The sequence below is a fragment of the Bidens hawaiensis genome, unplaced genomic scaffold (genome assembly GCF_021521415.1).
Source record: "Bidens hawaiensis isolate Kalapana, Puna unplaced genomic scaffold, B.hawaiensis_p1.1 tig00001206_1, whole genome shotgun sequence".
NCBI classification, from domain to species: Eukaryota; Viridiplantae; Streptophyta; class Magnoliopsida; order Asterales; family Asteraceae; genus Bidens; species Bidens hawaiensis.
Window position 1 is genome coordinate 1,990,562 of NW_027491069.1, and position 60,948 is coordinate 2,051,509.

Here is a 60,948-nt window from a genome sequence, read left to right on the forward strand (position 1 = left end):
GGCATCAGATACAACTGTACCAGAAATTTATACCCAGACAACTCGATGGAACAACCCTGAATAGCCCTAGACACGGGAACGGGATTTCCTACGGTGACCTCAACCTCAAACACATCGACTACGCGCTCGGGTGGTTTATTCAACGAGGAACAGAAAGCGGTAGACACGAAACTTCTACTGGCGCCCGAATCAAATAAGACTGACGCCTGTAATTCATAAAGTAAAAAGGTACCTAGGATAATATTATACTACTGCTTAGCTACATGATCATCACATACGATTCCAAAGGAATAAGAAATTATTGCAGTGGAATAAAAGCTAAATAAGGAAAAGTACCTGAAACAACATCCGCATCATCCTTCGCCTCCCTCTTGGAGATGTTGAAGGCCCTCGCCCTGGCATTCGGCTTCTCTTCCATCTTCCCCCTCGAGGAAGTCCCCTGATCTGACCCCCCCCCCCCGCCTTACTGGTAGGACAGTTTGATGTCAAGTGACTGGAACCCTTACAGCGGAAACAAGTCAACGTCCACTCGAAATGGGGGTGTCCAACCTTATCACAACGAAAATAGGAGCCAGACCCACTCTTACATTCCCCCTTGTGCGGTTTCCCGCACTTCCTGCAATTACCGAACGCCGCATCCCTCTTAAACTCAGAAGTCTCAGTCTTCTCCCTTTTCTCAGACGAGTTAAAATTGCTTCCCCCGGTCCGCTTACCATACGAATTAGTGTTCCAAGTCTTCCTAGTCTCGGTCGGCGGTAACTTCTCCCTCTGATCATATAATGTACCTGCTAGGGTAACTACCGAGTGAAAAGAGTTCATGTCGGTGGTTACCACACCCCTACGAATATCTGCAGGAAGCCCCTTCACATACTTTTTAATCCTCTTGGCTTTGGGAGTAACCAAATCGAGACATAAACGGGTCATCTGGTTAAACTTGGTGGTATACTCCCGATGCGTCATACTACCCGCCTCCAAGGTCAAGAATTCTTGTTCAATCTTATCCAATTCATGCGGAGGACAAAACTGATCAAGAACCAACCTCTTCAACTCATCCCATGTCATCCTCCTAATCGAACGATCACCCATAACCTACACCAGATTATCCCACCAACACAATGCGTCGGAACGAAACGAGGCAGTAGCATACGTCACCATGTCATCCCCCTTGCACTTACTAACTCTCAGAATGGCCTCCAACTCCCTCACCCACTGATGTGCTGCCAACGAATCCTTAGTACCATCGAAAGAAGGAGGGTCACACTTCTTAAAGTCACCATATGAGTAACCCCGAGTAGACACACTAACAGTCCGCACTTCATCTTCATCCCCACTCGGCATATACACCTCTTCCTCCTCATCAACCTGCATCTCCCTACCCTTCCTTTCTTTACCCGAACTCTTACCAACCATAGAATCCTCCATGGCCCTAACGGCCTCAACAACGATCTCGGGAATGGCGCTATGGAGCACCTGGTAAACCTCATCCGTGATAGCCGTGCACATAGCAAGATCTAAGGCGGGGTTATCCCCCTCCTCATGAATCGGGTTTTCTTCCTGCTGGGAAGTAGGAATCTCACTCTCGGTTTCGGCACGTGGCTTACGACCACGACCACGAACACTAGGACGGCCTCTCTTAGCTGCTCGAGTATTAACTATGACTTATCCCTACAAAGATAGAATTTTAACACGGTCAAGTACAAGTGGTATTTAGAACATGTAATGTAAGGGTAAACTGCTAATGACGTTGATCAAGTGTAATTAGTCTTTTACTTTACTCGCCCGTCCTAATCACCCACGGCCCCTAACCACATTAGCATTCTATCTAACAATTAATCACATACTGGAAACCTTAAATTCAAAGGAATGACTAAATAATTTAAAGTTACCTCTTGGCGTGCAACTACTCGCGGTGGGCATACTAGCTTCTTTCTTACAGTTCGAGTCCAAGCATTCGGGGATGCTCAGATCCCTCGAACCATGGCTCTGATACCAACTTGTAAGACCCCGAATCCCGGGAATCCAACAGTTGGTATTCATCCATCATACTTATAAAAATACTTAAACTTGAAAACTGTCCATTTCATAAAAACAACCAATTCAGAGTATAGTTCAGCGGAAAACCATAAGTAATAAAATAAGTTCCCAAAACCCGGGAGTTATACCCAAAACCAATTCAAATATATTTGATAAGACTTTTTTTAAAAAAATGAATGTTTAATATTGAAATCTTCCATCCACGTATGCCCTTCACCGTCCAAGAAGCTTCGTGCACGTCCAAGCGATAAGGCATCCTCCTCCTAACCTGAAACTTACACTAACATGCACACAAAGTTAGCTTGAGCTGAGTGAGTTCAAGTTTTAATAAATAGCATCAATAATAAAAATCATAATAATCATTCAAAATGTTATCAAATATAAAAGGAGTACACCAGTTAAGCCATCATCATTGGAAAATAATCATTCTTAAATATATATATATATACATACATATATATAAACATTCTTATAAGTACCTTCCTATATATATATATATTTATATATGTACAACATCCAAGTAATAACATCAGGGTCGAGCAAACGTACAACCCAAACACGTAACATCTCATCAACTTATGCAAACACAAAGTAGGCATACGTAACATCCGTAGTCGATACGACTACAACATCGCCAAATATTGGCCATACAATAATATATATATATATATATATATACATACCATAACATCCCAAGGCCAACTATATACTAGCAATCCTATATAAAATAGTTTAAACGTTTCATCAAGCAATTCGCTTAGGTGTGCATGCTAGCCCAAAACTTGAAAAGAGTGAAAAGGGGCATCATGAAGTCACCTGACATGAGACATGGATTCACCACGAGCTAGAGAATCCCTAAGAAATTCCAAGACTCAAACATCTGCCGGTTTACATTCAATCAATACTAATGACATCAAGATGACTCGTTTACCCTACGAGACGTTCTAACGGGGTTCGGGTCACCTAAAGCCTCGACTTCATCAAACTAAATCACAACAGCCCCCGAGGCCTCACATTCACCAAAACGACCCTTAGACACTCCCGGGAATAAAGAATTCCCAAATTACCCCCGGAAGCACTAGGTGATACCAATATGCGCGTTTAAGAGTCGATTAGGCCATTAATATCCAACTCAGCCCTGTGTGGACCCAACATGATAAAATCATAACTAACAAGTCCACACGACGCTACACGACTCAAATGGGTTGCTAATTCGCAAGTACAACACACCAACTACTCAATAAACGCAATTGCGCGTTGTACCGACCCGTTGGAGTAACCGACAACCAATTCAGCCCCATAACTTATAAAAATGATTTTTCAACAGCCCATACCTCAAACCAAGTGTCCCCGAGCTGAATTGGTCGTTAATCACTCCAACCCTCGCGTTAAACGCACCAAACTACAATTCTAGTCAACTGAACACCATCTTTCAAACGATAACTAGTTGACCAATCTAACGAACCCAAATGAATATTGTTTTAAGTATGATATACTACACATACCTAGGAGGATTTTGGTGCAAAAACCCCACTCAAAACAGTCCCGGAAATGCTTGATTGGACGGCCACCCGGTTAGCCTTCAACACGAAATTTAACGATTAATAAGCATGATATAAGGTTCAATTAAGGTGTAAAAGATTTGGGGAATCGTAGTACTAACCTTTAATTGATGTTTTACGCTCACGACTTGGCCGGAAAAAGGAAAAATCATAGGGGGGGGGGGTTGGAGCTGCGCCGATCGGACAAGGGGTTAGGGTTAGGTTTTTTATTTTTTTTGTTTATTGTTATAATATAAAAATAATTCATCCAAGCCCTCAAATTTGAAAGATTTGGCAACTTGAAAGGAAATATTAGATAACTTAACGTACCGGGAAGATGGTCGGGTCAACGAAAGATGCCGGATAACTCCCGAGAAATATACATACTCTACATGCTGAAAATCTTTAAACCGAAAAGTTCGCGGGGGTTACACCGTTGATGAGTCAGGAGCAGGTAGAGTTCATAGGAGGGTAGAATAGGGTTCCTAATGCGTTTAATGGAAATAATAATTCAAATTGGAACAATTATAATAGTAATAATTATAACTCTAATTGGCATTCCCCGGTGCACCCCATGGTTTCAAATCAAATTCAAATCTTAACCGGGGGCAGGATCAATCGTTTAGTGGGGATCAAAGTAGTCAAGGTGGGAGTAATGGGCAGGATTTGAGTAGTGGTATTGGTAGATTAGAGGAAATGATAAAGCAAATACTAGTTAGAGATCATGAAACTCAGAAAAAATTTGCCGATCATGATTTGCTTTTGAGGAATCACTAGTATGCACTTTTAGATCTTCAGAGAACCATAGGTGGTATAGCCCGAAGTTTAGATGAGAGACCCACAGGTCAGTTTTCGGGTTCCACTCAACAAAATCCGGCAGCTCAGTTAAATGCCATTTCCACCCATAGTGGTAGGGTTTTAGGTCCGGAGAGAGAGATTAGGTTAGGGGAGGGTGATGAGTTAGTTGATGAGGAGATAGTGATGGAGACTCCTGGGAGGGTGCAACCTAGGCTAGGCCCAGCAAGTACCCGCACTTATCAGTGAGCCCATAGTTAGAAGAAGTGAGGAGAAGAAATCGAGAGAGGTTAGGCCGTCACTGCTTATAGATCATGCTCGTGTCCTGTATCCTGCTCGTCTTAAGAATCAGAAGTTTACTAGAGAGTACGGGAACTTCTTAGATATATTTAGGCAGCTTAGGATTAATCTTCCGTTTATCGAGGCCTTCCAGCATATGCCGAAATATGCCAAATGTTTGAAAGATCTTCTTAAATGAAAGGAAAGTCTGGAGGAGCTTTCAACCGTTCCACTGAATGGAGAGTGTTCGACAGTAGTTCTCAATAAGGTATCTGAAAATTACCCGATCCCGGTGTTTTCACTGTTTCATGTTTGTTCGGTAGGGATACCTCGTGTCAAACATTATCGGACCTAGGAGCTAGCATAAATTTAATGCCCTATTCGTTGTATCAGAAGCTAGGCCTAGGAGAACTCATCCCAACCCATATGTCATTATCTATAGCTGACCGTTCAGTAAAGTACCCTAGGGGGATCATAGAAAATTTGCTCATGAAAGTCGATAATTTAGTTTTCCCCGTAGATTTTGTGGTTTTAGATATGGAGGCCGATGAGAGAGTTCCTATTATTTTATGTCGTCCATTCTTGCGTACTGCTAGGGCACTAGTTGATGTGTTTGAAGGTAAGATCACTCTTAGAGCTGACGACGATAGTGTCTCTTATGTTGCTAAATCCATGAGATACCCGAGTGGTCAAGACGGTCTCATTGATCCATGTCATCCTGTTTATGAAATTGAGTCTTTAATTCCGGGCATGGATCCATGTCTTGATCACCCCCGTTCTGTCAGAGTTAGTTTGGAGGAGGAGAGAGAGGTCGTGAGTTCTCGAGAGTCGATGGAGTTTGATATAGAGAGAGGTGGTGGTCTGCAAAAGTTTGTGGAGTTTGGAAAAGTTGGAGATAAGGGGAATAAGATTGAATATGAATGGTTGTATCGTGATGCAGTTTCTTGGAGGACCATAGAGTTTTACCGAGGTGGAGGATGCTCCACTTGGGCAGCTGATTAGATCACACAGTAGAGTGTCTTTAGTGAAAACTCAAGTGCAGAGTTTGTATATTTATTCCATATTTATTTTTTAGTCTTGTCGTGTCACTAACGTAGTTTTTTATAGTTCTTCTTTGTTTTTGTTTTTAAGTTTTTTCAGGATTGAGAGAGCTAGAAAAATGACCCTCATGACTTATAATGCAAAATTCAAGTGTGAGGATGGAGCAGCCGACCTATATTGTTTGTTGAAATTTTTTCCGATTCTGTTTATGTGTGAGAGAAAGGGATGTTTGATTGCTGAGCATGTTTGGAGTTGGAGGGCAGCTTTGGAAGAAGACTTTAGCATCAATTTTCATGCGCATATTACCAGCTAAGTCTTTTCCATTATCTATCTTGCTTGTTTATTTTTAGTATTATTTTTTGTTTTTGGTTTTTAGGTTTTTGGTTTTTTGTATCCCGATTTTATTTTTATTTTTTGTCCTTATCCTTGCATTGAGAAGAATGCAAAATTTGAGTGTGGGAATTGAATGCACTTTAAAATTAGCACGCCATTCCGTTTTATAAAAATAAATAAAGAATGGTGGCGCCCCGCCTTGTCCAAATTTTTACGAGCTTAGAATTTAGTTATATATTTCGGGTAAAAGATGCCTAACTGCACAATAAAAAATATATAAAAGAAGAAAAAAAATGTTAAAAAAAATAAATAAAAGTATTCCAAGAAATTGGTCCGAAAAGTTTAGAAAAAAGTGAGAAAAATTATGTAATAAAAAATGCCAAAGAAGCATTCTCAAAAAATATAAAAAGAGGCCAAAGTGCACATACTAGACGAGACTGAGAGTTTACGTGTTACCAAAGGGATGGCGACTCTGAAGATACACTATTGGGGCTCGAAAGTTTCTAGTTAATAAATATTTTCTTAGGTCATATATAGGACAAAGTCCAATAATATTTAGGGCATGTTCGTACGACCTCATTTGACCTATCATCCATAATTCCATCTAAGTGCATTTTCTTCTTAACATTAAGGGGTTCTTATCTTACAATGATATGTTGAACCAGTTTGCTTCAACTCGATTATTTTTAATTGCCATTACTATGCTTGAGATGGGGTAGGTGGATCTTAACTCAAAAGGTGTGAGACCCATAGGTTTTTGATATAACATGAACTTAAATGCTTAATGTGCGTGGGGGCTTGATAGGCTGGTGGCTAGGTTTAAGTGAACAACAATATCGGCAATCACAGTTTTTACGTTTATTTGAGCTTTAAGATAACCTAATATGTCTTTTAAGACCGTATTTCTCCGATTTTGATCCCATTGCAATTAGACTTTTTCAGGGACGAAAAAAGTTTAAGTATGGAATATTTGATGAGGCCTAAAATATGCATAAAATTATATAAATATTTCCTACATGTTGAATAGTTTTTGGGTTAATAATTACTTTTAATGAATTCATATTTGGAATTTAAAAAGCTTAAGGGTAAATGAGGTAAAATATGAATTTTATCATATCACAATAAATAATTTGAATAATAATTAATCAAGTTGTAATTTTGGTAAAGATCTCATGAGTTTTCAAAGAAAATTAATTAAATAAGGAAACAAATAATATTGTAATATTTCTAATTGTTTCCTACAGTGATTTAATCATAAAACCAATGAAGATATATTATTTATTCTATTTTTGTCTATATAATCAGGCACAGTTAAGAATTGAAATATCATAAGGCCTGATATTATTTACATGGCGATGGGCTTAACTTCCAGAATCTTCCACGATTTTTAGGGTTTGGGCTTGGTATTTTCCTATTTAAAGACCCCTAAACTCAACCTTAATCATAACCTGAATACCCTAGACGGCTGGGACGAATTTGGGAGCTCAAGAGGAGATATTTCTGAGGGTTTGAAGGCTAGGAATCAGCCGGCGAAGTGCTTATCATCCAAGGACGAAGACCACGAGTTTTATCGCCTTTAATCTTTCGTTCTTATTTATTTTCGCCATAAATTCTTTTATTATCGTATTGTTTTATTTTATGATGTTAGGATAAACATTATAGACTGCCTAGGCTTATGATGAACCTATTTTGACGTTGTGTTTTGATTTGGGATTTATTTATCGTTATCGTTTTTATGATTTAGTAAAAGGTTCAGTTACATTAAATTGATGCATATGGATATTTAGGATTGTTTGATTAATTGTTATTATTCCATAGTTTCCTTGATTATTGTTTGTCAAAATGATAGGTTGCTATCAGGTCATCTACTTTGTGTTTTTGACTATTTTATAATTGATACGCATTAAGATCATAAGAATAATAATTATTAATTACTTAAACCTAAGTGTGCTACTAACCTAAATTGATGTAAGGTGCTAGGTTATTGATAGATATTTATTATTTAATCTTGCTAGATTTAGTTCTTCATATGGAGTCCGTCTAGGTTTGATTATTTATTATTGTCTATTGAATCAATTAAATATATTAAATTGCCTTTGATTTCCGCACTGTAAGGTAGGATTTTGTATAAAAAAACGAAGTCATAAATAATTAGGTGGCCGTAAGGAAACTTGATTTTTAATACTGGTTTGCGTTAAAACTTATTAGAAACTCATAGGTGTCTCTTGAAAAGGGTCAGGGGTCCTGTTTGGGTTTTCTCTTAGGTGTCTATTTTACGATCCTAGTCCATAACTTCATATTTTCCCGGCTAATTCATAATTGAAATTTAGGGGATTTTAGCCTAGATAGTTTTCTCATCATCATATTATTTACTCAAACTTGTATTTTCGTTTACTTTACTTATTTTCCTTAATTAGTTTTAATTTAGTATTTTAAACAACCCCCCTTTTTTACATACCCATCTTCTTCATTTGTGCTTGCTCATTTCTTCATTTCTCTCTCAAATTCTTGAATTCTAAGGTTGTTCTTCATAAGCTAATATTTCATTTTAACTAACTTCTCAATACTTAAAGCTTGATGTTACAACATATGTATAATATACACTCCTTGTTTACCTTCGGTCTTTCATTTCTCCGGTCTCGGCCGGTTGAAATGTCGGGCTAGTAAGGCAAGGTTACTTGGAGGACTTTGTAGTCATTGTTTATATATTTAACAAATCTAACCATATAACTTGTTATACTTGCTTAACTTCTACATATTTTAGTTTATTTTTCATATTTGTCAAGTTCCATGGTATTGGGCATATGGTGACTAGCCTCGGTTTCATCCCGAGTTGAGAACCGAACCAAAAACCGAACTTTTGTTTAAAAGCATTATTGTTAACTTTTTGAATGTAAAACTTGAGTATTATTATTTATAAGTTATTTTACAAGTTCCATGGTAATTGGGTATGTGATAACCATCCTCGGTCTTATTCCGAGTCAAGGACCGAACCAAAAACCGAACTTTTGTTTAAAAGCTTTATTGTTAACTTTTTGAATGTAAAACTTGAGTATTATTATTTATAAGTTATTTTACAAGTTCCATGGTAATTGGGTATGTGGTAACCATCCTCGGTCTTATTCCGAGTCAAGGACCGAACCAAAAACCGAACTAAACCGAGTTCACTCGCTTAAGACACACAAGTGTGTTTTTAGCCACCAAAACTCATATTTTTCTTCAAGATTATATTTTAAATCAGTTTTAGTTAATTTCTAAACATACTTGGCATGTCGGTAACCAACTTGATCTTATAACAAGTTCGAACCGATAAGGTCGTATACTCGCTTAACGAACGTTAAGGTTCTTCACAATAGAACTACATACTTGGTTAAGTCTATTTTGATTTTATTGAGTTATCTCATAACATTTTATTATTTTGGGAAGTTAACTGTGAGCTTGGTCAATTATCAAGTCTCAAACCGACAAACCCGAACACTCGTTTAAACCTCGTTTTGGTATTCTTATAACCAAGGGTTTTGCAATATCGCATTTTAACCCACATTATTATTTAACATAGGTTGAGTAAAAAAAAGAAAAAAACTAATGAATAGAATACCGAGACCCGGTTTCGAGTAAACTTATTTTACAAAACTCGTTTCTTTAATTTCTCAAATATTTACATTTTAAATCCTAAACTTTATTTATTTACTTTATTTGTCATGTATTTTATTTTAAACCCTTCCAAGACTACCTACTAACACAAGACCCGTTTAATATAGGTCTTGCTCGTTAAACCGATCTCTCCGATTATTCACGACACTATCTTTCAAGTTACTTGTTAATGTGAGTACTTTTACATCCCCCGTTTTCCATCTTTCGTTTTGGGGGTGGCATTGCATACTTATTCAAATTCAAATGATTCATACTTGAGTCTTAAACCACAACACGTATTGTATATGTTTACTTAAATAAATGCTCGATTTGGTGTTATATGCTTTACATGATTATGTGCAAATTCTTGAATGCTAAGGCGGGTAGCCTCTTGAATGCTAAGGCGGTAGCCTCATCAAAGTATGATCATACGTTAATTCCGAGTATATATGGTAGCCCCATATAGAAAGGTGTCGTCAATGTATTCTTATTGACGATTTCATTATTGTCGTCAATGTATTCTTATTGACGATTTCATTATTGTCGTCAATGTATTCTTATTGACGGTTCGTCAATGTATTCTTATTGACGGTTTTATTATCTAAATTGTTGCTATTATTTATTGTTTTCATATACTAGTTGTGGATTTCATACTATATACTTATTGTCCAAAACTATGAAAATTCCTCACCAACCTTCGTGTTGACAAACTCTATTTTATGCAATGTTATAGGTTTGATGTTAGCTTGATTGGATTACTTGAAGAAAATTATTATCTTGGCTTTAGGATGTTAGAAAATAAAAGAACAAGTTATTTGTTTATCTATCTATTTGGCATTTTGTATGAACAATTGTTGTGTTATTTATGATGATATGGATTTAAATGAGTTGTTTAAATATTGTAACTTTATAGTGTCATTGTGCAATGAGCAATCATGTCGCGCCTCGACGTTTCCGTCTTCATTGGTCGGGGTGTGACAGATTGGTATCAGAGCCATCGACTATAGGATAGGTGGTTAGACGTAACAGCCTAGTATAGTTTATGCTCTAGGGTCCCTATACGTGTGCTCATACGTGTTTACCCTAATTGATTGTTTATTGCATTTATTAATTATTTATAAACTTGTTTAAAAATCTATCTCATCATAAATGTACACATACACACACTTTCAATAGTATTCTAAGGTATTTTTACCTTAAAACAAAACATTAGTTTTTATATTGTGTTTTATGGATCACAAGCTTAACTTGGATCTCGTTGTTTACAATCTCCTTAAAGCTAGGTTCTATAATTTGTTTTGTGACGACCGTAGGGAACGAAACACTTGATTCGATCATTTGACAAAAAGATTCCAAGAATCGAAGGTGATTTACTTACCTGGGATGATTGGGTTTAGTGTTGGTTTCTAGGTCAAGCAACTCGAGTTATATGAGCCGACACTTTAAGTTGTCGTATGCGAGCGTTCCGGTCGCCTCCTTATTTTTGGTGTTGAAAACATAAAAGCCACGGTGATACGTGGACAAGTGTTTTTAACGTCTCGTTGTATCTCCGTTTTATTGTATGTTATTATCATGATTTGAGTCAACAACATGAAAGACGTGGTGATACGTGCACATGTTCGACTCCATATATATTACTTTTACATAAGTTTTTTATTGCCGGGATATCAAATCATGGTGGTTCATGTACGATTTTCCCAACTATATATATGTTTACAAGAAATTTTGTTGTTTTTTTTTTCGGAATATCAAATCATGGTGGTTCATGTACGATTTTTCCGACTATATACAAATTTCAACACTTCAAAACGTCCAAATTTTAAATTCTCGAAACTTTGAAACATATACTTATATATACATTTTTATCATTTGGTTTATGTATAAACTTTATTTCTACTAACATTCTCATCCTTATGACACTAGGATTCTCATAAAAAAAATGGTTACATACATCTTCTATTTTAAACTCAATGCTCTCAAACTCACTACAATTCTTTATAATTTTTAGAATGCCTCCGCTACGACGCCACTACCGCAAGGACTCCAGACGCAAGATGGCCGCTTTAGTAGCCGAACAAGTCGCCGCTGTGATTCCCAAACTCCTAACTCACTTGCAAGCAAACCAACCTCCACCCGTTGTAGCACCCGTTGAACCCACACCCGCTCCCTACTTGCATAAACAATTTACGGGTGCTAACCCAACCAAATTCCTTGGTACGAACTGTGCGACTACCTTGTTGCAATGGTTTGAAAAGATGGAAAGTGTGTTCCGACACAGCGAGTGCCCAGAAGCGAAGAAAACTAATTTCGCTTCGAGCATGTTTGAGGAAACTGCTCTTACATGGTGGGGTAGTGTTATGCATCTCCAAGGGGCGGAAATTGCCATGGCGCTTCCATGGACCGAACTTAAGGAACTCATGATGAAGAAGTTTTGTCCCAAACACGAGCTCCAAAAGCTTGAAGCCGAATTTTGGGAATTGAAACAAGAAAGTGGTGATAATGCCACTTACTCGCTCCGTTTTCATGAATTGAGCACCTTTGTACCTCATTTGGTTACCCCGCTCGAACGTAAAATCGACAAATACATCGGGGGTTTACCCTTGCTAATTCGGGACTCAGTCATGAGTAGCAAACCCGAGAACCTTGAGGATGCAATTACTCTAGCCGGTGCGCTATCGAAGAACCATGTTAAGGCGGGTACCCTAACCATCAAGAAGAAAAGTGATAAAAGCAAAACCGAACCCGCACCTCAAGCCAAAGTTGACCCACCACCTCAAGCCATCAACTACTCAAACTCTTCCCGCCACAACAACAAAAAAAAACCCAAACAAAACCACCGAAACTATGCCGTTACCCAACCGCAACCGCAACAACAACCCCAAGCTCCCCCACAAAATCGAAAACCCTATACCGGTACTTTTCCACTATGCAACAATTGTCAACTTCATCACCCATCTCACTTACCTTGTCGCCATTGCACAATTTGTAACCGTTTTGGCCATCTAAATAACACATGTCGTTCCGCACAACGTACTCAAGCCAACAAACCAAGAACCACTCCACAAAACACCCAAAACCGCTTTGCACCTTACCCGCAAAACCCTCCTCAACAACCCCGAGCTTGCTTTAACTGTGGTGACCCAAATCATTTCCGCAACAATTTCCCACGACTCACTTTTGCAAACCAAGCCCAAACCGTAACCATACCCTACTATCAAACCCAAGCCTACCAAGTCCAAACCTACCAACGTCAACTTCCCCAACTCAATGCACCACTCATCCAACCCATGCAAGCCATCCAAGCACCTCCTCCTCCACCACCTCATGCACCTCAAGGAAATCCCGGTAACCAAGGATGAGCTTTTATGATGAATGCTAATCAAGCTCAAGTGGCAAACGATGTTGTGAACGGTATGTTTTTAGTGAACGAGCATTTGGCTTCTATATTATTTGATACGGGTGCCGATAGAAGTTTTATTTCATTAAAGTTTGAATCTACTCTTGCCGTACCTCGCACTAAACTTTCTCGACCCTTTTCTGTCGAAGTCGCCAATGGGAATTCTATCACCATAAACACGGTCCTTCGTAATTGTTCTCTCACTCTTTGTAAGCGTAAATTCTCCATCGATCTCATTCCGATGCAAATGGGAAGTTTCGATGTCATAGTTGGCATGGATTGGTTATCTTTGCACCATGCCGAAGTCGTTTGTTATGATAAATTCATTCGGATTCCGCTTGTCAACGGTAAAACTCTCAAGGTCTACGACAAAATGTTTCCTAAAAGGCTCAATTTCATGTCGTGTTCTCAATCACAAAAATACTTACGCCAAAAGTATGTTCCGTTCCTAGCCCAAGCGGTTGTAAAAGACCACAAGGAAAGAAAAATCCAAGATATGTCCATTGTTTGTGATTTCCTCGACGTCTTTCCAGATGATGTTACCGGTCTTCCACCCATTCGTCCGGTTGAATTTCGAATCGATCTTGTGCCCGACGCAATGCCCGTGGCCAAGGCTCCTTACCGTTAAGCCCCGTCGGAAATGTAAGAGTTATCAAACCAACTCGAAGAACTTTCCGACAAAGGATTTGTTCGTCCAAGCTCCTCTCCTTGGGGCGCTCCCGTCCTCTTCGTGAAAAAGAAAGATGGCTCATTTCGCATGTGCATCGATTATCGTGAACTCAATAAACTTACTATCAAAAATCGTTATCCTTTGCCACGAATCGACGACCTCTTCGATCAACTCCAAGGCGCAACGTGTTTCTCCAAAATCGATCTTCGATCGGGATATCATCAGTTGCGTGTTCGCGAAGAAGACATTCCAAAAACCGCATTCCGTACTCGATATGGACATTTCGAATTTTTGGTCATGCCCTTCGGGTTAACCAATGCACCCGCGGTAGTTATGGATCTCATGAACCGCGTTTGCAAACCGTTTCTAGATAAATTCGTTATTGTCTTTATTGATGACATTCACATCTTCTCTAAATTCAAAGCCGAGCATGAGCATCACTTGCGTTCCATTCTCGAAGTCTTAAGAAAAGAATGACTTTACGCCAAATTCTCAAAATGTGAATTTTGGCTAGAGGAAGTTCAATTTTTGGGACACATCGTCAACGACAAGGGTATTCATGTTGATCTCGCAAAAATCAAAGCCGTCAAATATTGGAAGACTCCGACTACACCCACGGAAATTCGATCTTTCCTCGGTTTGGCAGGATATTATCGGCGTTTCATCCAAAATTTTTCCAAGATCTCTTTACCCCTCACTTCCCTAACTCACAAAGGACAGCTTTATGAATAGGGATCCAAACAAGAAGAAGCATTTAATACTCTTAAACACATGCTTTGCAATGCTCCCGTTCTAACCCTTCCCGATGAAACGACGACTTTGTAGTATTTTGCGATGCTTCTCATCAAGGTTTCGGTTGCGTTCTTATGCAACAAGGTCAAGTTATCACGTATGCTTCAAGGCAACTCAAGGTCAACGAGAAGAACTACACGACTCACGATCTTGAACTTGGTGTCGTTGTTTTCGCACTCAAAATTTGGAGATATTACCTTTACGGAACGAAATGTGTGGTTTTTACCGATCACAAAATCCTTCAACACATTTCTAACCAAAAAGATCTCAACATGAGACAACGAAGATGGGCTGAGTTACTTAGTGACTACGATTGCGAAATTCGCTACCATCCCGGTAAAGCGAATGTCGTGGCCGATGCCCTTAGTCGAAAGGTTAATGTCAAATCCGTCTTGCTTCTTAGCGTCACCGTTCAAACCGATCTCCAAGCCAAAATCTAAGCCCAGCGTACCTCCGTTGACGAAGGCAACATGTACGACGAAATGTCATGTGGAGCCGAGCTTCAACTCGAAACAAAACCCAATGGCTTATTGTATTATCTCAATCGTTTATGGGTTCCCGATCGCGATGACCTTCGTACTTGCATACTCGATGAAGCTCACAAGTCACGATATTATGTTCATCCCGGTGCGGATAAAATGTATTTCGATCTTCGTTCTACCTTTTGGTGGCCGGGTATGAAGAAAGACGTAGCAACGTACGTTTCGAAATGTCTTACTTGCTCTAAAGTCAAAGCCGAACATCAAAAACCCTTTGGGTTACTTGAGCAACCACCAATCCCCATATGGAAATGGGAAGACATTGCTATGGACTTTATAATGAAACTACCCACTACACAAAAAGGCAACGATAGCATTTGGGTGATTATTGACCGATTAACTAAGTCCGCTCACTTTATTCCAATTCGAGAAAAATACTCCATTGAGCAACTTGCCCAAATCTACGTTTGCGAAATTGTGTGTCGCCACGGTTTACCTTTGACCATCATCTCTGATCGCGATGCTCGATTCACGTCTTATTTTTGGCGATCACTTCAAGAAACCTTGGGAACTCGTCTTGATCTTAGCACCGCTTATCATCCTCAAATGGATGGACAATCCGAACGTACGATTCAAACACTTGAGAACATGCTTCGAGCGTGTGTACTCGATTTCGGTGGGAATTGGGATTCTCTTACAATAACAGTTTCCATTCTAGCGTCGGTATGCCTCCTTTCGAAGCTCTCTACAGTCGCAAATGTCGTTCCCCGATTAGTTGGAACGAAATCGGTGAAGCTCAAATTACCGGACCCGAAATGGTCCAAGAAGCCACCAACTGTATCGACCAAATTCGCAAGAACCTACTTGCCGTTATAAGTCGACAAAAGAGCTACGCTGACAAACGGCGAAAAAATATCGAATTCAATGTCGACGATCTCATCCTTCTCAAGGTATCCCCTTAGAAAGGAGTTGTTCGTTTTGGAAAGAAAGGAAAACTAGCTCCCCGTTTCGTAGGCACATTCAAGATTCTTGAGTGAGTCGGAAAAGTAGCCTACCGACTCGAACTACCGGAAGAACTCACCGGTGTTCATCCGACCTTTCATGTTTCAAATCTCAAGAAGTGCCTAGCCGAAGGTAGTCTCCATATACCTCTTGACGAAGTACAAGTCAATGAATCAATGATTATGGTTGAACGACCCGTTGAAATCATGGACCGCAATGAAAAGAAAACCAAGCGTAGTCGCATTAAGTTAGTTAAAGTTCGATGGGAATCACGGCGTAGCTTGGAGTTTACATGGGAACGAGAAGACTCGATGAAGGAGAAATACCCATATGTATTTACATCATCTTAATTTCGGGACGAAATTTCCTAAAGTAGGGGATACTGTGACATTTGTCAATTTCGGGTTATTTTATACTTGTATTCTTAATGTAAACCCGACCCGTTTTGTATCCCGAACCTTTCGATATTATCAAAATGATGAATTGTATATTAAATATTTGTTTTATAGTTGTTGGATAAAAAAAAACACCCTTTTCGGTTCTTAAAATTCCCCAAAAACTCTCAAAACAAACTCCAGGGACTAAAACTACCAAAATGGAGACTTGAAGGACCCATTTGTAGTTTGTGCTTTCTTGGGTCTATAACCAACCCATTTTCATGAAAGACCCATTCAACTTACCCTATATATACACACCCATCTTCTTCATTTGTCCTTGCTCATTTTATTATTTTGGGAAGTTAACTGTGAGCTTGGTCAATTATCAAGTCTCAAACCGACAAACCCGAACACTCGTTTAAACCTCGTTTTGGTATTCTTATAACCAAGGGTTTTGCAATATCGCATTTTAACCCACATTATTACTTAACATAGGTTGAGTAAAAAAAGAAAAAAACTAATGAATAGAATACCGAGACCCGGTTTCGAGTAAACTTATTTTACAAAACTCGTTTCTTTAATTTCTCAAATATTTACATTTTAAATCCTAAACTTTATTTATTTACTTTATTTGTCATGTATTTTATTTTAAACCCTTCCAAGACTACCTACTAACACAAGACCCGTTTAATATAGGTCTTGCTCGTTAAACCGATCTCTCCGAATATTCACGACACTATCTTTCAAGTTACTTGTTAATGTGAGTACTTTTTCATCCCCCGTTTTCCATCTTTCGTTTTGGGGGTGGCATTGCATACTTATTCAAATTCAAATGATTCATACTTGAGTCTTAAACCACAACACGTATTGTATATGTTTACCTAAATAAATGCTCGATTTGGTGTTATATGCTTTACATGATTATGTGCAAATTCTTCAATGCTAAGGCGGGTAGCCTCTTGAATGCTAAGGCGGGTAGCCTCATCAAAGTATGATCATACGTTAATTCCGAGTATATATGGTATCCCCATATAGAAAAGTGTCGCCAATGTATTCTTATTGACGATTTCATTATTGTCGTCAATGTATTCTTATTGACGGTTTTATTATCTAAATTGTTGCTATTATTTATTGTTTTCATATACTAGTTGTGGATTTCATACTATATACTTATTGTCCAAAACTATGAAAATTCCTCACCAACCTTTGTGTTGACAAACTCTATTTTATGCAATGTTACAGGTTTGATGTTAGCTTGATTGGATTACTTGAAGAAACTTATTATCTTGGATTTAGGATATTAGAAAATAAAAGAACAAGTTATTTGTTTATCTATCTATTTGGCATTTTGTATGAACAATTGTTGTGTTATTTATGATGATATGGATTTAAATGAGTTGTTTAAATATTGTAACTTTATAGTGTCATTGTGTAATGAGCAATCATGTCGCGCCTCGACGTTTCCGCCTTCATTGGTCGGGGTGTGACAGATTATCTCACCGTTTCTCCCCATAAGTTTTTTAGAAGGTTCATAGCTTTCATCATACTTCTTGTTGCATTTAGGACCGTTCGGTTTCGCCTTCGACTACACCGTTTTGTTGAGGAGAGTAAGGAGCCGTAAACATCCTTTTTATTCCTTCTTGATCACAATATTCGGTGAAAAGTTTGTTGAGAAACTAGCCACCTCGATCGCTTCTTAGAGCTTTAACCTTTAACAAATGCTCTAAATCCACTTCTTGTTTAAACTTTTTGAAAATACCCAAAGCATCATTCTTATTTTTAATAGTATAAACCCACATGTACCTCGTATGATCATCTATAAGAAGCATAAAATACCGCTTTCCTCCCAAAGTAGGAGGTGAGATTGGTCCACGTAAATCGTGAGAACCAACTCGAATGGTCTCATGGCACGGAACGTGGTGATTTTAGGAAACGGGTTTCTACTATGTTTGCCAAGCATACATGTATTGCAAACATGCTCGCCATGCAAAGTTTGAATATCACAATGTACCATATTTTTAGACGTCATATTAGTTAATGTTTCAAAATTAACATCACCAAGTCTAGCGTGCCATAGCCATCCTTGGTCTTTTATTGAAGCTAAAAGACATACCGGGGTTCCAATTCTGAGCTCGATCTTATAAAGAAGGTTTGGACTTCTCGGGACTCTCATTAGCAAGCGATCCCCTTCCTCGTTTAGCCACAAGTGGTCGTTTGCTATCCAAACCTTACACTCTTCTTCGGTTAACTGACCGATGCTTAATATGTTACTACATAAGTCGGGTATGTTATAAACGTCATTCATAACCTGCTGCTCACCATTCTTGAAATAAAAAATAATTGAACCTCTCCCTTTGATATTCACTTTAGACCCATCTCCAAATTTCACCAAACCGCTCAATTGATAATTAATTTAGGCAAACTGGGCTTCACATTTGGTCATGTGATTAGACGCCCCATTATCTAAATACCAAATTGAATCGCTTACCGAGTCTTTTGCATAACGGATTGTGTGAACCTTCTCCTCGTTCAACATAACCTGTTCTTTATCAACTTCAACTAAGGTCATCATAACAGTTGGCAGCTTGGCCTTGTCGTGGTTCAGATTCGCTTCTTGAGTCGGTGGTCTCGGACATTCCCACGCAAAGTGGCCCAAAACATTACAATTATAAAACCGAACACCGCTTTTATCTCTACCTTGGTTTTGATTATTTTGATTTTTTCTTTGATTGCCGTCTCTGCCTTGGTTGTTCGTGTTCGGTTGGTTAGCTTCTCTTCGGTTATCATAGTTCTGATTGAATCGACCCTGCCCTTTACTCAAACCTCTACCACGGCCTCTTCCATGACCCCGTTGGTCATAACTCAAGGAGCCACAACCCCAAGCATAATTTTTTCGGTCATGATCAGTGTCCTTTTTTCCTTGATTATCATTTTTGGCATACAATAATTTTCCCATCTCGGCTATTGCTTCCTTGCCTTTAACCTTGCTATACAATCTTCAAACACCATAGCGTTAATCGGCCCAACGTTTGATAGTTGCTACAATAGAAATAAAACGGACTGGAACGCTATCGAGTAGTTTTTTCACGAGTTCATGTTCTTCCATCGGACTACCCAAAGTATCAAATTGCGAGGTGTATTCCGTTACCTTCCCGGCAAAGTCAACGAATTCTTTTTCACCCATCTTTTATTGATTAAAATCTCGCTTTAATGATCATAAGCGAGCCTCTTGCACACGATCAGCTCCGTGGAATCTTACCCATAGTGATTCCCAAATCTCCTGAGCACTACGGGTTCTTGCAACTTGCATCAACACGTTTTTCGGTAAGGCTTGAAAAACAATAGTCCTAGCCATCTTGTTTTATTCGTTCACCACCTCCCATAATCCTTGAGCATCAAGGATTGATTTCATAATTACAACTCACGTGTTATAGTTTGTTTTTGTTAACTTCGAACACTGCAACAAAGTTGAACTTGATTCCCTTGCTTAAAAAACTTGGTTCGCGCTCGGTACTACGTCTCCCATAGTCACCGTCTTCATTTATTAAACGGAAAAACTTGAGCTGTACTCCTTATGGCTGAATTGTTTCCCGTCGGTTAGATGTGGTATTCGCCCCACACCGTTCTTGAACTTCCCAAAGATCATAGATTGCCTACGCTCTTATACCAATTGTTGGTAGAACAAATTGGATAGAACTTTTAAACTTTGAGCTGTGATATTGAAACTTAAATACGGAATCGAAGTTGACGTCGCCGATGGAGTTATTGGACTGATCAGTGGGGTTATGTAAAAGAATATTAAATAAAGTGTTGTGATGATGGCCTTTAATATTGAGATCGAAAACAACAAATAAGGCTTTTTTAACTCCAAAAAAAACTAAACTTCAACTTATTATTATAAAAAGAAAACTCAAAAGTATTTATAGGCCTAACAATCATAATTTGACTAGAAATAGGAAACTAATAAAAGATAAGCATAAAATTTAAATAAATAAAACTTAAATAATAATATATTTGAATTTGATATCCTCCTTATCCTCCCATTGAGATTGACCTAGCCACCCCTCGATTTTATCTTTAACGAATCGGGATAATTATAAGATGGGACACGAAGAACACGAAGGTGACCCACAGTGGACAAATAATAGATCGACACGGAGTAAATGTAATGAAGTTCAAGATGATATGAAGATGATTGCTCACATAACATCATGTATTAACAACAATATTAGCAACTTCGCAATATTCATCATCAACACTTGTAACGAGAGACAATAGCCTGACGTATGAAAGACCAGAATATTAAGTTATTGTTGGAAAAAATGTTGTGTTTTTCCCGAATTTGAACAAGTGCATAATTCATGACTACCTTAACTGCTACTTAGTGGGTTTTGTTCCTTGTTGTAATTACTTTACAATAAACCAAAACGCACCCAAATTAGAGCATAGATAAGCGATATCTATGCTCAAAGTGTGTATGCTGAACTTGTTTTAAGGAAATAATGTAACTGAGATGTTATCCCACCTAGGAGGAGAGATAAATATAAAATTGAATCTCTTTACTCTTTGACTATTTCCAAGAACTTATTACTAGTTGACTCGCAAGGGTGACTCGCACTTGCACACACGCATCACCGCGACCTAACTTATTATTTATGCAGGGTATACATACAACTGCAACCGAAATTCACATAGCAAAAGGTTCTCCAATTTGCTCTTCTATATTTTTGTTTTCTTTTCTTTCCTGATAATATTTTCAGTTTTTCGATCGGTCAACTCCGGCAGTAGCAACTGCTTAGGCTGTTAAACCCTGGGGAACAAAAGAGTTCTTTTGGAGACTCGGAATTTTGTTCTAAGGGCCCAATGTCTAACATGATCCTCAGCCAGAATCGGTTTTCATTTATGTGTTTGCTATTCATTTAAGTTGTAACTCCGTATTGTAAGTTACTCCTTTCAATTTCTTTTGTGTTGTAAGTTTAATAAATTGTTTATATATTTTTATTTACATGAATGGTTCCTGCAGTTGTCATCCAAAAACACAAAATACCAAGATGTGGATCAATAAGTATTTAGACAACCACACCCTGTGTTTGAATAGACTATGAGACAAGAAGTGAATGCCATATTTGGTTTTTGTTGGTTCTATGATCATCGTTTGAGAAGGGTCCACGCTTATACGATGCAGTTGATTATGCATTTGCTTTTCAAAAACACAAAGATGTTAATGGTTTTGCTTCAAATAAGACCAATTTAATTGAGACCGATGGTTGGGGCTTTAGGTTGCAGTTGGTTTATCGTTTGAATAAGCTATACATGCTATTTGCTGAGGCAACCAATGTTGCAGCCATAACCGAGATCTGAGCCTCGAATAATTTAGGTCACATTCAATTTGTTTTAAAGTTTGGTTATTTGTTTCTTCGTATTTGCGTTTTGAGTTGCATTCGCATTTTTAGATGTTTGCGGGTTTGTTTTGCTTTGTCACAAACCCTAACAACATTCAAATCGAACCCCACAACACTGTGGCCAAATTACTAGTTTACTTTAAATTAAATTATATCAATGAATCTAGTTAAATATACTAATAAGTTAAATAATCCGTATCTTAGGCTTGCATTCTTTATTTTAAAGATTTTTAAAACAAAAAAAAAATAAAATAAAAAAATCCTTAAATTCATTCTCCAATACACTAATTTGTACAATTTAAATTTCAAACAAAATACATTATACTAAAAAAGACCACCGACTTTATTACCCACTTTACGGAAAATCGGTAATTTAAATTTCAAACTATACATTATACTAAAAAAGACACCAACTTTATTACCCACTTTACTACAAACCTACAAGTTTTACTATACCATCTTTTATTGATTATTTTACTACATTGGGTTCATATGTAAATTGATCAACACATTTTAGTTTTTCAAAAATACCAGTTTTTTTCTCCAAGAACCACAAATTACTCTCATCTTCTTCTCACTCTACTCATTTCCATCATAACAACGCACTCTAAATAGAAACCCGATATCAAGTTTATAACAAGTGTCATATCTATCTATGGCGATATCACATGTACAAGATTAATGATTATAACAAGTTTCATATCTACCTATGACTAGAGGCGGGCAAATAAAACGGTTAACCGAACCGACCTGAAAACTGAACCGAAACCGAACCGGTTTGAAACCGATTATGTAGAAACCGGTTTGGTACCGATTGAAACCGTAGGTTCGGAACCGGTTTGTAATTTTCTCCAGCAAAATTGTAACACCCTGGCTAAAGCAGAAACGCCTGAGTGTGACATACAGATTGCTTAAACACACGTGTCACTGTTAAGTGACCATAGTAACATTATTTCATTTAGATCTTCATGTAACACAAGTTTATCAAATAATACAAGTTGTAACAAGTAAATAAACAAAATGATAAGTTTCTTTAGATATCCTATAAGCATGCTATGTGCCTTCTAACTTTCATCCTCGTATATCTACACCTGTAACATATGTATAAAATAAAGTCAACTACGAACATAGCTGGTGAGATTCCCACCGTTTGATATAATAAGTAAAAATCATACAATTCAATGAAACTTATGAAATGAGCACATGAAGGTTCTTTACACTCGATGCAATGGACCTGAGTATAAAGAACAAACGAAGGTCCTTTCCAGTTGGGGCTACCAACGTACTCGGATATGAGGTCCCCTTTCCACTCGATACAAACGGACCTGAGTACAATCATTTTAATATTATAGCTTTTACAATGTACTGATTTGGATGATGATCATGTTCTCGAAGAATATTTAAGCTAACGAATTAAAACTAACTAGTTATAATTCTAACTGGTTAAAGTTTTAACGAATTAAGAGTAACAAATTATAAAGCTCATGGGTTTAAAGTTTACGAATTATAAAACTAACTTAACGGTTTTAACGAATTAAAATTATAGCAAAAGAAATAAAGTTTAACGAATTAAAGTTATCAAACGAATTTACTTTGACGAGTTAACGATTTATTACTAAGTTAATATTATTTTAATTACAAGGTTAATACTAAGGTTGAACATTATAATGTTTACGGGATTTTGGTGTTAACGGATTATAGAGTTAACGAACAATAAATATATATAAATGTTAAACGAGTTTTAAAAAAAAACGAACTTGATGGGTTTTGAAAGTTTGATTTTTAAGCAAAAATAATAAGTATAATTTTAGAATTGATTTTTAAGTGATTAGGAATAATTTTATTTAATTTAAAATGATTTATAAATATTTAATTTGATTAATATATTTATTAAAACGGATTAAAATAATTAAACAAAAGGAATAGTCTGACCTGGGTTTCGAACCCGGTTACTTATGATCACAACCAAACCCACCCACCAGTTGATCCAGCCTTACTGCTTGTTAACAAGATGGAAAAATATATATTTATATAATGCTTTCAACTTCATCTTCCTCACCCAAACCCTAGTATTCAATTTAGTTAATTCAGTCCATGTTCTTTAGAATTACACTAAGGGTTTTGTCCTACAGCCTATGACGATTCAAAAGCGTACAAAAACCGGTTCCAGACCGGTTAACCGAACCGAAACCGGTCAAAAACCGAACCGAAACCGATCGTCACATGGTAAGAAATCGGTTTCAACCCGAACCGAAACCTATCATAAACCGATTTTGACTTTTCATGACCAAACCGAACCGGTTTTAACCCAAACCGGTTTTGAGTTTGAAGAGGTAGGTCCCAGCAGAGCCCAGTTGGACCCGCAGGACTCACCTTGAAGAGAGACGTCTGCGCAGAAACCAACTGGATCCGCAGGACCCACCATGCTCAGAGACGTGACGTCCTTACGCGCAGTACGCAAGCTGTTCCCGCAGGAAAAGCCTCCCAATGGTGAAGTACTCCGCCTGTCCCCGCAGCTGCGGATACAAGCCATCAGGGAAGGCTACCCGCACTGATAGCAAGGCTACACGCACAAGGCACTAACTCTTGCTACTTCAGTAGTCACCTGAAGGAATGAGCAAGGCGGGAATACTCCCGCCCAAATGAGCCAGTCTGTATGCTTCTGGAAGATCTTTTGTACTATACCTACCAAGGTATGGGCAAAACAGACGATCTGGCCAGACGCCTATGAACCAATCACAGGGTGACAGCTCACCGACAACAGTACGAAGAGGTGCACCCTCTAGCACTGTTTGTCACTATTAGCCGCTGCCTACTCACCAACCCTTACTGTGGGATGTGCGCAGCCTACAGTTGGTGGAACAGTGCATAGCCGGCAGTAAAGGAACAGTATACAGCCGACCTTGTCACTGTCGGCCGCAGCCTATCCACCAACCAGCATGGCTTGTGCGTAGCCCACTGTTGGTAGAACAGGAATACTATTCAGCCGGCTGTACCTTCTAGGAAACCTACCTTCGGCTATAAATACTCCAACTCCTTGGAATGGTAAGGACATCATCTGATATCTCATTATCTTATCTTATCTAGCAATCTCTCAATATACACTTATATTCAGAGCAATCTAGTCTGATTCTCACGCCGGAGGGTGGTCACAAGGAGGAACCCCCCCCCCCTTCTCAGTGACGAGCTTACGGTGTCTGTTTTGCAGGTCACCTGAAGAACAACCTTCTCTGCTGGACCTCATCCTCGTGGGAAACATTACTTAACCCCCAGATTATCCGTAATCTGCCTTGGGTCACTTAGTGTTTCTTCATTGGCGCCATCCGTGCATAAAAGCTAGAACTAATTCTTAGTTTTTTCAAAATTTCTGAAGAAATGGTTAACGTTACTCCGGTCCCAAGGCCAGTAAGTAACCAAGAAACCCCGGTGACCACAACCCCAGCAACTGGGAACACCGGCGGTTATACAAATTTTACGAACACTACCCCGGTTACCCAAGCCGGGACAAGTGCAGTAAACAATATTTCACTGGGTTCACTGAAGCCCAGTTGGAGAAACGGACGAGGGTCCCTCGCCAAACACTAGATCAAGTTAAGGCGTGGGCCGAAGCACGTCAGAAAGAGTTCCAAGCTGAGTTGGATGAACGCTTGCGTTCACTTCAACAGGCTGACGAATTCGGCAGTACTCGCCAACATCTCAATATGAACAGTGAGTGCGAGTACTCAGACGATGAGCGGGAAGAATCCGATACCAACGCAAACCCTCGCCATAAGGCAAAAGGGAAGCGTAAGGAAACGGACTTCCAACCAAGGAATTTTGGGGAAGCCTTTAAACCAACGAATGCGGAGAGAAACCCGCGTGACTTCTCCAAAACCTTTAGACCAACTGCTGCAAATGCAGGAAAGTCAAAGTTCGCAAGGGACATTGCGGAAGCAATCGCCCCGAGAAGTGCCAAGCAAATGTCCAACATCGGCACTTATGATGGTCTATCCGACCCAGACGACCACCTGAACAGATTCATTGCGGGGGCAACCGTCAGTAACTTGACGGAACCCACGTGGTGTTATATGTTCCAGGTGACTCTGGTTGGAGCGGCCAGGGCATGGTTCGATCGTTTACCGGTCCACCACATCTATGACTGGGCGGACTTTCAGAACAAGTTCAGCCAACACTTCAGCCAACAAAGGAAATATACTGAAGAACAGTGGACGATCCTCAACTGCGTTAGAGAGGAAGATGAATCTTTACTAGACTTCATCACTCGCTTCAACTCCAAAAAGCTAAGTCTAGGCAACATAAGTGAAGATCTTGTTCGCGCCGCTTTCATCCAGGGCGCCGAATACCCAGAGCTTATCCGCACATTGACGGGTAAGGACGGCATGCCATCCACATGGGATGCCATCATGACGGCGGCCAAGCGCTTTGCCGAGACGGAGAAGCAACTGGGAAGGGATCTTCCCCAGAGTACACACCTCTACACGCAAAGGACTAGAGAAAACAATGTTCGGATCGCCCGGCAGAACAAAAAGAGGAAGCTAGGTATTTGGCAGTCAAGGGTAAACTTTGACACCTCATCCAGCTCTCACCCTCTTGTTGGCGGAAGAGATAACACACACCCTTCAAGCCGAAAACACCGGTGGACGCCACTCACCAAAAGCGTCACGGAGATATTTGCCACTGAAAAACTACCATGGCCAAAAGCTCCAATGATCCGGCAGCGACCTAATGCGGATCAGAGCAAATCCTGTGACTTCCACGGGACAAAAGGTCATAGTACGGAAGAGTGTACATCCTTGAAGGATATTGTTGAAACATTCGTCAAGGATGGAAGACTTGCACACCTTGTGGCATCAATCAAGAAGGGAGGAAAGAATGATAACCGGTACAGAGGCAACGGACGAAAGCCCGTTGACATCAGCATCAACATGGTTCATGGTAAGATCAAAAGAAAAAGGCAAACGACAGAACCATGCGCGTGGAAGGAAGCTGAGGTGCGCTTCCCGCGAGTGCCAGGAGGACCCAGCAAAGAAGGCCCTATCGTCATCAAAAGCCAGCTGGGGCACTACATCACTTCTCGCACTCTTGCTGACAACGGCGCCTCGTCAACGGTGATGTACAGGCAGTTCTTCGACAAGCTAGATGACGAAGACAAGGAACGCCTGGAAACGATCTACGCCTCGATGGAAGGGTTCGATGGCAGCACAAACACCCCCCTGGGTATCCTATCTTTCCCCGTCACTCTTACGGACGGGAATCACTCCCGCACAGAAGACGTGGATTTTGTCGTAATGAGGAACCCACACCACACATACGACATTCTCTTCGGAAGAGACAGGATGGCAAGATTCAACGCCGTGGTATCCTCAGTCCACGGCATGATGGGATGGCCAACAGCTGAGGGTGTAGCGATGATCACCGGCATTCCCCAGGTATGCATCGCATCTGTCTCATCTAAACCCAAACCAAAGATGGCTAAACCAACCATCACCGAACCAGAAAGATGGGCCTTCAACGGCAAATACCCTGACCAGGCCGTTTCCATTGGCCCAACAGTTGTTGATCCCACACGCACCTTACTCAAGCGCTTATTACAGAAAAACGCTGACATCTTCGCGTGGACACCAGCTGACATGACTGGTGTACCCCGAAGTAAGGCAGAGCATAAGCTCAAATGCGATCCGGCTGTTACGCCAATCGTACAAAAGCGCAGAGTAATGGGACCAGAACAAACTAACGCGTGTAGAACCCAAGTCAAGGAACTCCTTGACGCAGGCATCGTACGCGTTAGTAGATATCAAACATGGGTTGCAAATCCCGTTATGGTACCGAAGAATAACAAACAATGGCGCATGTGCATAGATTTCAAGGACTTAAACAAAGCATGCCCCAAAGATTGTTATCCGTTACCCGAAATTGATCTTAAGGTGGATTCGTTAGCACCGTTTCGCCTTAAATGCTTCCTGGACGCGTATAAGGGGTACCATCAAATCCACATGGCGTTGATGATCAGGACAAAACCGCTTTTCGGACGCCCGATGGCACATTTTGTTACCAAATGATGCCATTCGGACTTAAGAATGCCGGGTCCACATACCAACGCCTGATGGACAACCAGTTTCATGCCCAAATTGGGAGGAACTTGGAAGTCTACATGGATGACTTGGTCATCAAAAGCCCTGACGCAGAAGCGATGTTGAAAGACATCGAAGAAACTTTCAACACGCTTAGGAAGATAAACATGAAACTCAACCCGGGCAAGTGTGCCTTTGGAATGGAAGAAGGGAAGTTCTTGGGGGTCATCGTCACTAAAGATGGCTTCAGAGCGAACCCTGAAAAGGTCGAAGCCATTATCAAAATGGAATCACCTACTACCATCAAACAGGCTCAGACACTGAATGGACGACTAGTGGCACTTAATCGCTTTTTGGCAAACCACGCGGATAAGTCGTTTCCTTTCGTGTCAACGTTGAGAAACTGTTTAAAGAAAACGCACTTCCGCTGGACACCAGAAGCGGAAGCAGCTTTTCAGGAGATTCGGTCACGCTTGATCGAACTCCCAACGCTGACAGCACCAAAAGCGGGAGAGGAGTTAATCCTATACCTTTCCGCAACAGATAGAGCAACCGGGGCAGTCCTGCTAGTAGAGCGAAAAGGCATTCAGATGCCAATCTATTATGTCAGCCGTATCCTAACAGACGTAGAAACCCGGTACTCTACCCTCCAAAAATTAGTCTTAGCACTTATACACGCTTCACGCAGGTTAAGACGATATTTCCAGGGTCACCCAATCACCATTCTCTCCAACTTCAAACTTGCAAACGTTCTACGCAAACCCGAGTTATCGGGACGCCTAGCCAAATGGGCAATTGAGTTGGGGGAGTACGCGATAAAGCATAAGCCAAGACCAGCCATAAAAGGCCAGGTTTTGGCCGACTTTATTGCGGAAGTGCCTGCATCGCGGGAAAAAGAGTGCCAGGAAGAGGCTCAACCCTCTCCAGCACAAGACATCAATGATGTCTGGCGACTCTACACTGATGGAGCAGCCAGTAACGAGGGTTCAGGCGCAGGGCTGAAACTAACCAACCCAGCAGGCCAAGAATACACTTACGCTATTCGACTGGATTTTCCAAGTACGAATAACGAAGCCGAGTATGAGGCATTCTTGGCTGGGCTGAGAATTGCGCGTAAGATGGGAGTGAAACACTTGGAAGCCCACGTGGATTCCATGTTAGTAGCCAATCAAATCAACGGGACGTACACGGCCGTGAACGACACAATGGCCCTGTACCTCGCACAAGCAAAAACCCTTATGCGCGATTTTAACGATTGCAAAGTCATACACGTCAAGCGTAGTGAAAACAAATCTGCGGATGCGTTAAGCAAGCTTGCATCATTAGCCTTCACCCACTTGGGAAAGGACATCCGCATTGAACTCCTCGAGGCACCTTCGGTCCCGCACAAGGAAATTTGTGTCATCCAAACCGGCACAGAAACGTGGATGACACCAATAATAAAATACCTCGCGGCAGGTACACTACCAGAGTCAAAAACACAGGCAAGAAAACTACGCTGTAAAGCACTGAATTATCAACTCATCGATGACATCCTTTGCAGACGTAACTTTCTTGGCCCACTCTTAAGATGCGTGGACAACCAAGATGCTGACTACCTCCTAAGGGAGGTACACGAAGGCATCTGTGGAATACACGCAGGTCCACGCGCTGTTGTAGCTAAGCTAAACAACGCGGGATACTTTTGGCCGGGGATGCATACGGATGCGCTGGCATACATCAGAAAATGCAGGTCTTGCCAGCTCTACGCACCCAACACGCACCGCCCGAAGAATGAACTTGTTCCAGTCACCTCTTCATGGCCATTTCAGAAGTGGGCCATCGATGTGACAGGCCCATTTCCCACAGCAGCAGGAAATGTTCAGTTCCTAGTGGAAGCCATCGACTACTTCACCAAGTGGATAGAAGCAAAACCCTTAGCCCAAACAACCGCGAAACATATCAAAAAATTTATTTGGGAATTTATTATTTGTCGTTTTGGACTTCCACAGAATTTGGTGAGCGATAACGGCACCAACTTTGCTGACAAGAAGCTACAACAGTGGCTGAAAGAACTTCAAATCACCCACACCTTTACCTCAGTGGCACACCCGCAAGGTAATGGTGAGGTGGAAAGAGCAAATAAGAGCATCGTCGAAGGCATAAAGAAAAGACTCTTGGAACACAAGTCCGGCTGGGTGGACGAGCTTCCGCACGTCCTTTGGGCAAACAGAACGCTGAAGAAGGCCAGTACGGGAGAAACCCCGTTCAGTCTCACTTATGGCACTGAAGCTATGGTCCCGGTCGAAATTGGTTTACCCTCACCAAGGGTCTTGATTCAGCCAGAAGACAATGATGCGGAAAGACAGTTAGACCTTATGCTAACCGAGGAGCGCAGAGACTTAGCCGCAGTGCGTGAAGAGAACTACAAGCGACAAATGCAAAAGTACTACAACACGCGGGTAAAACTCTGCAACTTCAATGTAGGAGACTACATACTGCGTAACAACGAGGCTTCGAACCAAGAACGCCCAGGAAAGCTGGCTCCGGTCTGGGAAGGGCCATACATTATCAAAGAAGTTCTGGGAAAGGGCGCATACCGGCTCGAAAGGCTCGATGGCACTCCCATCCCAAGAACATGGAATGGAGCTCAATTACGCAAATGTTATATGTAGATCAATTCCAAACTTGTAAAGAAAAGGCCTAGAGCCACTTCTAATGGAAATGATTCTCCTTTCACAATGTGTTGATAGCCTTACCTTTATACTTATGAACTTCCCACACTGATGTGCCGGTATTCACCGCATAAATAGGGGAAGAAGTAACTCGTTACGTGTGGAAGGCGGTAAAACCCGCATAAACACAACGGTAAAAATTTCAAGTTTTAAGGAAAACCTCCACGCAGGTCAGATGTAAGTGAAGTTTAGCCATCCTTGTAAGTGCAAGTGACGGTCTTACCCGCACAATCACGAACAAGGAGGCAATACTTCAACCTATTATCTACCACGTCCAAAGGTTAACTTATTCTGAACACTTAGAAAATTTCAAAGGAAAAGATGAGGAAAACTTCCACGCAGGTCAGATATAAGTAAAGTTAAGCCATCCTACTAAGTGTAAGTGACGGTCTTACCCTCACAATCATGAAAGAGGAAGCGAAACAAACTTATAATTTGCCACGTTAAAAAGTTAACTTATCTAAGTACTAAAGAAATTGCTAAGTTAGATCAAAACATGCGTAAAATAAACAAGGCAAAGAATTAACACAATCTTTATTCCATCAAAATTCAAATATTACAAAGATTGCTGGGTGCATACCCGCATACAAAAGAAGCTATACAAAAGCAAAAATCTACGCTAATGGTGGAAAGGGATCTTCAGGATCATGCTTCAGGACCACTTCCACTTGGACCCGCACCATCAGCAGAGCGTGGCGGTTCAAGGAAAGCTTTGAGGATAGCTAGCCCATCATCAGCAGCAGCGACTTTGTTTACCTTCTCCACCACCGGATGCGGGAAGGCGGCATACTGATTCACTGCTTGGTCATAAACAGCTTCAGTATCCACATCATACAAAGGGAAGTTGGAAGGCGGGATGCCTTTCTCAACAAACCCTAGACCAAGCAGGAAGCCGGCCTTTTCCCCATCCTCATGAGAAGCGTTGAGGGCTGTGCTCATAGCATCGTCATAAGACGTCTCCGTGAAGACCCGATGCACAACCTACAAAAAGAAAAAAAATACAAGTATCAAAACCTTTTCTATTTGCAAAGAAAAGCGTAAAGACATGAAAAGCTTACCTGAGACAACGCTTCTCGAAGAAGCCATTCCTTGGCAACCAGAGCTTCTTGGAGGGCGGCTTGAGCTTGGGTACAGGTGCATTCGGCTTCACTTTTATTCAGGTTGGCAAGCAACACTTCCTTTGCAGCAGCCTCTTCGACGCCCTTTAGCTTCCGCTCAGTGTGGTCAAGCACGCCCCTCTGGTCCAGGATCTCTTGGAGCTTCTTCGCGTCCTCCATCGCCAAGGCATCATGAGCCTGTTGGAGCGCCTCTAATTTAGCTTTAAGTTCCTCATTCTCGAGGCGTAGAGGCTCAGCAACAGCTTCAGCCTTGGTGGCCCTTTCAGTTGCGTTCCTAGCAGTTTCCTTAGCCAGCCGAAGCTGTTCGTTAACAGCTTGGGCAGCCTTGGAACGGGCCTCGAGACGGGCCCGAACCTCAACTTCAAGGGCCTTGAACGCCTTCTCCTTCTCCGCAGCCGCGGCGGAGAGCCTCCTATTCTCCTCCCGGACAGCCCGCGCCTGAGCTACTTCTTGAATGCGAGCTGCTTTTAACTTGTCGTTTTCACGACAAAGCAGCTCGACGCGCGGCTGCATCCGGGCCAGGAGAACCCGAAGCTCATTGGTTAGCCTACCCTCCTGGTAGCTAGCCATGGCTTCCCCCAACGCACCACTGGGAGCTGCGTGACGAGCCCACTCCACGCACTCCACAGGTGTGAAGGGTTGTTCCTCGGCGGATGTTCCATCGAGGAACATACACTTCATTGGAATCCGACACTGCAAAAAACAAAAAGCAGTTAGGAAAAGATGATATATAAAAAAAAAAAAAAAATAGGCCAAAAGAACCCTACGCACCTGTAGGGTCAATAACAGGCCGATAGCCGCCAAACCCATCACCTGAACCCAAGGGAAATCCGTCCAAGAGGTCAGGTAGATGGGAAGGAGGCAGAGGTTGGCGAGAAGCCCCATGCATACCTGAAGGATCGGCCGTCGTTGCCGATGACGGAGGAGGCATGGTGAAGGCCGCCGCAGTCGCCGCTGCGGAATCCGCAGCAAAAGTAACCGCCGGCTCAGTGAAAGATGCGGTAAAAATGGCACTGACAGCCGGCGGTGATGTCATCACAGCTGGAACAGTTGGCTCAATGGAGTGAGCAACTGAACCAGCGGAAGCAGGCGCAGCCGCCTGGGTCGTCGCCTCAGGTAGGCTGACCAAGCCTACCGTCATGGGCGGGGGGGTACTCCTCCGCGCTCCACCCTGGAATGCGTCAACATCCACGCCTGCACAAAGAAGATAAGTATTAATGATGGAAAACTATGAAGTTAAAAATAAAGTTTGTACTTACGGGTTTTCTTGAGCCTAAAAGTGCGGACAGGCGGGGATGAACCAGATGGAGCCGGCCTCTTCACGCCGCTCACCGTCATCCTGGGCTCTCCGGAGGTAACAGTCGTCGCAGCCTCCGGAGCGGTGGTCTTATCACCACCGGGGTTCCCCGCCACCTCCTCGCTCTCGGCCTCTGAGTCAGACCGAGGCATCGGATCGGCAGTGGAGGCCACCTTCTCCTTCCCCTTCCCGCCGGCAGCCTTCTTCTTCCGCACCAACGGAGGACCATCTGCGGATTCCTCATCAGAACATAAGATTAGAGGAATTCCAGCAGAGGTTTCAACATTGAGGGGTCGAGGGTTGAATAGCGCCTTACCTGGCCGCCTGGCGCTCAGGATCTCGTGGCCTAGCGGGTAGACCTCCACGAACCGATCCGCCGTTTGTTCTAGGATGGGCAACTCGTTCTCGTCTAGAGCGCGAGTACCCATCCGAGCGGGACTGTCAGCCTCCCGCGGATACAGGAGCGACTGCAAGTCGTTCCCCTCTGAAATAAACAGGAAAGAAGTTAGAAGAGATTCTAAATCAACAAAAAGAAACAGAGCATACCGTAAGGAACAGAGTTCAAACCGTATTCGAGGACGATCGGGACCTTTCGCGCTTCCGCATCCTTCCACACCCGGCTCATCCCGAGCATCACCATCCCGGACTCCGCAAACCGGTAAACCGGAGATTGGACTCGGGATATCTTCGAGAACCATTCCGCCTCCTGGTAGTTGGAGGCGTGAAGGCTTGGGAGAGCTTGCCCATTTTTAAATTTCATGGCAAGGGGGATGGCGCGAGCGGAGATGTAGAAGAACTCCCGCTTCCACGAACGAAGACTGCGCTCGGTTGCGCAAATCTTCAAACCCTTGATTCGGGTTATCAGCGTATACCACCCCTGGATGCACCTCCAAGAGTAGAAGGTCATCAGGCGGTCGACGAAGGGCTCAATGCCCAGAATCCGGCACACCCACTCGAAGTGGCGAATCTTCGCGATCGCCATCGGGTGCACCTCGGTCAGGTGCACACCGTGCCTCTCCAGGACACGGTACACAAACTTTGTCAACGGGAACCTAAGATTCCCATAGACAAAGAATGCAGCATATACCCCGATCTTGCCTCTGGGGGCATCATACACCGTCTGATGGGGTTCAGGAAACTCAGGCTCGAGAGATTAGAGCATGAACTTCCTGACGATGTACTGATATAGATCGACAGGCAGAGCACACTGGCACTCGCCAGCAGTACTCTTGTCATCGGCGTACACCCCAGCCTCCTGGGCTGTAGACTCAAGATCGTGAGACGACATCTTGCAGATATGAAAGAAGAAAACGATTTCAAGAGAATGCTCGACTGAAAAGATGAGTATTCGCCGGAAATCGTTTTGAAGATGAAGAGAAAAGTGAAAGTGTGGATTACAAAGAACCCTCTCCCCCTTTATATACTAATCGCAATTAATGCGATGAATTTAATGCGGAAGAGAGAGAAATCGAAGGTGCAATGAAACTATGACACGTGGCAAAAAGCAAGCTGGCAACAGCTGTTGAAAGGACGCGTACCATTAATTTCGCGGCCACGCGCCCGAAAAATCGCGCCCACGCGCCTGAAAAAGCGTCTGGAATGACCATGTACTGTCACGTCACCATAACTTCCTGCACGTCCTGACACAGTCAGAAGAAACCGTCGCACGACGTTTCAGAGGTTTGGACTGTTCTTATCCTTTCACCAACTCTTCGAATTTCCAAAAATTTCAAAAAGATTCAAAAGTAAGCGGGAAAATACCCCTTACCTTGGCAACCAAGTAACTGTAAGACAGGTGCGGGTACAGTGTCAAGGCAAAACCCTTCACATACTTAGCACCCGCAGGGAATTGACGCCAGGAATGCCTTGGAAGTAACCATAAGACGAGTGCGGGTACAGTGTCAAGGCAAAACCCTTCACATACTTAGCACTCCGCAGGGAATTCAAACCAGGAAGGATCTTCTGGGCCACGCTTGGGAAACGGGAATAACATCCCCGCATAGCGGGAACGTCGAGAACTACATTGTTTGATGATCCAAGATGGAATTGGTAGTTTTAACATAATTGATCACTATGTTCAAAACTACCAAAACCTCATGGAGAATCCATACAAGTGGGACTCAACGCTCCTGACTTGCGAGGAGGTTACAGACCTACCCGCATCATACCCAAAGATCAAGCAGGAAAGTCGGGAAATTCTGCAAGTGACATTAGGACTTCCGCGGGAAGAATCCCCATGGAAAACCTTAAAACTAAACCCTTTTCAAAACCCTTTGCTTAAGTCCAAAAGTTCACCTCACTTTATTAAACATTCATGAGAAGAACATTGGACTGGGGGGACTTGAAGAGGTAGGTCCCAGCAGAGCCCAGTTGGACCCGCATGACTCACCTTGAAGAGAGACGTCTGCGCAGAAACCAACTGGATCCGCAGGACCCACCATGCTCAGAGACGTGACGTCCTTACGAAAAGTACGCAAGCTGTTCCCGCAGGAAAAGCCTCCCAATGGTGAAGTACTCCGCCTGTCCCCGCAGCTGCGGATACAAGCCATCAGGGAAGGCTACCCGCACTGATAGCAAGGCTACACGCACAAGGCACTAACTCTTGCTACTTCAGTAGTCACCTGAAGGAATGAGCAAGGCGGGAATACTCCCGCCCAAATGAGCCAGTCTGTATGCTTCTGGAAGATCTTTTGTACTATACCTACCAAGGTATGGGCAAAACAGACGATCTGGCCAGACGCCTATGAACCAATCACAGGGTGACAGCTCACCGACAACAGTACGAAGAGGTGCACCCTCTAGCACTGTTTGTCACTATTAGCCGCTGCCTACTCACCAACCCTTACTGTGGGACGTGCGCAGCCTACAGTTGGTGGAACAGTGCATAGCCGGCAGTAAAGGAACAGTATACAGCCGACCTTGTCACTGTCGGCCGCAGCCTATCCACCAACCAGCATGGCTTGTGCGTAGCCCACTGTTGGTAGAACAGGAATACTATTCAGCCGGCTGTACCTTCTAGGAAACCTACCTTCAGCTATAAATACTCCAACTCCTTGGAATGGTAAGGACATCATCTGATATCTCATTATCTTATCTTATCTAGCAATCTCTCAATATACACTTATATTCAGAGCAATCTAGTCTGATTCTCACGCCGGAGGGTGGTCACAAGGAGGAACCCCCCCCCCCTTCTCAGTGACGAGCTTACGGTGTCTGTTTTGCAGGTCACCTGAAGAACAACCTTCTCTGCTGGACCTCATCCTCGTGGGAAACATTACTTAACCCCCAGATTATCCGTAATCTGCCCCGGGTCACTTAGTGTTTCTTCAGAGTTTTAACCCGGTTTGTGCACCTCTACCTATGACAGTATCACATGTACAAGATTAATGATTATAACATGTTTCACCTTCTAAACGGGAATTAATCAACATAGATTGTCAATTAGTCGTATGTATAGGAGATCTTTTAACAAAAAGTCAACTATAGCATATAATAAAATAGCTAGTGAAAATGTTATTGCGTAGATACTAATGTCGTCTACAAATTACAATAAAAAAAGGGGGATTCTATTAAAGAAAGAGAATAATTCACATTCAATACATATTATTATGAATTATTCTTTCCCACCAACAAGTTCATCATATTTATGGAATGTCCATAATTGCATCAATTTTGATATGTAACCGTATATTGTAATTTCCTTCATTCATGCTTTCTCTTTGTATTTAAACGTATCACCATGAATGAGAAAGATAACATTTTACACAATAATATGTATTTCTTATAGATTCTTGTTATTTGTTTTAACCAAAGTTGAATGCAATCTTAATTTGGGGTTATTTTAGAACTCAACGAACTCCTAGCAATTAGGAGCACTTGACCTTTTCCTTTTGTACAAGGACACTGTCACTCATACATATATCGGAGGCTTTTCTTTAATTAGTTTGCATATTTACCAGATATAGTAAAAAGAAGGTTGAATCCGAATTGGATGGTATTGTTTAAGTAATTAGTTTATATATATAAATATCCATTAATGCCTGCTTACAAGTTCATAATTCACAGACAATCACTCGTTTTCGTTTATTTGCATCCCAAACAACCATGGCAAACCCTGATTTATCGTCTCTAATGTTCACGTGTCTCATCATTTCATCACTTTCTTTGATCATGACATGCAACGCCCATGTATTCGGATTTGGTACGCCCAATATCTTGGTTATTTTGTGGCAAAGAAATGAATATGTACGTTCATTACCAATTTGGAAACGTTTACACACTTGTATTGGATCTACATTAATTTGTACGTGTGAACAAGGATTATGATATTTGGTATGCCAAAAGAAACACAATATGAAAAAACTTAGTTAAAATTATTTTCAAAAGAATTGAAAATTTGTTTCAAGAAAGGCAAAATTCTTTGCATCTTTTTAAACACACAAGAAACTATGCTCTAGGTTTGCCAATATATCTTTATTACAAAGTTTTACATTGCAATCAAATGTTTAGATCATGATCTGGTCATTTCAATTAACCATTCAAATTTACATATTGTATTCGTTTACATATCGCAAACCCACAAAACCACCAATTCAAGAGACTGCTAATCGTTTTCGAATTTATTGCAATGCAATGCAATGCGTGCAGGCGACCCTGAATTCAGCTACGAAGGCACGTCGTCAGATGGACCAAAGAAATGGGGATCTCTTACTTCGAAATGGGCATCTTGCTCCAGTGGGAAATCGCAGTCTCCTATTGATATTGACTCGAAAAATGCAAAAGATCAACCAAATGACTTGAAAAAGGATTACAAGGAAGCCCCTGCCACACTTTTTAATAAAGGCCATAATATTTTGGTATGCTCACTTCTACTTAACAATAGGCACACACACAGCATGTTATAACAGACCTAATCATTGCCATTGCTATTAACTTATTATTGTTTCAAATTTTGTATCTTGTTAGGTTCAATGGCAAGGAGATGCAGGAGGAATAGAAGTGAATGGTTCAACATACAAGCTAGTTCAATGCCATTGGCATACTCCTTCTGAGCACACCCTTGATGGGAAGAGGTACGTGTTTTGTAGCAAGTGTTATCATCTTCATATGGACACATTCAATTCCTTCGATCCCTAAACTTCACCCTGCATGCTTTATATAGCTATGACGCGGAACTACATTTCGTTCATAGCAATGACATGAAACACTTGGCGGTTATTGGCGTTCTTTACCAAGTTGGAACGGCGGATCCCTTCATTGAACAGGTATTTACTTTCTTTATAGACACTACACCAATTTAACTCTACAGTGGCGAAATGTTTAAGAGTTACAGCGACGACAAGTCAGCAAAACAAAAAAACTATTTTTGCTTGAGTGACGACAAGTCGTTAGAACATTGTTTCATTCAACTGCCTAAATTTCCTTCCACCCCACCATATGTCTCATATTATAAGAAAAACAAAAGAAGAACATTGGTTATAGCAACAACATATCGTTGGAATAAGGTTTCATTTAGGCGTCAAAACTTTCGACCATCAGGCCAACCAATATACCGATGACTTGTCGTCGCAAAAGAATTTGACTGATCAAAAATCTCAGAAACAATATAATGACAAATTGTCATCGCTAAAAGCCCCTTAATACCGATGACATGTGCCTTTGCCATAGTCGTGAGCACATGATCAAATTCATAAAGGCAAGTCAAATATTTATTTTGATAGAATGGTTGATGCGTTTTAGCTAAAACACATCAACCATTAACTTCTAATAGTGTCATGTATAAAAGTGTATCTTGTATGCAGATGACTGCGAGCAAGTTCAAAGGGCTTGATGCGAGTGGAAGTGATTTGGGGAACGTAAGTGCAGCTGACGCAACAAGTAGCAAAAAGTATTTCAGATATGGTGGTTCACTTACAACTCCTCCATGCTCAGAGGGTGTCACTTGGACAGTTGCAGAAGATGTCAAAACTATTTCAAAGGATCAAATTGATTTGCTCAAAGGGGCTGTTGATCATGTAATTAAGTCTTCTTTTTTCCTTTATTTTTAAGACTTCCTGATCAAAATATCTTGCCACACATTATAGAGTTCAACTTAAAAAAATAGTATCAAAAACTTAAAATACAGTCACAATTTCATATTTTCCTATGATTTTGCTTAACTATTGTTTGGTTAACCTTCTAGGAATTTGAAAAGAATGCAAGGCCTGTTCAAGAACTTAATGGAAGAACGGTTACGCAATTTGAAGACGGGTACGTTCTCATACTACTTATTGATTATAATAAGCTAGTAAACTTATCCACTTTGAATAAAATTTATATCAAATCGTTCATAGGTAAAAATAAGAACGTCACAAAAGTATTTTTGGAATTTTTTTCTCATGTAACGAAAAGATAAAACGTAACCTACCTAATTTAACATGTGCTAAAAACTATAGTTAAATAAAAAATTACTAAATACAGCATTTTAAAAAGTCATTTTTTTAGCATTTTTTTAGTTTTAACAAGATCATTAGAACATGTTGGGACTCTTTCACGATATCATATTTCTATGTTTATTCTCAATACTTAGCGTCTGATTACAATGGGTTTGCTTGCAGGACCTCCGGAGCGGAATCATCATCAGCACTACAGATATGGAGTGGAATCATGGTCTTGGTTCAAATTTATGTTTTATTTTTATTTTAAGTAATAGCGTTTGCGTGTTTAGGATTTGGCTTCCAGTCCATGCATGTTCGGTTTTGCGGTATGAATTTTTGGAATAAGAGAATAATAATTTAGTTATTTGGCAGTGTATTGTATTAATTTGTATAAGCAAAGAGAAACAATGAGAAATAAAAAAAAATGATGGAGACACTATTTATAAAACAATCACCCTTCGTATTATTATGTCGGTGATGAAGACCTTAATTTTAAGGAAGAGTTCTCAAAATGAAAATTTGACCGATCATCTCAAAATAACATTGCCTCTTCAAATTCTAAAGTAAAAAAAAAAAAGAAAATGCATCTTTGGCACACATTTGGTGTGTGACATGCGGTGCGAAAAAACCTTGGAAGATAAATGCACTTCACATGTACTTTTTATACGAAATGTAAAAATATAAAAATAAAATTCTCCAATGTCGTTTTTGCACAGTGCATGACCACACATTTGATGTGTCCATGAGAACACTCGTTGTGGGGCGTGGTGGAGGAGTGAGAAGGGCACCGTGGAGGAGGAAACACCGCCAGGGGGCATGGTGGAGGCGGGAGCGGAGGGAAGAGTGGCCATTCAGACGACCGGTGTCATTGTAGAGCTCTCTCTTCCTCTCTCACGTACACATATATATATATATATATATATATATATATATATATATATATATATTGGGGCGCCCGGGGCATTAAACCATAGCGGGACGGGCTTCGATGTCCCTTTTTTACGAGGCGATGACGTGGCACTGTTGAGGGGCTTCGAAAGCCCCCACCATAGCAGATAGCCTGAGAGTATTTAGTATAAAGTGGACACGTGGAGTGTTTTCCAACACAGTACAATCATTTGGAGATTTGAAAATTGACTTGAAATATTAGTAGTTCATTAAGGAGACTATATTTAACATACATATCCGTTAATTATTTTTAGTCCTTAAACAATCATGATTTAAGACAACGGAGAATTAAGAATGAAGAATTGACACCAAAGATTAAAGATGATATAAACAACTACAAGTCCAACCCATTGTGAATCAAGACAGTGTTTAAAGAATTATAATGGAAAGTTTTTATAAACTTAGATGAATATTTATAAAACTATTTAAACAAATTGTTTAATAAACTAGAATTAACTCTTGAAAGAATAATTTCACTTAATGAATGTCTTTCATTTAAATATACTTAGAAGACTTAACTTAGATGGAAATGGTTAAGTTAAATGCATGAAAGAAATGCATAGTGATGTGGATATGTGTCACAGCCCCCGACCCTATACCTCGTTAGGAAAGCCGTGAATATCGAGCGGTGGTATTGGTGTTTATTAAAATAATTTTCAGCGTTATATTTTATCAGGATCGTATCCAGAAAAAGTTATCAGAGTTATAAAAACACCATAATTCTTATTTTATAAACTGAGAATAAAACCTATATTTATACAAACATAAGTTTTACAGGGATAAACCCTAATTTACAAAACATATTTCATTATTCTGGTGACAAGCCACTTATTTAACCTGAAGGCCCGCATGCATAATTCATGTGTCTCTAACAAGTCACCTGAAACATGTTTAAAAGTTATTTCTGGTGAGTACATTCATTTATAAACGACACATTTTTACAGTTACAACATTAAGATGTTTTTACACCTGCCTGCTTGGTACTATCACTCGACAATATCCGTGACTGTGGTCATATTACTTATTGGCTAATACTTGACAAATAAGTAACGTGTAACAGCCCATTAGGCAAGCCTTGTATACAAAAGCCACAATACCAACAGTAACAATCCTGTAAGTCTACGGAGACTTAATCATTGTAATGTAATTAAAACCCTTTGAAAATATATTGAAAAAATTTGGACTATCTGTCATGAGTTTAATAAGTTTAAAATCATCATGACAGTATTGGAAAACCAGTTGTCTCACGAAAATATGAGTTATACAAAAAATTGTATGTCTCACCTTGAAAGTTTATAAACAGAGAGCTTCTAGGTATTAATCACCTCGTTAAACACAATGTAGTATTTCTAGATTAGTATAAACTCGATAATCATAATGATAATCAGGAGATTAGAAACTTTACACGATGGCACAAAGTCTTACCTTGTTCAGGCAGAGCCTTTGGATTCGTATATAAAGCTTCTTTCAATCAGACTGGTTACGACTACTCAAGGGTGTTATACTGATTTGGTCTAAAACATCCATTAATAATATAAATATTTCCTAAACTTTGAGTGACTTTTGTGTTAGTATCTATTAAATATTACTCTTATTTAGCTCATATATGAATTTTAAGGGTTTTAAGAGAAAACGAGCTAAAACTTAGTATTTTTACTATTCGTCTTTGTTATTATTAAAATAATAAATATTATTATGAGAGTAACGTGTTTAGTTATATTAACAATTAATAATATTTTCTTGGTGTTTTGTTTTACAGGCTAGGTTGATATCAGCTCATAAAGATCAATTGCTCTAAACGTCTTGGTTGATATATTAGGCTACCCCTCTTAGAGTTGAACTAGTGTTTCTTCTGGTTATAATCTCTTTAAATACTGACCCATGAATGTTCTTATGGTTGTTATCGAACTTAAGTTTCAACTGTATGCACAAGAAGACCATAGATTTATTTTTGTTTTGGTTTTTTTTGTTTTAGGTCAAATCTAATTATATCTCAATAAACACTACATCGAAATACAAGGTATGTTGGTAATTAATTAACCGAGTCGGGCCTATTGGGTCTAGGCCTAAGTATCTCATTAAGTTGTTTGGTGTTAAGGGGCTTTAGGGTTTAATTAAGATAACTTGTTAGACAAGTTGGGTTAGCTTTATAAATACATCAACCAAGTTAGGGTTATGTATTATGAAAGTTATTGTAATAAGGTTTTTTAATTTATATTTTCCTGGTTATAATAAAAGTCAGATTATTCTATATTGTTCGTTAATTATCGTTTATCAATCTTGAATTGGTATCAGAGCCCGGTTCAAGACCGTGATAATTAACGAATCAGTCAACGAAGAAGGTATTTCGATCCAAGCCGTCGCCGCCAGCAGATCTGCAATAACTGACCGAGCATCCGGGTCAATCGCAAGTCGTCGCCACCGCCAAGAAGAAGAGAAACCGAGTTGCCGTTGCTCTCGATTGAACGAGTTAGGTTCGATCTCCGCTGTCCTTATTTACATCTGATTGAATGATTTTCTGGAAGTGTTGTTTGCTTGCAGATTGGTCGAACAAGGAAGAAAACAAAAAGGTGAAGGTTTGACTTTTTGGTTTTGTTTTGTGTCCAGGAAACAGAATATTGAAAAGTGAAGGTCGGTGTGGTCCTTTATTTTGTGTGGCCATAAAATAAGCTTGCAAATCAATAAGGAATTCTTTTTTTTGTTTTTTTTTCTAAGTTCGAAAAAAAAGGAAGGAAAAGAAACATGTTTGGTTCAGATTCGACACCGCCGCCTCCAAAGGGAAAAGAGAATGTGCCGTCTTCCGTTCAATGTCCGATGCTAACTTCAACAAATTATACCATGTGGGCTATGAGGAAGAAAGTAGTCATAAGAGTTCACAAAGTTTGGGACACCATCGACCCGGGTGTCTCCGATGAAGAAAAAACGACATAGCTACGGCCTTGTTGTTTCAATCCATACCCGAAGCTTTGATTATGCAAATTGGAGATCAACAAATTGCTAAAGCCATGTGGGATTCAATTAAAACTTGACACTTAGGTGCCGAACGGGTTAGGGAAGCACGTCTCCAAACCTTGTCGATGGAATTTGATAACATGAAGATGAACGAGTCGGATTCCATAGATAACTTTGCGGGCAAGTTATCGAGCATTGCCTCGAAATCCGTTGCTCTTGGTGAAGTTATAGATGAAGCGAGGTTGGTAAAGAAGTTTCTCAAAAGTCTCCCGAGGTCGAAGTATATTCAGATGGTTGCTTCGCTTGAGCAAGTGTTGGATCTCAATAAGACGGGATTTGAAGATGTTGTAGGCCGACTCTGGGCCTATGAGGAGCGAATCCGAGAAGATATTCAAGGTGGTGACCAAGGTAAACTTTTATTCGGTAATTATGATTCATTTAAACATAGGAATTTTTAATCTAATAGGGGGCAAGGACAAGGAGGTCGAGGCCGAACTAATGGCCAAGACAACCCCTAGTACCGAACAAGGGTCATCAAGTCGGGGAAAAGAAAAGGTGAAAAAAGATCGGTCAAAGATTCTATGTTACCGATGTGATAACTTAGGTCACTTTGCATCTAGTTGCCCGGATCGAGTTTGTAAGATTCAAGAAGCAAACAAAACCGAAGCCCGTGAAAATAATGATGATGCAGCGTATATACATCAAGTTGTGTTCTTAAATGTACAAAACCAAATACCGAATACATATGAGACTGAACTGGTCGAAGATGATGTATGGTATTTGGATAATGGGGCGAGTAATCATACGACGGGAAACCGGTCATACTTTTTGGAATTGAATGAGAACATAACCGGGAGGGTTAAGTTCGGAGATGGGTCGTATGTTAAAATCAAGGGAAAATGGTTGATTTTTTTCCAAGGAAAATCGGGTGAACAAGATTTGCTAACCGAGATTTATTACATTCCGGAGTTAAAAAATAATATAATGAGTCTTGGTCAAGCAATAGAGTCCGTATGTGACATTCGGATGAAACATGATATTTTGACCATGCACGATGAGAACGGGAGGTTACTCATGAAGGTCACGAGATCCGCAAACCGGCTCTATAAGATAAGAATGAAGATTGGAGCTCTCGTGTGTTTGCAATCAAAGATCAAAGATGACGCATGGCGTTGGCATGCAAGACTTGGGCACATCAATTTCGAGTTAATGAAATTGATGGCTAAGAAGGATCTAGTACGAGGTTTACCACATGTTGAACAAGAAAATCAATTGTGTGAATCGTGTTTGGTGAGTAAACAAACTAGGCGTTCGTTTCCGGCCACAACCTCGTTTAGAGCATCCCTACCTTTGGAGTTGGTTCATGGCGATTCGTGCGGTCCAATAACCCCATCCACTATCTCCGGTAATAGGTATTTCTTTGTTATTATAGACGATTACTCACGATATATGTGTACATTTTTATTAAAGGTAAAAGGTGAAGAGTTTGAAAGTTTTAATAGGTTTAAAGCCCTAATCGAGACGGAGGCGGGTTTACCAATGAAACCTCTCCGAACCGATAGGGGAGGAGAATTCACTTCACATGATTTTAATCGGTTCTACGATGAAAGTGAATTATTTGGCATTTAACCGCTCCGCTCCGCTCCGTACACGCCACAACAAAATGGCGTGATAGAAAGACGAAACCGAACTTTAATGGGGATGGTGTGGAGTATTCTAAAGGCGATGCAGGTTCCGAATTATATGTGGGAGAAGCGGTCCGACATTCGACATTCTTAATTAATCGGGTCCCAACCCGAGTCCTAGTCGATCAAACGCCCTATGAACGTTTCAAGAAAAAGAAACTGATTATTGAGCACGTTCGAGTATTTGGGTGTGTCGCGTATGGCCGTATGCTAAGTTTGATAGTGTACACCTAAAGAAACTTGATGACAGGTCGAGACAACTTGCTTATCTCAGGTCGGAGACGAGTTCAAAAGCTTACCGTCTTTACGACCCGAACACCCGGAAAATTGTTGTTAGCCGGGACGTTGTGTTTGATGAAAATAGAGGGTGGAATTGGGTAAAGAAAGTCGAGACGAATGACTACAAGCCGGGTATGTTTATTATGGTTTGGGGGGTGGTGCGGTTGACAATGAACTGGTCAAATCGAACCCACTTTTGAAGACACGTTTGGAAGCAACCCGAATAGCCCAAGCTCCCAAACTCCATCATCGGTTCAACCCGAGTCCAGCGGTTCAGTTGAGCTGAGTCATAACGAGCCTGCTTCCTCAGCCAAATCGCAAGTTCAGTTGATGAGTAATGGGTTGCAAGTCCAATCTGGTGAAACCGAGACCCAAACGGGTCTAAGGCGTTCAACCCGAGTTTCGGTTTTACCAAGAAGGTTGCAAGAAGATTACGTGCTACATGTTAGTTCTGATTATGAGCAATTACTCTTAGCAGCAAGTGGTGAACGAGTAACTATTTTGAGGCTAAGTCAAAACAAGAATGGGTTCGTGCCATGAATCGAGATCGATTCGATTAATAAAAACAAGACGTGGAAGTTAGTTGAACTTCCAATGGGTGCTAAATGTATCGGGTTGAAGTGGGTATTCAAAATTAAAAGAAATGTAGATGGAACGATAAACAAGTACAAAGCTCGGTGGGTTTGCAAAGGGTTACGTGCAACAACCCGGGATCAATTTTGATGATGTTTTCGCTCCAATCGAGACTGTTCGGCTACTAATCGCATTAGCCGCATCTCATAGGTGGGAAATCCACAATCTTGATGTGAAAATGACTTTTGGAAGAAGGTGTGTTAGCTTCACAACCCGAAGGATACGAAAAGAAGGGCGAGGAGGCAAACGTTTACAAGTTGCCAAAAGTCTTGTGTGGGTTGAGGCAAGCTCCTCGAGCTTGGAACACAAAGCTCGATAACATCCTTAGAGATATGAAGTTTAAAAAATGTTCCAAGGAAAAGTCGGTTTACCGAAAGTCGGGCGGGAAACATTTTTTAATTGTAGCCGTTTATGTTGATGATTTATTTGTGACAGGTACAAGCTTGAGTATTATTTCTGAATTTAAGAAGGGTATGTCGACCAAGTTTGAAATGTCGGATCTCGGGAAGTTAACCTACTATCTTGGAATCGAAGTATTCCAACGAGAGGACGGGATAGTAATTTCACAAGAAGGATAAGCCAAACGAATTTTGAAGGAAACCGGCATGCAAAACTGTAATCCGGCTCAAGTCCCGATGGATCATGGTGTGAAATATTCGAAAGCGAGAATGAAGTTAAACTCGATGCAACCGAGTATCGAAAGATGGTGGGTTGCTTACGGTATTTATTACACACTCGTCCGGATATGACGTACTCTGTGGGTATTGTTAGTCGATACATGCAAAGTCCACGTGAATCTCATGGTATGGCAATACGACACCTTTTGAGATATTTGAAGAAAACGACAAGTTATGGGATCAAGTATGGGAAGAACGGGCCAAGACGACTTGTCAGGTATAGTGATAGTAATCACAACATAGATGAGGATGATGGTAGAAGCACCACCGGGGCATGTGTTCTATTATGGGCAATCTACAATTACATGGTGCTCACAAAAGTAAGCTACAGTTGCACTCTCGTCGTGTGAAACCAAGTACATCGCGGCTTTGGCAGCTGCGTGTCAAGCCGTATGGCTCCGAGAGTTGTTGAGCGAGTTGACTGGAGAAGAATTGCAGAAAGTTGTATTGAAGATTGATAACACGTCCACAGTTGCCCTTGTGAAAAATCCGGTTTTTCACAATCGAACAAAGCATATAAAATCCCATTTTCATTTTATTCGAGATTACAACGATGGCGAAGTTGGTGTTGAGCACATTAGCGGGAAAGAGCAACGATCCAATATCCTCACTAAAGCACTCGCAAGAATCAACTTCACGGAGATGCGCGAGTTACTTGGAGTTGAAGACCTCCCGAAATCCGACTCGGAAATTAGGGGGGTGAATGTTGGTGATTAATTAACCTAGTCGTGCCTATTGGGTCCGGGCCTAAGTATCTCATTAAGTTGTATGGGGTTAAGGGGTTTTAGGGTTTAATTAAGATAACTTGTTAGCCAAGTTAGGGTTATGCATTATGAAAGTTATTGTAATTAGGTTTTTTGAGTTATATTTTCCTAGTTACAATAAAAGTCAGATTATTCTATATTGTTCGTTAATTATCATTTATCAATCTTGAAGGTTGATGTGCTAAAAGTAGTTTAATATTATTAACTAAGATTACGCTAATCTAGACACTAAGTAATAAATTCTAGACTCTTAAACTTAACTAAACTACTAATCGGCAAGTGAACCGGTCGACTCTAGTACAGCTAAGTAAGTCCGGATATCGAACCCACGAGACTCTTTTAATTATGTTTACTAGCTAAATTAGACTCAACTACAGACGCGACTTCTTTATATTTATTTGCTTAAGGGGGATTTTACTAATAAACTAATTTTAAACTAATGTAAACTAATTAAGAAAACTAAAGACGACTAAAATTAGAACTTGGACTTAATTCAGATGATGATGAACAGACACCTAGGCTAGAATCCCCTAAGTTTCAGTTATCAATTAACCTGGAGACTATTTAGTTACGGAATTGGGATCGTAAAATAGACGCTTAAGAGAAAACCCGAACAGGACCCCTGACCCTTCTTAAGAGACACCTATGGGGTTCTAATAAGTTTTAACGCACACTAGTATTAAAAATCAAGTTTCCTTACGGTCACCTGATTAATTACAAACTAGTTCCTTTATACGAAATCCTACCTTACAATGTGGAAATCAAAGGCAGTCTAACATATTCAATTGACTCGATAGGCAAAGTTAACCAATCAAAACCTAGACGGACTTCTTACGAAGAACTAAATCTAGCAATCCTGATTAACAAAGACCTATCAATATATTACCTAGCACCTTACAGTTATTTAGGTTAGCAGCACACTTAGGTTTATTTAATTAAATAATATTATTCCTATGATCTTATTCAAAATCAATCATAAAATAGTCAAAAACACAAAGTAGATGACCTAATAGCAACCTATCATAATGACAAACAATAATCAAGGCAACTATGGAATAATAAAACTCAACAAACAATCATAAGCACACATATGCATCAATTTAATATAATTAAACCTTTAGAATTGGATTTGCTATCCAAAAGGGGGTTGCAGCGCAGCTTGTTTCCCGCTTAGCTGCCACTTCATTGTAAATCGTTTGGTTGCTTTTTAATTGTCAAAGAAATAGAACATGATTTTATTATAAAAAAAATTAATCATTAACTGAAAAAAAAACTAGTTCATAAAACCATAACAATAAATAAATCCCAAGTCAAAATCAAACATCAAAATAGGCTCATCATAAGCCTAGACAGTCTATAATGTTTAGCCTAGCATGGTAAAATCAAACAAAACAATAATAAAGGAATTCATGGTGGAAAATAAAAGAAACGAAAGATTAAAGGCGATAAAACCCGTGGTCTTCGTTCTTGATCGATATGCACGCCACCGTATGATTCCAAGCCTCCAAAACCTCCAAAAGATGCACTCCTAGGCCTTGGAACTCCCCAAAATCGGATATGGCTTTTAGGTTATTCAGGTTATGATTAGGGTTAAGTTTATGGGTGTTTATATAGACTTTCAAGGCCCATAAACTTAAAATTAGTAGAAGATTCTGGAAATCTGAGTCCATAAATTTAATACTTGTAGAAGATTCTTGAAAACTGAGCCCAAAGTGCCACGCGACGGGTCTTCTCCCATTTTGCTTATTTTCGCCCTCTTTTCGACATGATTATAATCCGGAACCTAAAATATTCAAATGAATTTGTAATATACAAATTCTAATAAAAACTGAATGAAAACTAATAAAATATTATATTAAATATACAAGGGATTTATATATATTTAGCCTTATATCAAAGGTAAACGAGCAAAAAGAAGACCATAGATCATAAGAGAAAAGTACAGAACAACAACTATATTGTTATTAATTATGAGATGCAAATGAAAGTACTTAAGTAGCTTGATAAAAGCTTCAATCGTTTCCGTGCTTGATCCTTTTATCATCAGAAACCATGAGCAATATCCTTCATTGATGGCCTAGAGTGAGGGCTCTGATGCACACATGAGGATGCTATCTGGACAAGTGTATGCACTTGATCAGCATCTTGTTCATCAGCTGGAGCTAGGCGTTGGTCCGGAATTTCATTCCAAGATACGCCTTCCATGTCTTGAGTCGAAGTGAGGAAGTCTCCCGGATGCTTTCCCATTATTATTTCTAGTGTTAGTACACCAAAGCTATAAATATCACACTTCTCATTCACTTCCATTGTGTATGCAAACTCTGCACCAAAAAAGTCATGTCAACATCTAGCAAATACAGTTTGTTCCAATATTGATTTTGTACCTGGGGCAGCATAACCAAATGTTCCAGCAAATGAAGTCCAATTCGAGGAGTCTGGCTTTAATAGTCTGGATGTGCCAAAATCAGATATATGAGCAACCCAATCCAACTCAAATAAAACATTGTTGCTCGATAAGTCTCGGTGGATGATTGGTTGTAAACAATCATGGTGCATATAGGATAAGGCCTTTGCAATACCTTTAACAGCCATCACCCTCTTTTTCCAATCAAATTCCACATCTAGTTCCATATTGGCCAATACATTCCTTAAGCTCCCTCCTTGCAAGAACTCATATACCAAAAATGAGTGTCTTGAGTGTGAAAAAAATCCATAGAGCTTGACAATGTTTTGATGACGTATTTCTGTTAATGCTCGGATCTCATTTACAAAACTCTTGAGATTTTGTATCTCGCCATCTTCTGGTGCATGAAATTTTTCACCGCCAAAACTTCTGTTGGCAATTCTGCCTTATAAACAGTACCATGTCCACCAACCCCAACAATATGCTTCGAGTCAAAGTCCCCTAAGGCTTCAATGATGCTCTCATACACCATTTTCCTATCATAACTCCAGATGGTAAACAGGTTTGCTCTTGTCACTTGTGCATCATTTGGGTTTCTTTTATGTAGATAAAAAGAATATGAAACCAATTAAAGCCAATTACAGAAACATGCATCCCAAAGTAGGAAAGATAATCAGAATCACTGTTGAAACCTTCTTTTTATTACCTTGATTTCTTGTTTGGATGGGACAGTCTAACCCTGTGTTATTTCCACATAGCCCCTTGTTCTGTCCAAGTGCCTCAATTGGAGCCTCTTTAAACACTCTCATCTTTGGAAGTGGTCCTTCTAGCTGATTGAAAGATACATCGACTGTGGTTAAACATAACATTTGTTAAAACAACCTATATTTTTCAATTTATAATCCTTTGCATTATCTTATTTAACTTAACCCTGTTTATTGTGCATATAGGCCTATCTATCTTCTACACTTGGGCTGACTTCATGGGCTGGCAAGGCTACACTAAGAAGAAACCACGTATTGATCGATTCAAGAATTGTATGCAAAACTTAGTGTTCTTACGAGAATAAACTGTGATATCTTGTTTATGACATGGTATCAGAGCTTTAAGGGCTCTAATATCGATCTTGGTTCATCCGCTGCTATTTTCTGGTATTTCTCAAAGGGCTGTTTTCTGGTTCATTACCAGACATCAAATTAATCTTGCTGTGCATCCAGTCCATCGAAGGTCTGCTCCATCTTTCCGCTGCACTTAAGTTTGGAGTTAAGAATCATATTAGGTACCTAATTTTTTTTTGCCTAAAATCAATAATAATTGTTTTAATTTGAGTTCAGAGATTTAAAAAGGAAAAAATCTAGATATTAAATCTCTTGAATTAAAATGATCTTTGGTTAAGTTTGTTTCTAATAGGGATTGATACTAATCGAAAATAAAGTTTAAATCCGAAAAAAGGATATTTTTTTCTGATAAAAGTAATAAGATATAAACAATCTGTTTGAGAAAAAAATATACATATCAATCTCGGTTAGAAACATAAACCGTCTCTCGCAAATCGTGGTGACCATTGATATAAGTTGGAGCTTTCGTAAGTTGTTGAGTAACCCTGAGTAAAGGTTACAAACACCCACACTTGACTGGAACACCCTAACTTGGGCGCCTCACGGTTAGATCATTCTATCTTTTACCTTTTTTTATTTATTCAGTTTTTTGTTATTTAGACAGATTTATATCCTGGTTTGTTTGTGCATCTATCTGTTTTTTGTGTGCTTGTTACTGAATTAGTATGGGGACCAATAACCATGAAACTCTGATTAGCAAACTGGATCCTAGTGATCCTTTATATTTACATGCAAGTGACTCGAGTTGTTTAAGTATTATAAGCATTAAATTGAAAGGCACCGAAAATTACACAATTTGGGAAAATTCTTTACAACTTGCTTTACAAGCTAAGAATAAAACAGGTTTTATAAATGGTTCTTGCAAAAAATCTACTGAAAATGAGATTTTAGCCTCTCAATGGGATAGGTGTAATTCGGTCGTACTTTCATGGATCCTTACTTCTGTTTGTGAAGAGCTATATGTGGGTCATGTTTATTCAAAATTTGCTTATGAAGTTTGGGAAGAATTAAAAGAAACCTACGATAAGGTTGATGGGTCGGTAGTATTTGGTCTATATCAAAAAATTAACTCTTTGACTCAAAATGGCAGCCCTGTTTCTGATTATTATCATAAGCTAAATACAATGTGGAAACAATTTGATGCAATGGTGTAGTTACCTTCATGTACTTGTAATGCTTCAAAAGAATTTAATAATTTCACTCATTTGATCAAATTAATGCAGTTTTTAACGGGTCTTGATGAAATCTACCAACCTGTCAAAACTAGTCTTCTAACTCGTGATCCTCTTCCCACAATTAAAACTGCTTTATCAATTATATCTAGGGAAGAGTCACATAGATGTGGAAATGCATCCTCCAAAAACACAAATGTTGGTTTTGTGTCTAAATTTAATCAAGTTCATGATAATAAAAAGAAATTCACTAAAGGGCCAAATCCAAATCTTAAATGCACCCGTTGTCAAAAATTGGGCCACACTGTTGACATATGTTTTAGTCTTGTCGGGTATCCTCAAGATTATAAGACCAGGTATGGACAAGGAAATGGTCAAGGAAATAGGGCTAATAATAAATCCGATATGTCTACAAATTCTTCTACCACCAATACTCCTACACTTAACTCTGATCAGATAGCTCAGCTTTTGAATTTGCTAAAAGAAAAAAACTGTGAAAAGCCTCAAAATTCAAACTTTGGAGGTAACTCCATAGGCCCTTTCTCTTTTAATGTTTATGGTAAATATATATTTGGGTTTGCTAGTTGTCCCTCAAATACTTTGTCCGGGTGGGTTGTTGACTCCGGGGCAAATCAACATATGGTAATGTCAGAAAAAGGGCTCATAGATCTAGTTGATGTTTCTGATTTTAACATTTCCGTTAAGCATCTGAATGGCACTAATGCTAAAGTTACTAAAATTGGTTGTTTAAAATTAACTGAAGGGGTGGTTTTATCAGATGTTTTTGTTATCCCTGAATATTATGTGAATCTAATGTTTGTCTATAAACTTGCTAGTGAAAATAAGTTACGTGTTTCATTTGATGAACATACTTATTATCTTCAGGATTTGCACACAGAGAAAGTGCTAGTGACTAGTAATCAAATTGATGGTTTGTATTTTTGTGGTGATGCCTCTAAGCCTATTAAGGTGTGTTCAATAGTAATGATGTTTTTAACTTATGGCATTCTAGACTAGGGCATCCTTCTTATCAAGTACTAAATGTTCTAAAAAACGAGTTAAAAATACAAACCTATAGTGAAAATCTTCCCTGTGATATATGTCATAAAGCCAAGCAACATAGAGAATCTTTCCCATTAAGCGACCATAAATCATCTTCGGTGGGATAACTTATTCACTTAGATGTTTGGGGACCATATAAAATAAATAGTTATGACGGATACAGGTATTTTCTAACTGTTGTGGACGATTTTTCAAGGTGCGTATGGATTTTTTTGCTAAAACACAAAGATGATGTCTTTGTCAATGTTCAAAGCTTTTTTAATTTAATAAAAACTCAATTTAATGCACCGGTAAAAATCTTTAGAAGTGATAATGGATCCGAATTTGTTAACAACCATATGTCCGACTTTATGAGGAAAAATGGCATTATTCATCAAACCACATGCACTCATACTCCACAACAGAATGGAATAGTTGAAAGAAAACATACGCATCTGTTGAATATTGCTAGAACCCTTTTATTTCAAGGGGATATCCCTCTTAGGGTTTTGGTCTGAGTGTGTGCTAACTGCTGCTTATTTGATTAACAGGACTCCCTCTTCTATTCTTGATGGCAAATCACCCTATGAACTTATGTTTGGTTTTAAACCCTCTCTTAATCACCTTAGAACGTTTGGTTGTTTCTGTTTTAGCACTATTTTGAATAACACTGATAAATTTAGTAGTCGTGCAGAAAAATGTGTTTTCTTAAGGTATTCTCCCTTTAAAAAAGGATACAAATTATGGAGTCTTAATCAAAGAAAAATATTTTTTTCTAGAGATGTAAAATTCTATGAAACAGTTATTCCTTTCAAAGACAATAAGTTGTTAAAAGAAGATCTTTCAAATAATGAACTTTTACTAAACTCCTTAAATTTTTTTGATTTCTTTAATGATAATCAGCTAGACGTTTCTAATGGTGAAATACCCAATGATGAGGAGAGGGATCCTAGTAAGGTAGTCGAAACTGATCAGCAGCATAGTGCCCAGTCTTACAACCGTGATGGCGAGGCTATCTCATAGCAGCCTCATGGGATGACTGAAGGTGCGATTGAGGCTGACAGTACTGAAACTACCAATGCCACCACAGGCTCTCCTGAGGGAATTAATGATTCTAGTGTCCCTGTTAGAAGGTCCACTAGAAACCCTTCAATACCAAAAAAACTACAAGATTTTATCATTGAAGGGAAAGTCAAATACGGAATAGAAAAAGTAGTAAACTATTCAAACTTATCTTTTGAAAATAAATGCTTTGCTACTTGTTTGAACAAGTCCGTAGAACCAAAAAACTTTTTTGAAGCCAAAACTGACGATTACTGGGTGAATGCCATGAATAAAGAGATGGAGGTCCTAAACAGAAATAACACATGGACTCTTGTTGACTTACCTAAAGGTAGGAAACCCATAGGTTGTAAATGGGTTTACAAAATAAAATATAAATCCACAGGAGAAATAGAAAGGTTTAAAGCTAGACTCGTAGCAAAAGGGTATAGTCAAAAGGAAGGTGTTGATTTTGATGAAACCTTATCTCCTGTTGTTAAAATGGTTACTGTTAGGTCGGTGATTAGTCTTGCTGTTGAAAGCGACTGGCCTCTTTTTCAACTTGATATTAACAATGTTTTCCTATATGGTAGTTTAAATGAGGAAGTCTATATGTGCTTACCTGAAGGTTTTTTATCTCCGCATGAAACAAAAGTTGCAAGTTAAATAAATCTTTATATGGATTAAAACAGGCTCCTAGAATGTGGAATGAGAAATTGGTTGGTAGTTTGACTGAATATGGCAAAGCTTATGTGACTATTCCTTATTTGTTAAGAGTGTTAACACCTCTCTTGTGATCCTACTTGTGTATGTGGATGATATTGTCATCACTGGAAATGATTTAACTGAAATAAACAAAGTCAAACAGTTGTTAAACTCAAAATTTTTGATCAAAGATCTGGGTCTATTAAAATATTTTCTTGAAATAGAAGTCTTAAGATCTGAAAAAGGTGTTTGTCTATCACAAAGGAAGTATTGTATTGAACTTCTTGCTGAATTTGGTCTTAGTGCGTGTAAACCTGTAAACACCCCAATTGAACAACATTATACCGTTATGAATTTTTGTAAACAAGATGAATCCTTTTTAACTAATATTACAGGTTTCCAAAAACTGGTCGGTAAATTAATTTATTTGCCTCACACACGACCGGACATATCATATACTGTTCAATTTCTAAGTCAATACATGCATAAGCCTACAAACTCCCACCTACAACTTGCTTTTCGCTTGCTTCGATATTTAAAAAAAAAGCACCAGGCAAAGGTGTCTTGTTGAGTAAAGGATCGGGTCTAAATATACGAGCGTATGCTGACTCTGATTGGGGTAAATGCCTTGACACTCGACGATCTATCACTAGCTATTGCATTTTTTGGGGACAGTCACTAGTTTCCTGGAAAAGCAAAAAACAAGAAACCGATCCAGGTCCTCTGCTGAGGCTGAATATAGATCCATGTGTGCTGCTGCTGGTGAAATTGTTTGGCTAACCAACTTGTTAAAAGAACTGCATGTTAAAACCAGTGTACCCGTAGAGTTGTTCTGTGATAATAATGCTGCTATCTCTATAGCTGCAAACCCTGTGTTTCATGATAGGACGAAGCACTTTGAGATAGATTTATTCTTCCTCCGTGAAAAAATCTCTAGTGGTTTCATCAAAACTATGAAGATAGACTCCAACAACCAACTCGCAGATGTGTTTACTAAAGGTTTGTTGGCTCGGCAACATGATTTTTTAATTAACAAGTTATTAATGTATGACATGTTCGGGTTATCAAATTGAGGGGGGGGGGGGTTAAAACAACCTATATTTTTCAATTTATAATCCTTTGCATTATCTTATTTAACTTAATCCTGTTTATTGTGCATATGGGCCTATCTATCTTCTACGCTTGGGCTGACTTCATGGGCTGGCAAGGCTACACTAAGAAGAAACCACGTACTGATCAATCGTATCTTCTGAGTTTGGAAGGGAGCGTCCTCCCTATTGTGAGCTGTCACAGCCGGATTTTCCGGCTCTAGTTTTGGAATCTCGCCTCCTCCAATCTCGCCTTCTGTTTGAAGCCTCGCTGACCTATATATTGGCGGCTCCTCCTAAAGCTCCATAGAGTTGCAATATAATCATCATATATTATATTCTGTCTAGGGTTTATTCCCTGATTATTATCTTCTATTTTCAATTCAAGAATTGTATGCAAAACTTAGTGTTATTACGAGAATAAACTGTGATACCTTGTTTATGACAACATTTCAGTGAAACTTGAAGGAATGGAGCCTGTGAGGTTATTATGGGAGCGGTTTAATGTTTCTAGAAACTTTGGTGCCCCAAGCTGTGAAGATATGTTTCCAATCAAATTATTTTCACAAAGGTCAAGAGATTCTAACCTTTCCAACTTGGATATATTCACAGTAATAGCTATCTTAAGGTTGTTATTGCTTAAATTCAGGCTCCTTAACTTGTAGAAGTCTCCTTTATTTACATTGATTGGGCCGGCGAAAGAATTTTTTGGCAAGTTAAGTTCTTCTAAATTGTGCAGATTTCCCATTTCTGGATGAATTGTACCGGATAGTTTATTGCCATCCAAGTACAACTTTGACAATGAGCTTAATCTCTCAAAGCTCTTTGGGATTTCACCAACTAAGTGATTTGATGAGAGATAAAGCTCGACTAATTGTGTTGCTCCTCCTAGCTCTGTAGATATTTTTCCAGACAAATCGTTGTTGGATATATGTAAGCTAGTTAAATTAGAACAGTGCCCCAGTTACTAGACATCTCTCCGTAGAAATTATTGTAGCTCAAATCAGCATTATCCAAGTCAGGATAGATTCCAAAAGCTTCAGAGATGTTTCCGGTCAGTTTGTTATAACTCAGCCAAAGTGACTTCAATCTGATACAATTTTTTAAGCTCTTTGTACAGGACCAGAGAAGAAATTGTTCTTCACACCGAAACGTGTTAGAACTCCAGAGACAGATTGCATCTGGTAAATGACCAGAAAGCATGTTCAAATATACACAGAACTCTTCCATCTTAGTTAAATTAATATCTTGAGGAATAGAACCTACAAGATTATTCAAGAACAAGTTCAATTTAACAAGGGGTGTTCTCTTACTTAATTCCGGTGGTATGTAGCCACTGAAATTGTTATCACCTAAGTGCAACTCTCTAAGCTGAGTGTAATTTGCAAAATAATCTGGAATGGAGCCAGAAATACGGTTTTCACTAAAGTACATCCTTTCTAGCCGACTAAAATTTTGGAAGGTGATTGGAATTGTACCAGTGATAAGGTTCTTGCCAATCTGAAGTTCTACTAGATCCCTAGCCCGAGCAAGTTCGGGTGGGATGGACCCAGAAAGTTTATTATTATACAGATAAAGGTTAATGAGATTGGTTAAATTTCCTATAGAGGAAGGAATGACTCCAGTAAGACTATTAGAAGAAAGGTCAAGTATGGTCAGTTTGGTGAGTCTGCCAATTTCTGGAGGTATGGGCCCTGTAAATTCATTGTCAGATAAATAAAGCCAATTTAAGTTTTTGAGGTTACCAATGCTATCTGGGATATGACCAGTAAGAAGGTTTCTGTTCAAATAAAGCTCATGCAAAGATTTTAGCATTCCTGTCTCTGGTGGAATCACACCCGAAAAGCTATTATTGGAAATGTCAAGATATGCGAGTCTAGACATGTTCCCAATACTGGAAGGAATGCTGCCATGGAGCGAATTCGACCAAAGATCAAAACATTCAAGATTGCGTAACGGCCATGTATCAAGATCACCAAGTGTACCGTTTAAATTTGCGTGCTGAAGTGTGATGCTTATTACAACACTTGGAGTGCTCTTACTGCAACCGATTCCGGTCCAGTTATTATGGCACGGGTTGCTTCCAATCCATGAAGAAAGAAATGACTGGCTTTGTGTATCAAGACTGGCTTTCCATCTAAAAAGAACAGATGCTTCATTTGTTGGTCGAGTAGTTGCAAGTGAAGGGACACACAAATAAGAGAACAATTATATTGTTGCAAACGAGAGGGGCATGAAAGATCCTCTGGTTAGAAATAATATTGGGTGATGAAACTGTATACCCCTCATTTCATTATTGGGAAAAAAAATGGTAAATTTGTGAACACGAGCAATGGAGTCGAAGAATGAAGATTATTAATTTGTAACACTCAAGACTTGCTTGAACAACCTTGAATAATTGCTACTTAGAAAAGAATATGGCTTACAAAATTAGTTGGGTTTTTGTATTTAAATATTTTAAATTATACAATTACAATACGTCATGCATATATCATCATCATCCAAGGACCATGTCAACGTGTCAGTCGAATCTACCACCATACTCATCCCCATAAAAATATTTGAACACGAGCGAAGATACAACTTACAAGTAGAATCTACGGGTTTCGAGTAAGCCCAAAAAACCCATTGTCAAGTCCCAGATCGATAATCAAACACCAAGTAAACGAATAACTCTTGTTTATATTAATCAGAAAATATAACTCAAAAAACTGATTACAGATTTCAAACCCTAACTCGGTTTAACTCTTGATGAACCCTAACTTGGTTACATCAACTTCTCTTTTTTCTAATGTCTAACCATAACTTAGCTTATATAGACTAACCAAACTTGCTAGTCAAGACATTACCAAATATAATAAAACCCTAATAATTCTTGGGATGGGCTTTACACTTGGGCCAAACAACAATTGTGCCAACACATTGAACCAATTGTGCCCAAATTAATGGTATTAAATGCTCAACATCGACCTTTCAAAAAATACAAAAGATGCTCGATAGTCATTTCCAGTATTTTATGTTATAGTGCTGGAAATGGAGGAAGAAACGAAGAATCGAGCTTGAAGATGAGACACTTTTGTTATCATTGGACTATTTAATTTCACTTGTTTATGCTAAGTGAAGATGATGATTTTGCTTCGATTTTAGCATTTTTATTATTATTTTCTAGTTTTCTAAACTAAATACTCGAAACCCGATTAACATAACAAATAACACTGGAACTGGTCCGAACCTGAAGAACCCGGGAGAGATTATGATCGATTTCGGTTCTAGAATTAAATTTCTCAAACTCAAAGGAGCCTACTAGAGAAACACGAAAGTATAACCGAAGAAATCATGACAATCAAGATAGCTTTGATTCGTCCTATACTTCTAATTGATCCCGACAACAGCAGCCATGATTGAAAATTCATCGAAATTCCTTAGTAAGAGATAAATTTGATTTATTATTGAAAATTTATTGTTTTACTTGTTATATAGATTATCTATATTACATTATAAAACATAATATAGATATAGGCAACCTTTCAGTTTCCTTAACTCTCCTCCATCAGACTCCGTTGAATTAATTGCCTTTGCCTAAATTCCACCTCCGGCTTCCAATCATACCTGCTGGCGACTTCAATCCAACAGTCGACCTCATCAATACTTTGTTTTAATTCCTCTCCTTCTCTCTCTATATACGTTACACCTCATACATCAATTCCTCAATCAATTTCTTCTTCAACAATCAATCAATTCCTCAATCAATTCATTTTAATTCATATCAATTTCTATCCTGATTGCTACTTTCTATGCTATAAAAACAGCCACACAAAATTCATCATCATCATCATCATTTTCATCACCATCATCACCACCACCAGGGTTTGGTTGTGGTTTATTGGTATTAGGTATGTTATACTCTTCCTTTGTATTATGTATTCTCAATTCCCATGATTGTTGATTATTTCTATTCATTACCCTTTTGATTTCATTCTATTTTGAACATGTTAGCCGATTCACCTTTAAATTTGGTTTCATTGTGGTTTATTGGTTGATAATTAGGTTTGACAATAGATTTACAGGTTAACATTGCACCACATTACCTCGGATACCGTAACATATATGCAGAGAGCTCCACTTTAAAGACATTTAGATGTTAAAATTACACCATATTAGGTCAGCTTCACCATGAATCAACCAACCATACTGCAACTGGTTTGGGCTTTGGTTCTCAAAACTGTTATTCATGATCGGTAGCATAAATTTATGTGATTTATATATATTATTTTCAATACATGATACTATAGAATATTGGAATAAGCATATATGGAATTAATTACTATGTTATTGGCCCGTTATCATTTTACTCTGCCTTTCTGCCACAAACTTTATCAGCACTTCCTAATTTGCCATTACTGGAATTCCATTAGGTTGCCGCATTTGATTAGACGCAAAACATGCTATGTTATATTTGATGTTTTCACAGATGTTCAATTGATAGTTTTAGATGCCAACATATGATTGAACTTCAAGCCTTGATATACATGGTTTCCACATTGTAAAAAGAAGAGATTAGATAAACATTTAAGGATACTAATATTACTTCGTTTGGTGCTTCAAGTTTCTTTTTCCATACTATCCTATTAAAAACATGCTTCTCATGTGTATTGATACACCACTTTGAAGTTTATCAATATCATTGAATATTTGTAACATAAATTTATGTGATTTATATATATTATTTTCAATACATGATACTATAGAATATTGGAATAAGCATATATGGAATTAATTACTATGTTATTGGCCCGTTATCATTTTACTCTGCCTTTCTGCCACAAACTTTATCAGCACTTCCTAATTTGCCATTACTGGAATTCCATTAGGTTGCCGCATTTGATTAGACGCAAAACATGCTATGTTATATTTGATGTTTTCACAGATGTTCAATTGATAGTTTTAGATGCCAACATATGATTGAACTTCAAGCCTTGATATACATGGTTTCCACATTGTAAAAAGAAGAGATTAGATAAACATTTAAGGATACTAATATTACTTCGTT

General features: G+C 39.4%; 1 pseudogene; it reads right to left on the reverse strand.

Annotated features, from left to right (window-relative positions):
* Nucleotides 1–49,320: 49,320 nt before the first annotated feature.
* LOC143564721 (uncharacterized) lies at nt 49,321–58,187 on the reverse strand (annotated as a pseudogene).
* Between the last annotated feature and the right edge of the window lie 2,761 nt (nt 58,188–60,948).